Source organism: Ips typographus, linkage group LG12, assembly GCF_016097725.1.
Source record: "Ips typographus isolate SLU linkage group LG12, UJ_Ityp_2.0, whole genome shotgun sequence".
Classification (NCBI taxonomy): Eukaryota; Metazoa; Arthropoda; class Insecta; order Coleoptera; family Curculionidae; genus Ips; species Ips typographus.
The window spans coordinates 5,318,399-5,390,487 of record NC_138433.1 but is presented as its reverse complement, the minus strand read 5'-3'; the positions used below and the strand labels follow the sequence as shown (position 1 = coordinate 5,390,487).

General features: G+C 37.2%; 1 protein-coding gene and 2 long non-coding RNA genes across 3 annotated transcripts; 1 reads left to right on the top strand and 2 right to left on the bottom strand.

The window, feature by feature from the left end:
* Positions 1-7,001: 7,001 nt before the first annotated feature.
* On the bottom strand, positions 7,002-10,422 carry LOC145736616 (uncharacterized). Its single transcript, XR_014180050.1, has 4 exons — positions 8,804-10,422; positions 8,520-8,745; positions 7,980-8,454; positions 7,002-7,757 (listed from the first exon to the last, which is right to left on the bottom strand). It is a non-coding gene; the product is annotated as an uncharacterized LOC145736616 (long non-coding RNA).
* A 24,879-nt stretch (positions 10,423-35,301) lies between these two features.
* Positions 35,302-36,202, top strand: LOC145736766 (uncharacterized). Its single transcript, XR_014180104.1, has 2 exons — positions 35,302-35,978; positions 36,046-36,202. It is a non-coding gene; the product is annotated as an uncharacterized LOC145736766 (long non-coding RNA).
* Positions 36,203-48,378: 12,176 nt separating this feature from the next.
* On the bottom strand, positions 48,379-67,512 carry LOC145736280 (uncharacterized). The gene is made up of 9 exons (XM_081990610.1): positions 67,246-67,512; positions 61,860-62,129; positions 61,661-61,796; positions 56,583-56,717; positions 56,332-56,525; positions 53,098-53,315; positions 52,797-53,041; positions 48,901-49,024; positions 48,379-48,844 (listed from the first exon to the last, which is right to left on the bottom strand). The coding sequence occupies exons 1-9, from the start codon at positions 67,477-67,479 to the stop codon at positions 48,433-48,435; spliced, it is 1,968 nt and encodes a 655-aa protein (XP_081846736.1). The 5' UTR covers positions 67,480-67,512; the 3' UTR covers positions 48,379-48,432.
* Between the last annotated feature and the right edge of the window lie 4,577 nt (positions 67,513-72,089).

Here is a 72,089-nt window from a genome sequence, read left to right as displayed (position 1 = left end):
CGGCCAATGCCCTTATCATCAATGCTTTTTCTCTTAGCTCCTTGGCATTCGTGCTCATTTCTTTATCTAAGAGAGCTGCATCCAATGGCAGAGTCGGGCTTCGTGCAAATATTAATTCAAAGGGCGTGAATTGCGTCGTCTCCTGTTTCGCTGTGTTGTACGCGAAGGTGACGAAGGGCAGGTATGAACACCAGTCCGTTTGTTCTGTGTTACAATACAGCGACAGCATGTCGGCTAATGTTTTGTTCAACCTTTCTGTTAGCCCATTGCACGAAGGGTGATATGCTGTGGTGAAGGTGCTTTGGACGCCCATTATTTGTTGAAGCTCTTGCACTATCTCAGACTGGAAAACTTTTCCCCTGTCGCTTAGAATAGTACGGGGTACGCCGTGTATCAAGAGCACCTTTTCTAGCAGAAATCTTGCTACTGGCCCTGCCTTGCCGTTAGGTAGGGCCGCTGTTATCGCGTACCTTGTTGCATAGTCGGTTACCACCACAATGGTTGTCTTTCCCAGACTGCTTTTTCGGAAAGGACCCAACAGGTCTATCCCCAGCTGATCGAACACTTGTCCCACTTGAATAGGCTGGAGTAGCCCTAGGGGTTTTCTGTTTGAGGGTCCTTTTCTTGCTTGACAATCCCTGCATCCCCGTATGTACTTGTGCACGTCCTTCACCATGTTGTCCCAGTAGTATTTTGGGCTTAGTCTGCTCAGAGTTTTGGTCATACCCATGTGTCCACTGGTGGGTGCGTTGTGGGCTTCCCATAGCACTTCCTCCCTTAGTGCCCGTGGTATTACGAGCGCATATTCTAAGCCGTCTTTATCTGCGGTGGCTTTGTATAATATGTTGTCCCTTATTCTGAAATTCTTTGCCTTTCGTCGTGTTATTGCGTCGCTGGTACTATTTTCGGGGTCCATGATTGCTTCTCTCAATTCCCTTAAATCCTTGTCTCTGTTTTGCAGTTCGTCTATCTTTACTGTCGAGATGGTGAAGGTGGGCACGTCATCTAACTCCTCGATTTCCATATTATCTATATGTAGAGCGGGGTTGCGAGATAGACAGTCTGCGTCCTGATGCTTGCTGCCTTTCTTCTATACCACCGAGTAGTCGAACTCAGCTAGTTTTAGTGCCCACCGTGCTAACCGCCTAGAGTGGTCTTTTATGTTGTGTATCCAACAGAGTGCATGGTGGTCGGTGACTATTACCACCGGTCTTCCGTAAATGAGATGTCTTAAGTACGTCATCCCCCATACAGCGGCCAGCAGTTCCAATTCACTTATAGAGTAGTTTCTCTCAGCTTTTGATAGTGACCTGCTTATGTATGCTATGGGGTGGTTTTGCTTGTCATCTCCTTCTTGCAATAGTATTGCCCCAATGCCCTCTGTGCATGCGTCTGTGTGGAGGGTGCACCCGATGTTAGGGTTGTAGTGTTTCAACACTGGGGCTGTCGTCAGCCGTTCCTTCAGTTCTTGAAATGCCTTTTCCTGTTCTGTCCCCCAATGAAATTTGTTTTTCTTTGTGGCCTCATGTAAGGGCCGTGCCAATACTGAATAATTTTTTATAAATTTCCTGTAGAAGTTGCATAGGCCCAGGAAACTTTGGAGCTCTTTAGTTTTCCTTGGTGTCGGGAATTCTTTAATCCCTGTTAGCTTCCCTTCTTCGGGGTATATGCCTTCCCCGCTTACTGTATAACCTAGTATTCTTACTTGCTCTTGCAGGTACTCGCATTTGCTAGGTTTTAGCGTTAGGTTAGCTTCTCTCATCCGTGTGAATACTTTTTCCAACTTCTCGATGTGATCTTCTAGGTTTTCGGAGAATATTATTATATCGTCTAGATATATCAGAATTTCCCTCCACTTAAGATCTCCAAAAACTTTGTCCGCTAGCTGCTGGAAGGTGGCTGGGGCATTGCAGAGTCCGAAGCTTAACACGTTGAACTCATAGGAGCCATGCCCTTGTGCCGTGAAGGCCGTATATTGCTTAGAGGTTTCCTCGATCGGAATCTGCCAATACCCTGAGAACATGTCCAGTGTCGTGAAATATCTGGCTCTCCCCAGATAGGTCAATATATCATCTATCTGCGGTAGGGGGTAGCAGGATTTTTTCGTCACTGGGTTGATGGTTCTCTTGTAATCTACACAGAATCTGGTGGACCCGTCCTTTTTCTTAACTAGGACTACAGGGCTTGCCCAGGGAGAATGGCAGGGTCTTATTACCCCACAGTCTAGCATTTCCTGTATCTGGGTATCTATTATCTCCCTTTCGTTCTGTGAGACCTTGTACGGGCGGCATTTTACCGGCTTGTCCTCAGTTACCTCTATCTTGTGTTCGATAAGGTCTGTTTTTCCCATGAATTTGGGTGATTTGCAGAACACATCCTCGTAACTCGACAACAGTTTTTTTAATTTTTCTTTAAAACGTCCTTCTGGTATGTGCTCTAGCTTATGATCTTCTAGGTTCACCCTTTCATCGTTTGATTGGCGGACCGAGAATACTTGACTTGATGCTGCTTCTTTTTCAATTTTTGCTATTGTGGTGCCTTTATACACTATTCTTGGCGTTGGGCCGACGTTTTTGAGTTCTATCATGGGGCTCTCTCTGTTTTGCCCGTAGTTGCCCAGTAGGTGGTTCCTGATCAACCAGTTTTCATTAGGCACCACGTGTGTTCCCTCTGTTGGAGTATTCTGCGGTCGTGTTTTTATTGTTCTTGTCTCGCCAGGCATGATGACCACGTCTTCTGTAGCCCTTAATTTAGTTTGTTCTGGCGGGATTTCCTCAAAGTAGTTCGGTAGGATTTCCCATCCTGTTTTCGCTTTACTGGCGCGTGTTTTCCTCTTTCCTTTTCCTTTTGATATCCAGATTTCTATGTTGGTGCCTCTAAACGCGTCTGTTAGTATTTTCTTGTTGGTTGGCCAGCTTGTGGGATCGCCTCGTTGGCTTAACCTTGGTAAGGCGATGCTCCTAATTTCATGTTGATTCGCCCATTGTCTCAGTGCCGTGCAGCATCTTCTGAAAGGTTCGATGGCGACTGAATGGGCGTTTTCCTCTTTGGCCGTCATCTGAACTATCTGTCGGCCGTTTTTTGAGAAGAAATCCAGTTCTCCCATGTGGGAGTTATTCATTTTTTCTACCCCTGCGTGGCTTCTGATGACCTTAGCAATACCCCCGTCGTTGCAGGGTGTCGTGGATACTGTAAATGCCCAAGCCGTGTTTTTCGGGAAGGAGAAAATCGATCTGGGCACCTCGTGTATGCTAGGCTCCGGTGCCCGTGAATTTGCTTGTTTTTCCCTGTTTTTTCCCGCTTTTGCTTGCTGGGTTGCTCTGCTTGGGTCACTTTTCTTGTTTTGCGGGTGTAAATGTGGGTTTTGTTTGCTTGCGCTTTTTGCTTGATGGCTAAACCTTATGGTTAACCCTTCTTCAAGGGTTAACGTCTTATTTGCCATGTCTATTATCGCTTTTGTATCCACCAAAAATTCCATTCCCAAGATGAGGGGTTGGGGAGGGTTTCTTAGTATAGTCGCTCGTATGTCCCATTTCCCTATGTAGTTCCCTACTATCTCTAGTGATGTTTTCGTTTCCCCCAGGCTGGGGATCTTCTGGCCCCCTGCCGTGAGCAGGAGGGTGGAGTGTCTTGTGCTTCTTTGCTTGTCTTCTATTAGGTGGTCGCTTACTATGTTCAGCTCCGCCCCTGTGTCTATTATCGCTGGTATAAAAAATCCATTTAAAATTACGTTGATTGTTAATACCTTGTTGCACGCGGGCCCCCAAGTGGAGAGGGTGACGGGACTCAGTTTTGCCACCTATTGTCGTTTGGGTGCTGCGGCCTGCTTCTGCAGGTTGCGGCGAAGTGCCCGATTTTACCACACCGGTAGCACGTGGGCCTGTTATCTCGTGCCCTTGTGGCCGAGTAACGTCTCTGAGGCGGGGGGGTGCGCCTTGTGTCATATTCCCTTCTGGGTGGTGGCGGGGTTCTTTCCCTTGTGAAAGGGCGGCGGTTTTCGTATCGTACTGGCCTTGTCAAGCTGGAATTATCGTATGCTTGACGCTGTGGGCGAAATGTGGGCGTGTCTCTGTAGCCCGGGCGGCGGGTTTCGTACCGTGCCGGTTCCCCAAAATTTGTGTTATCATATACCCGCCGTTGTGGCTGAAATGTGGGCGTCGAGGGTCGTGGGGGTGGTTCTGTGGGGGCGTTATCCATCGTGATGCACAATAACTTGATTTCTTCTAGCGATCTAGGTGGCTGGTTGGGGAAGTGTGTGAGCCAGTAGTACCTAGCTTTGGCTTCGGTTGTTAAACCCTCTTGAAAGATCTCCTGGAATTCCCCAAAATCGATATTCCGCTTGTATTCCTCGTAGCGGACCCTTAGGTCGTAAAAATAGTTTCTTGTGGGTTCTAGCGGGTCCTGTGTTCTCTCTCGGACTCTTGCCAGCAGACGTAGGCTGCTGTTGCTGTCGTCGAACTCATTTTTAAATGCCTGACATATGAGGGGCCAGTTACTGTCCGGGTGGCCTACTTTATATTCTGTGTACCATAAACTTGCAGCCCCCTGCAGAAAAGATTGAAAGTACAGAATCTTCAGGGCATCATTCCAATTGTTGGCCACTGCCATTCGGTCATATGTTGCTATGAAAGATTGTGCTGAATCTTTGCAGGGGTTGAAAGTTGGGGGGCTGATAAACTGTGGCAAAGCGGGCGTTTTTTCCCCCGTTTCTACCGTGGAGATCGTAATGTTTGCCATTGCGCCGGTAAGTGTCTTCGATTCCCTGTTTATCCCCTGGGAATGTGCTTGATTAATTATTGTTACGTTCTCTATGTCTGCGTCACTTTTTCCTGCTTCTGTGGCGTCTTTTTGCCGTACCAGGGTCAGGGTGATATAACTCGGCGATCCCTCTGTATTTTGGTTCTGAATGTTCCCAACACTCGAACTTCTGTGCCTTGGTGCAAATGGGCTGTCGGGTTTTGCGGATCTCAAATTATACCCTTTATTCATTCCCTTTTTCCTGCGCCGTTAACTGCGTCTGCGAGGGTGTGTCCACCAATTTGGAGATTAGCAGACGGGGATGAAACGAGGCGCCTCCACCATGTCACGTTAAGGGGTTGCTCAGACGAAGAAAACCACAGGTATACAGGTAAGCCGTTTTTATTTAAGATGAATCAACAAAAGGTCTTACCCCCAGATTGCCAAGAAGGCGAGGATCATGACGTGAGGAGCGTCTGAAGGGTTTCGCGGAGGGCGCACGCTTACCGGGGGTGAATAGAACCCTAGACTAGTGTCCCAGTGCATTCACCACGCCGAATAAGACGCGTAGGTACTGTCAAAGGGAGATAAGTCGGTACGGCAACTAATGCTGCTCGCCCGTGCTATTTCCTTTGACAGGCTGATTACCGGGTGCTTGCACTTGGTTACCAACTGTTCCACTAAAAGCTACACAGATGGTAATCCCAGACTATCCCAGAGATCAGTGATCCGTACGTGCTTTTGGTACCGTATTTATACTCACATCATGACCCCAATTCTCCAATCTTGCTGACACACACATGGTACTGGGGGAGACCGGGGCAACTTAAGGTAACGGCACCTAGTGTAATGTCTATGTTACAATATTACTAATGATAATTGCTACAAAGATTAATACACTCAATTAATAAGATTTTTTTTATTTTTATTTCTCTAACAAAAACAAAATTAGCTATGAAACCACACAACTCAAATTTACAAACTAAGGAGAGATCTTTTCAAAGTTTTATATTTCTGTTTTATTTCGTTGTTAATAAAGATCGGAATTTCAAAGGGATTGTTTCCTTTAACCTTCGTAACACTGAGTGACTGAGACCCCCTTCAACTACTAACTGGGGTAATTTTGTACCCCATGTTATTTTTGTTTCTATCTTCGGAAAAAAAAGTGCAGACATGTTTTTTTACACAACTAATTTATTAAGATACATTTTTATTAACAAGAAAAACGTATGTATTTTAAACTACTGCAAAAAAACGTCAGTTTAAATTCAAAAGTCATGAGTTTAAAATATAACCTGTGGATTACTTTTCACACTGTGTACAAATGACTTTTTTCTTACTATGTTCCACACATACAAACTTTGCACACACCTCGCATTTATTTCGGGTCTTTCTGTCATTTTTTCTTGTGAAAATGTAACACCGACCAGACCATCTCTGCGCGATTGGATTTATTTGGCGGTCACATTCAGGAACCACAGTCAGCATGTGATCACGGATTGGTTGTTGTAATCTATCCTTATTTGTATGTCTTCTAATTGTGTGATTCTTTACAAGTTCCTTTCCCAGACATAGCAGAAATGTACGCCTGGCATCCAAATAAGAATCTTTCCAATCGGGATATTTTATTTTCCATAAAATGAAAGAGTTTAGCGCTGCGGTATCAATAATATGTCCAAAAATCACCATAGGATTAAAGATTTTGTACGTTTTATTGGCTGTTTATACCAAACAGTGCCATCTTTACTAACAAAAGTAGGCATCGAACTAGAGTCTTCACTAGAATCCTCATTGTCGGTTTGATCAGCAACTTGTCCTTCAATCTCGTCGGGCTCGGAGTCAATTTTGTCCACATAGTCCTCTTCGTCGCTGAGTGACTCCTCAAATAGAGGTAAATCTTCCCCTAGATCGAGGTTTCCGTCGTGATACATTTGTATCTCCTGTTCCGTCAGTTTTGTTGTGCGGTTTGACAAGAATAAACAGGAAAAATCTCGCCGAAAGCAGTTTGCCGCTGACAAGTATAGACTGGCTCAACGCACTGACTGGGGTATTTTTGCACCCCAGGCTACAAAAACCGCTGTAAAAAAATAGTAGATTTTTTTTTCAAATATTCCTACCTGGCTTTATATAGCAAAATACCTCTCTTTAGCATACCTAAAGAAACTTTAATTTCCTGTATGACAAAAAGATAATATTACAGTATTTAGAAAAAAAAATTTAATTGGGGTACAGAATTACCCCAGTCAGTATTACGAAGGTTAAGAGGAATAGGGCCATAAAATATATACCGTCTCTTTACTTTTCTAATATCATTTTTTTTTGGCCAGGTAAACTTATCTAAATTTTTTTGCAAATATTTAATTTCATAGAATAATTCTTAATAAGAATATAATTTCGCCGCTTCGGCCAATATAAAAATCTTCATGAAAGTAAACGGCATAATATGATTCAAGTTTTAGTTCCATAACTAGAGAGTCTACGTCAATTTGAGATGTATCCACTATTTTGGCATTGGTTTTTTTTATTTTAGAACTCATTCCCTGAACTCTATAAATGCGGTCTGATGACAGTCTAGCAGATTTTTCATAAAAGAACCAGCATACGGCGGATTTTTTTATTAATTTAGTTGTTCCGTTATTTAGTTTTATTTTAAAATATGACCGGTTATTCGCTAATGTTTTTGACTGGTGTTCTTTTAAGTCAATACTGGAAAAAGTGGAAAGGTACGACAAATCATCTGAAAAATCTGGACTATCTTCGTCTTCACTTAGAGAGCTTGTTAAATCAGGTACAGAGTCTGGGATATTAGAAAGATGATTGTCACATTCGTCATCACTGAGTTGCTCAGGTTCTTCCAAAATGTCTCCATCAGTTTCCGAAATCACGCTATTTACATTTTTTATATGGACAACATCAATAATGGGGTTAATAATTCCTAACTTAATAGCCGCATTTTTTGCATCTTCCTTCGCTTTTGGTTTGTAAAAAGGTTCCTTTTCCCAATCTCCGGCTTTCTTCCCCTAAAAAAAAAATAGCTTAGTTTCTTTTTTATTATATATTTTTTTATTATGTCAATATGCAGAGACGTCATTTCCATGGTTTAAGTCTCAGTCAATGTTTAATTTTAGACTTTACTCCTTAACCCGCTCAGACTCAAACCATCTAAAATGTCTGCGTCGCACAAGGCTAAGGCCTTATTTATAAGCATTGCACTATTATAGCAATAAAAAATAGTAACTTACTTAAGTCTGTAGTGATATCATTTATAGCTTCTATTTTATTTATTCGGCGCAGTAAATCCAACAATGTATAATTTACACGAGTTGAGTATGTTGTTGTCATGGATCGTGTTTGACGAAACATTTTTTCGCAAGGCTGAGAACTGAAAAGCCAGGGCAGAAAAGAGTTGGGATCTGATCGACATTTTTCAATTAGTAGTAACAATTCGTGCGCATTCAACTCAATGCAAGTATAACAGTTTAAAGTTACAAAGTGTACTTGCACACTTCGCTTTGTCTCAAATATCCATTGACGCCAAATTCGTAAAAAAAAATACAGAATGCCACATTTTGTAAACCCTTTCCCATACGGAAATTTCTTTGTTTAAGAAGGAGTCTAATATATCCTTTAAAATACTGAGATACTGCACTTTTACAAGGCTTAGCACTTTTTCCGAACAAATTTTTTCAACTGAGTTAAAATTCATTTTGTCGGTTCCTAAAAAATATGGCTCAACTAATAAAATTATGACTCAACATTAAAAATATTCAAAAAGGACTGACCATCCAGATGTGATTTAGAGAGAAGATGTTTGTCTTTTGTAAATCGCGCAATTAGTTCTTCCAAATGGCGAGTTGTAACAAGTTTAGATCCCATATTCATTCCCGTTTCTTCAGGTTTATGTAATTCGTTTTCTGAATTTCTAATTTTCAGAAGTTTTGTGCGCAATTTTGTTCCAATGTGAACTGTGTCCTGTATCAATGATACTCTTTCTAAAGAATATTTAACCTAAAAATTAGAAAAATGTACTCACTGTGTCAAGTTAAAAAAATGTAAAAAAAGCTACCTTAAAAAAATCACCATATGGATTTTCAGAGATGCAAGGCAAATTTGTTAGACATTTCATTGCTTTGAGACATCTCGGATCTCCGTCAGAAGAAAATCCCGTTACTTCGATTCCCATCTTCAATGCTTGATTCTGAAGGTGGGTCCATCTTTTTAACACGTCTGATCCATCAAAAACATTATCACTCCCGAATACTGACAAAACAAAGCCTGGAGAATTATTATCTAATGGTTGCGCCATGTACAGGGTGATTGATTGAATTTTGACCACCCCCTTAACTTTCTTAATTTTGATTTTAGCAAAAAACGTTAAATACAAAACCAGTAGATATTTAGGTCTACTTTATTTTTAGATAAACAGTTATTATACAGGGTGTCCCAAATTTGAGTAATAAACCAAACTTATGTTTTTTTAAATACGATGACCAACTTTTTATCCGATATTTGAATTCTACGTCAAATTCTAGGCCTAATTGATGTAAAATGTCTGTATCGATATTCAACTGTTTCCGCAGCAGCGTCGTTGATTGGTTGAATTTTGACCACCCCCTTAACTTCCATAATTTTGATTTTAGCAAAAAACGTTAAATACAAAACTAGAAGATATTTAGGTCTACTTTATTCTTAGATAAACAGTTATTATACAGGGTGTCCCAAATTTTAGTAACAAACCAAACATATGTTTTTTTAAACACAATGACCAACTTTTTATCCGTTATTTGCATTCTACGTCAAATTTTAGGAATTGATGTAAAATGTCTGTATCGATATTCAACTGTTTCCGCAGCATCTGTTACTTTAACAATGTTTCCTCGACTATGTGATTAAAGTTTAATTTAGTTACTCAAATTTGGGGCAGCCTGTATAATAACTGTTTATATAAGAGTAAAAGTAGACCCAAATATCTATAACTGTTGCTACAACTAGTTTTTTTACTAAAATCAAAAATACGGAAGGGGGTGGTTAAAATTCAATCAATCAAGGACTCTGCTGCGGAAACATTTGAATATCGATACAGACATTTTACATCAATTAGGCCTAGAATTTGACGTAGAATTAAAATATAGATTAAAAAGTTGGTCATTGTATTTAAAAAAAACATGTTTGGTTTGCTACTTAAATTTGGGACACCCTGTATAATAACTCTTTATCTAAGAGTAAAGTAGACCTAAATATCTACTAGTTTTGTATTTAACGTTTTTTGCTAAAATCAAAATTAAAGAAGTTAAGGGGGGTGGTCAAAATTCAACCAATCAACGACGCTGCTGCGGAAACAGTTGAATATCGATACAGACATTTTACATCAATTAGGCCTAGAATTTGACGTAGAATTGAAATATCGGATAAAAAGTTGGTCATCGTATTTAAAAAAACATAAGTTTGGTTTATTACTCAAATTTGGGACACCCTGTATAATAACTGTTTATCTAAAAATAAAGTAGACCTAAATATCTACTGGTTTTGTATTTAACGTTTTTTGCTAAAATCAAAATTAAGAAAGTTAAGGGGGTGGTCAAAATTCAATCAATCACCCTGTACAGATAGGCGTTGCAGCTAATTTGGTGATTTTCAAAAGCCATTTGTATATCCGAAATAGAATTTACTTTAAAAATATCGGTTGTTGGAAAACCGGTTTTTAGTAATGGTCCAACAAATCCCACCACTTTGTTATGAAAAGCATCATATTCCACTCGGCGTATTAAAGCTGTTTGATCTTCAGAAATAAAAATCTTCTTTCGGTATTTTCTGGTTGTGAGAAAAGAGCTCAACTCAGTTAGTCGCACTTTTCCTTCCGCCACATGACCCATATTACACAAAAGTCGGTTAATTGTTGTAATTGATGATAAAGAATATTGTAAGTTTTTATACAAGCTTTCGTACAGCAACCTACCGCCAATTATGAAAATATATAAAGCAAAGCGTTTCTCAGGTATAACCTAGAATTTTTCTTTCTAATATTATTTTTCGGTGCCGTTTCCATAAGTTTTTTTAACAAGTTATTTACATCTCCTGACTTGACTCCAACTTCTGGTGCTTGATAAACATTTGACACATTTCCGACGGACTGAATATTTTCTTGAAACAAGCTTTGTAATTCTGTTTTTGTGTTTAAAAGATTTGTAACAGTAGCAAAAAAATCGGTTATTTTTTTCTGATTTGATGAATAACTGATTAAGCTTCTAGATCTTCTAGCTGATCGCGAATACTTCGCATCTTTCCATTTCAAGTTCCATGTTTTCTTAGATGTATTCACATATAAGTTAAGCTGGTTTGATGCTGGCGGTTTAGTTTTTGAGTGCGCCTTCAAGTGATGGGGTTTGATATTAGTATCAGCAAGATTATCAACCCCTTTAGTAATCTTGCTGTCGTAAAAAAATGTATCGTTTGAGGCATTACTTTGTACTTCACTTAAGTTGTTTCCAGGTTCATTTTGTTTAGTTAGGTGAGTAAATGTATTGACATCGGCAGAATCTTGGGGTTGGCATTGAACAACGGGTTGAACCAAGGCTTGAGCTTGGTCAATAACTTCATCTATTATAATTACTGACTTCTGAAAATCTTGTACTTCCGGGTTGTTTTCGGCACATTCGGGTTGTTTTGTATTACTATCCTGCTGATCTTTCAAAGAACTACAAAAGATCATACATTCTGAGGTGTCTAGGTTCATGTCGTCTAAAAACTGAATATCACAAGGAATATCATTGTTAACGGCACTTCTCGACGAATTGACAGTCGAAGAGTCAATAACCATAAAAATAGATCGGTTGCAAACGTTTAGCAAAACACACAACTCCCTAATGGCGTCACCTATGAAAGAATGAGCTGCTCCGGTATCTATTAATGCCCTAAACGGTTTTTCTAAAATTGTAACGGGTAGGTGCGGACGGCAATCTTCTTTTGAACGGACAGGCAAGCAACAGCCTTGCTTGGTTTCTGCAGGCCGAACGGAAATGGCCTTTCTGACCGCAGTTCCAGCATTGAGGGCCGTTATCCGTAGCCTGTTGGCTTGGTCCGGCCCGTTCTTTGGTCCCAGCTGTTGGTTTAGCTGGCGCCACTGCTGTTGGCCTAATTGCACGGTTTGCTTGATTATCTGGAAATTGACGGGTGTTAGTAAAATTTAGGAGGCCTGAGTACGGTCGTGACGACGGTACGGAGGCGGGAATTATCGGCGGCGGCGGTGATTGCAGCTCCTTAAACAACAGTTCGGTTTCCCGGACCGATCGGGCAAAGCTGGTGCGATCCGAAAAATCACCCCGGCGGATTTGTTGTCGGTACTCCGGCAACAAATTACGATAGAGCCACTGTTAATTTCTACAGCTTCCTTTATCCCTATATGAACTGGTCAAAGAGATTGAAGATACTTTTATTAGATTTTATACAACTTTATTTTTACTGACATAAAACAATGGAAAGACATAAGCACACTCGAATAATAATTACCGTCTATCTTCCTCAACCTGAGTATCTTAAATTGTCATTAGATGACATAATGTTTATGTAGTATGTTCAGTAAAATTGATTATTTTAACATTCCCTTCCAATTTTACAATACATACACATCAATATAATAGTAAAATGAATATCAATACAAGAACTTACTTCTATAACAATTTCTTGAATAACTTATAAGTTCAAAATATCTACAACATTTAGTTTTTCAATAAAATATTTAAATTTTGGTAGCGGTAGAGCTTTTGTGAATACATCAGCTACTTGCTCTGCTCTACAAACATACTTTAAAATTATTTGTCCTTTTTTAACACAATCTCTTAAAAAATGATGACGAACATCAATGTGTTTGGACCGTTTGGTCTCTAAAGTACTTGCCATCTTGATACAAGATTGATTATCCTCAAAAATCTCAACAGGATAAACATTCTTGTTCAAAATATCACACAGAAGAGCGAAAATAAAAATACATTCAGTCACACATGCCGATAAAGATACATACTCAGCCTCTGTACTCGATAAGGCAACAACTGATTGTTTTTTACATTTCCATAAAACTATATTATCATAGACAGTAATTAAAAATCCTGAAATACTTTTTCGATCAAAAACATTATTAGCAAAATCAGCATCGACATAACTAGATATAATGATATTGTTATTTGACTTGTTTGATTTAACATATTTCAGTCCAAAATTTTGAGTTTTCTTTAAGTATCTCAAAACATTTTTCAAGTGTTCTTCATTAAAACAATTCTGAAATTGACTGAAATATGTTACAGCATAACATATATCTGGACGTGTACCTAACATAATGTTACAGTCTGGGCCTACTATGCTCGATACTTCTTAACAAGCGCTCGCTTCGGGATGAAACCGATGCGCCGCAATATCTGGCCGGGCGCGTATTAAAGTAGGCCACAGTTAGGAAACGCTACCTGGAAGATTCTTGAATGATCAAGGCAACCCGCGAAGCGTTTCGCGGTCATTCTAGAACGTGGTTTGCGAATATAAAAGACGCGGTCTCGACCGCAGTAGTAGTGAATTTGGGAACGCGGTTAAGTTTAAATAGTGGAATTGTAGTAGTGTTTTTAGTAGCTGTGTTAATTATTGTACGGAGTGTTTTGAAGTGTAATAAATTTATTAATTGTTGAGTTAAACTGACTTTGTGTGAACCCACGGGAAAATCGTAACAATTGGTGTCAGAAGTGCGATCAGACTTTAGTGCGACGTGAATTGGAACTAAACTTCGGGTTAGAGACTTGTGTTCAGAACCGGACTAGAGATTTTCGGAACAGTGGTGTGTTAAATTTATTTTATGCCAATAACAAGACGTCAAAGTGCAAACATGGAGGCCCAATTTGCAGCTATTATGGCAATGCTTAAACAAGACAAGGAAGAACGACAACAAGACAAGGAAGAACAAGAAAGGATTCGACAACAAGAGAAGGAAGAACAAGAAAGGATTCGACAACAAGACAAGGAAGAACAAGAAAGGATTCGACAAGAACAAGAAAGGATTCGACAACAAGAGAAGGAAGAACAAGAAAGGATTCGACAACAAGACAAGGAAGAACAAGAAAGGATTCGACAAGAACAAGAAAGGATTCGACAACAAGAGAAGGAAGAACAAGAAAGGATTCGACAACAAGACAAGGAAGAACAAGAAAGGATTCGACAACAAGAGAAGGAAGAACAAGAAAGGATTCGACAACAACAAGAAAGAATGCTACAACAAGATATAGAAATGCGTCAAGAAGATAGAGAGCGGCAAGAAAAACGTAACGTAGAAATATTGAACGGTCTAGCGGAGACCAAAACAGAAATCCAAGAGTATGTATCCCATAGTCTCAAAAAGATGGAGTATGACGTTCAGGTAAAATTAGACGATGTTCGGGAGGACATTAATAAAATTCAGAACGATGTTCGGGAGGACATTAATAAAATCCAGAATGATGTCGAGATAAAGTTACGTGACTTAGAGCAGAGGATTGACAGCAGAGGAGCCAGCTCTACAGTGATCACCGGAAACGGGCTCAACAAGATCAAGCCTCCCACATACGACGGTCAAACTTCATGGGCAACGTACCAACTCCAATTTGAGGCCGCTGCAAATGCAAATAGATGGAGTAGCGAGGAAAAGGCTGTAGCACTGGTGGTGGCATTACGAGGACCTGCATTGGAGCTGTTACAGACTCTGCCTATCGCCCAACAAAGCAACTATGACGCATTAGTAGCTGCATTAGAACGACGTTATGGGGATCAGCATAGGAAAGGAGTGTACCAAACACAATTAAAGGCAAGACTGCAGAAAACTGGTGAAAATTTACAAGAGTTTGAGGCCGAAATTCGTCGCCTTGTGCATCTGGCTTACCCAGCCGTCCCGGATGAAATCCAAGAAGAACTTGTGGCACAGTGTTTTGTAGATGGGATTCGAGATCTGGAAGTAAAGAAAATGCTGAAGATGTTCAAAGGAAGCAACAGCAACGAATTACTAGTTCGAGCGCTGGAAGTTGAAGCTGCGTGCAATGACTTAAAGCCAAGGATCAGGGCCGTGACTATTCAAGAGGAGAGAGAACCGCCAGCCGATCATGCTGCTACACCAATGAATAAAATTGAATCAATGTTCGGCCAAATAGTGCAACAAATGGCCAGTCCACACAGTTAGAACGGTCACGCCCGATCACTAGAGTGGAGTGTTATCGATGCGGACGTACGGGACACATCAAACGAGATTGTCGAGTAAGGATACCGTCCCGCTCTCCAACGAGGGACGTACAACCATCCAGGAGGGACCAGGAAAACTCCCACTAGTCAACATTACGGGGCGAATGTTGACTAGCGAAGACAAAGCCCCCAGAATTATCTCCATCAGAAGCCTGGGTAGATCAATGGGAAGCCTGAACGTAGATGGAAAAGTGGATGCGATGAACGTTACTTTTACTTTGGATACCGGTGCGGCAGTATCTTTGATCCGGTCAAACCTTGTGGATAAAAGTCAAATTAAGCCTTTACGAAGAAGTATTCTCCTGCGCACTGTGACTGGAGAATCGGCTAAAGTTTTAGGAGAAATAACAGTCAAGATTTGCCTTGGAAGGATTACGTTTTACCACACTGTGTTAGTAGCGGATATTGAAGATGAATTTATTCTGGGAATGGACCTGATTCGTCAACATGGATTTTCTTTTGATCCCGAACAAAATATCCTAAGGTTTGGAAGTGAAGAGTTCATCCTGTCAACCAGTCACCGCTGTGAGTCACCCATTAATGTTTTGGCATCTCAGACAGTAAAAATAAGCGGCAATTCCGAGCAAATAATTATTGGACAATTGGAGCAGAATTCTGGGAGCTGTGTTGGACTTGTACGAAACCCGGACCGACCAGGAAGATGCCTCATTGGGAAATCACTTGTAAATGGAGGAAGTGAAGTCCCAATAAGAGTTGCAAACATTTTTTCAGACGACGTAAAAATCAACAAAGGCGAAATTATTGCGGTATTCGAGCCTGTAGTCAAAATAACCAATTGCGATGGGTTACCAGAACAGGAGGAGCAGTTGGGGGAAAACAAGCTCTTAAATGAACTTGAAAAGACCTGGAAACATCTGTCAACACCACAACTGAAGAAGGCTCGGAAACTGATTTTGGACCATGGTAGCATATTTGGAACACCGAACAATATGGGAAAAACTACCATTGTAAAACACCGAATTAACACCGGCAATGCACAACCGATTCGACAACCACCTAGGAGACTACCAATAGCCAAACAACAGGAAGTGCAGGAATTAGTGTACAGGATGCTTGACGACGGAGTTATAGAAGAATCCTGCAGCCCTTGGTCATCACCTGTTGTTCTGGTCACTAAGAAAGATGGATCAAGCAGATTTTGTGTAGATTACCGAAAACTGAATGACGTGACCAAAAAGGACAGCTATCCACTTCCCCGTATCGACGACACACTGACGACTTTGGCAGGATCCTGTTGGTTTTCTACTTTAGATTTGAAGAGTGGGTACTGGCAAGTTGGCATTGAGGAGCAAGATAAGGAGAAGACTGCTTTTTCTGCTGGAAATGGGCTGTACCAATTCAATGTGATGCCCTTCGGACTTTGTAATGCTCCTGCTACGTTTGAAAGACTAATGGAAATTGTGCTTCGTGGCCTTAACTGGAAAACTTGCTTGGTTTATCTGGACGATATCATGGTGATGGGAAAAACTTTTGAAGAACATCTGGACAACTTGCAAGAAGTATTTGCTAGAATAGGTGGTGCCCATCTTCGATTGAACGCCAAAAAGTGTTGGTTCTTCCAAAAGCAAGTCGAATTCCTTGGGCATGTGGTGTCGGTCGACGGAATCCAGACGGACGACAAGAAGATCCAAGCAATTAGAGAATGGCCAGTACCAAAGGATAAACACGAACTCAGAAGCTTTCTAGGACTTGCCACCTACTACAGACGGTTTGTGGAAGGACATCCTCAGTTATCCACAACCAAAAGGAAAGTTCATTTTAGACACAGATGCCAGTAATTCTGGTATTGGAGCTGTATTGTCTCAAATCCAAAACGGAGAAGAACATGTTATAGAATACTTCAGTAGGAAACTTACCAAAGCAGAACGGAACTACTGTGTAACGAGAAAAGAGCTACTGGCAATAGTAAAATCAGTCGATCACTTTCACAAGTACTTGTACGGACAGGAATTTTTGATAAGGACTGACCATGCGGCACTCAAGTGGCTCCTCGGAATGAAACAACCGGAAGGACAAGTAGCAAGATGGCTTGAAAAACTCCAGCAGTATAATTTCAACATCAAGCATCGACCCGGAAAGCTGCATAATAACGCAGATGCTCTATCAAGAAGACCTTGCGCCGAAGAATGCAAACATTGCCAGAAAGCGGAACAACGTGAAGGCGGTGTGTCCATCAGAATGGTTCAGCTGAAGACCAATGATGAATGGAGTCCCGATGAGATTAGGAAGGATCAACTAGAAGACAGCGACTTAGGCCCATTGTTGTTGAGAAAGGAACAAAGCGAGCCAAGACCAACATGGCAAGAAATCTCTAGCAAAGGCCTGACGTTCAAAGCACTTTGGGCTCAGTGGGACTCGCTTGTGATTGAAGGCGGCTTGCTAAAAAGAGCTTGGGAGAGTGCCGATGGAAAAGAGATAAGGAAGCAGCTGGTAGTTCCCAGAGGAAGGGTCGACCACGTACTGGAGGAAATGCACAATGGAAAGACTGGTGCTCATTTGGGAGTAAATAAGACTTTGGACAAAATCCGGCAACGCTTTTACTGGGTGAACTACTGCCAAGACGTGAAATCATGGTGTCGACAATGTTCCATTTGTGCAGCTAGCCACGGACCGCAGACGAGATCCCGGGGACCTATGAAGCAGTACAACGTCGGATTGCCTTTCGAACGTTTAGCCATAGACGTCGCTGGGCCTTTTCCGGAGACCAACAGAGGCAACAAGTACATTCTTGTTGCCATGGATTACTTTAGCAAATGGCCTGAGGTGTTTGCGATTCCAAATCAAGAAGCCAGCACAGTCGCTGATATTCTCGTCGAAAATGTCTTCAGTAGATTTGGTGTGCCGTTGGAGTTACACTCTGATCAGGGACGAAACTTTGAGTCCAAGCTCTTTCAGAGGCTCTGTGACCTGCTAGGCATTAGGAAGACCCGAACAACGCCGCTTCATCCTCAGTCGGATGGCATGGTCGAGAGATTTAATAAGACCATAGAGCAACATCTCTCAAAGGTTGTTGATCAGCATCAGAAAGATTGGGACCAGCATATTCCGCTCTTCTTGATGGCTTATAGAGCAGCAGTCCACAACTCAACGGGACAGTCACCATCTAAAGTTCTGTTTGGTCGAGAACTGCGACTTCCATGTGATGTGGTGTTCGGATCTCCAACAGGCCAAAGCACGAACATTGAGAACTACGTTGACGAGTTGCAAGACAGATTACTGAACATCCATGATCTGGTCAGGGGAAGTTTGAATCTAACTAGCGACAAGATGAAAGCTCGTTATGATCTGAGGGCCAATTCGGGAGGGTTCCAGAAGGATGATAAAGTTTGGTTGTTTAACCCTCAGAGGAAGAAAGGCAAATCACCGAAATTAACACCTGTTTGGGAGGGACCTTACAATGTGGTAAAAAGGTTAAACGACGTCGTGTACAGAGTCCAACGCAGCCCAAAGCCAAGATGAAAATTGTCCATCTGGACAGACTCAAGAAATACCACGGATTAGATGAAGCGGATCGGGACGATCAGCTTTAAGAGGGGGGCAGTGTTACAGTCTGGGCCTACTATGCTCGATACTTCTTAACAAGCGCTCGCTTCGGGAGGAAACCGATGCGCCGCAATATCTGGCCGGGCGCGTATTAAAGTAGGCCACAGTTAGGAAACGCTACCTGGAAGATTCTTGAATGATCAAGGCAACCCGCGAAGCGTTTCGCGGTCATTCTAGAACGTGGTTTGCGAATATAAAAGACGCGGTCTCGACCGCAGTAGTAGTGAATTTGGGAACGCGGTTAAGTTTAAATAGTGGAATTGTAGTAGTGTTTTTAGTAGCTGTGTTAATTATTGTACGGAGTGTTTTGAAGTGTAATAAATTTATTAATTGTTGAGTTAAACTGACTTTGTGTGAACCCACGGGAAAATCGTAACAATAATATACATAAGGCATCCAACTAGCTCGCGGTAGGGAATATTCTCATGGCATACATCTACATTCATTTCTAACTTTAAATTTGGTTGTACTGGAATATTACTTGTTTTACTGTGTCTAATTCCAAACATGTTAATAACTTTTTGAATTAATTCTCTTTATCAATGCACAAGTAATGTTCAGTTTTAGTAATATTCAAACCCAGAAATTTTAATGGAGTAGAAGTCAAATCTCTCATTTCAAATCGATTGGTTAGTTTTAATTTTATTTCTTTTAGGTGCTCCAAAGATTTTGAAATGAGAATTATGTCATCTACATGAATTACTAAATATACATGACTACTATGATATAAACATGGATCTGCATTTGATCGACTAAAATTTATGTTTAACAAATAATCATGCAACTTATCATACCAACACTTGGGCGATTGTTTCAAACCATACAAAGATTTTACTAACTTGCACACTTTACCTGAAGAGTCTTTCACGTCCATAATTAGTTCCACTCCTTTTGGTATTTCCATATACACAGGCTGCGGCAAATCTCCATTCAAAAATGCACACTTAACGTCAAGCTGATGAATGAACATATCATGTTCTACACTCAGGGAAAGTAGAACACGAATAGTTTGCATTCGAGCCACAGGTGAATAAATTTCTTGCTGCACATCACACTGTTTGAATGACTCTGGCCACTAAACGTGCTTTTTTCACCCGGTTTTTGTCAATTTCTTTTTCACGAAAAATCCATTTTGAGTCTATAACTTCTTCCCCATCTGGTTTTGTGGTAATTTCTCAAGTTTGGTTCTTTTGTAGAGAGTTCAATTCATCTTTAATTGCCTAAATCCAGCTATTTCCCATTGACACTGCAGTTTCATAACAGTCTGGTATATTTGATGTAAAGTCACCAATAGATAAAGCAGCAAAGTGATCAGATGTATAGTTACATATATGTATAGTCTTGTAGGTACTTTGGTGGTTTCCTTTCTCTGCGGTCTTTCAGATCAAGTTCTGGCTCTATTGATTCTACTTCCTTTTCTTGGTATTCTTCTGATGGTAACTCGTCATGTTCTATATTTTCATCAGTGTCATATGTAAACTGTTCCTGCTGATCGTGTTGTGAGTTGTTGAAAAGAAATTCGTCAAAAATAATGTTTCGACCAACAGTTACAATTTGTTTTTCTGGATCCCAAAGTCGGTATCCATTGTCAATGTAACCAACCATATAAAATTTCTTACTTCGGGCGTCCAACTTACTTGATTGTTTACTTTTTGGGACGTGAACTTAGGCATATGACCCAAAAACTTTGATTTTCTCCATGTTTGGCTTTTGATTATACCACTTTTCTGCAGGAGTAATATTTGTTGGTAATGCTGTTGTTGGTAGTCTATTAATAATATAAACTGCTGCCAGTACTGCTTCTCCCCATAAATATTTTTCCAGTTTAGAACTAAGAAGCATACAACGTGCAGTTTCCATTATAGTTCTGTTCATTCTTTCAGACACACCATTTTGTTGAGGTGTATGTGGTATTGTTGATTGAACTGTTATACCTTTTGCTCTGCAAAAGTATTTAAAATCCGTTGACACCATTGCTACATATTGCTGAAATTTTTCCAGAACTTCACTTTTATTTTTCATAAGATAGCATACTGTAAAATGTGAAAAATGGTCAATAAATGTTACAAAATACTTCATGCCGTTGTAGGTTACAAGAGTTAAAGGTCCACAAACATCTGACGAAATAACCTCTAACAATCTCCTTGCTTTTAAGTTTTCACTTAAAGATTTATAAGGCTTCTGTGTCTGTTTACCTTTTAAACATGTTTCACATAGAGTTTTACTAGGGTATTTAGTAGAGTGTCCCATTCTTTTATGCCATAAATCATTAAGTTCAGATTCAGTTATATGCGCTTCCCCATTATCAATATTCATGCACTATGTTACCTTCTATTTTTGTTTGGCCTTTCTTCTTAGTCACAACTTGTCCATGTTCAAAAACAACTTTTAGTCCTTTCTGCTCCAGATTTTTCACAGACAGAAGATTATAATTCAGACCTTCACACTCAAGAACATTTTCCATGGTTATTATTCTACCATCACTTGTTTTCAGTTTTAAAATTCCTTGTCTCTTTGCTGTTACAGTTTCTCCCTTCTTGGCCACATTAATTTTAATGTCAATATTTTTCACTTGGGTTAAATACTGTCCTTGATTTGATCCAATTAAATGATGAGTTGCTCCACTGTCCACAATAAATTGTATCTCATTACTAGTTCCACTTGTCATTGCTTCACTATTTTCATTAAAACTGCAAAAAACTACTTCTTCTTCCTCTGCAATATTACATTTTCCTTGTTTGAATTTCATTTTCCTGCATTCTGATTTTTTGTGTCCCCTTATACCACAATAATGACACTTGTATGGAAAATTTTCACTTGAGGTCGCACCGCTTCTATAATCGGGAAATGCATAACGATTTGTAGTTGATGGTCGTTTGTTTATTGGCTGACTTCCTGGATGTCTATATCCTTTTCCAAAATGTTTTCTTTCTTCATCTCCTCTACCATAAAAAGCATGTGGCTGTGATGTGTCTACGTTCTCTTCTTTTACCTTTTCTTGTCTTGATTCCTCCATAAATAATTTGTTTTTTACAAAGTCAAGAGAGATGTTACTTTCACCTTGACAAAAAATAATATCAATTGCAGTGGTAACTACTTGATAGTTCTCTGGCATTGCAGACAATAACTGTGTAACTATCTCTGTGTCATTTATGTTTCCACCACAGTTTTTTAACTCTGAGACTGTTTTCTCAAATTCAAACAGAAATTCACTTAGTTTTCCTTTTCCAAAGTATTTCATGTTTCTTAATTTCTTCTGCAAATGTACCTGGTTTGCTATTCCTTGCTTTTGAAAAGTACCTTTCAACTCATTCATGATTTCTTTAGCTGTAGTTTTGGTTTTCACCATTTCAAGAACATTATCAGCCAATAACTGAACGATTAAATTCCGAGCTTTTATATCGTTTTTATTAAAAACTGCAAGTTCATTTGTGGCTGTTGATTCCGGAGGATCTTTCTCCAACATTTCCAAAACACCTTGTTGCTCAAGACACAATCTTACTCGAAACTCCCAATTTGAGAAGCCGTTTCCATCAAATGGCTTTACAATTAAATTACTAGGGATTGTCGCCATAATTTGTCTTATCCTTCAGGTTTTCAAAATACATTTCACAACAGGATAATTACTGCTTACTTTTCCGGTTTTCCGGGACTGGGCCCATAACCTGTTAATTTCTACAGCTTCCTTTATCCTTTTGTGAACTGGTCAAAGAGATTGAAGATACTTTTATTAGATTTTATACAACTTTATTTTTCTGACATAAAACAATGGAAAGACATAAGCACACTAGAATAATAATTACCGTCTATCTTCCTTAACCTGAGTATCTTAAATTGTCATTAGATGACATAATGTTTATGTAGTATGTTCAGTAAAATTGATTATTTTAACAACTTCTGGGTTTGCTTGATAAACATTCATCAGTCGTGGTGGCGGTGGGTGGTTTGGAAACCCTTCAACCGGTACTGCAGGAACCGCAAACGGTTGCAGGTGTGGGGACGGTGTTGCAACACCCTCACGCCTGTGACGCACCAGTCACACCAAGGCAAAACTTACTGAGTTGACCCTGCAACTCCTCCTTTTCAACCCGTAAATCCAACTCGCCCTCACGTCAGTCGACAACTCCATGTTGTCGCTGTCTTGACTTTCGGTCATTCTACCAACTGCCCAGTCTCCGCTACAGCTTTCCTCGTCCATATCTCTTCAACTAGAGAAAACCAACGAAAGAAAACAGACTAATAAAAAAAAGGTCCCTGCTCGGGCGCCAAATTTGAAGCGCTTTTCTTGCTGATTTCCTCGGTTACGTTGCCTCGGGCGCCACCTTCGTTATTTATTGTGGCTGAAGGTCCACTTTACGATGCCTGGGTAGCCTTTAGACAGCTGGAGAAAGTTCCAAGGGGTTCGGGAAATAAACAAAATTAAAACAACTGTTTTCACTAAATGTACAGTATTGCGGCTCTCTGAACTTACAGAAAATACTTACGGTAGCGGTTACCTAATGAAACGAAAGCTTTGTTTGGTGGTTCGGGGAAAACGTGTAACGGTAAAGAAAACTAGCTACGGACCCTTCACTGCTGTTTAGCCTGACTACTGTAGGTTATGACCGTATAAGACACGGTGTAAGTACGGCGGTACGGTACGGTTATGTAGTACTGGCTACTCGACGCCGGAGTTTGCTCCAAAAACCCAAAAAGGCCCAATTACGTGACCAGCGGTGTTCCGCTCGACCTAATCTCTATATGTCGCCCCGATTCCCCGGGGTTCGACAAACAGAGCCTCCGTTGCACACTGTTTCCCCAGAATCATGCAACAGAGCTTTCAACTCTCGTAACGTTGCCAGTCACACAGCCGCTAATCCCTAAAGTACCCAAAACCCGTTCACTACTCCGTTTCCCCGGAGCCAAGTAAACGAGCCACACCGTTCCTGCTTGCTACACCGTTTCCCCGGTGTCAAACAAACAGGAACAGGACCAGAAAGATTACCTAACTGTTTCCAAAAGAAAGTTACTGCAGCCGGCGCCGTTTTACCAGAAATACCCCCAAACGGAAAACCACGGAAAAATATTGAAAATGCCCCAATTTACAGGTTTAAAATAACTACAGTTAACAGTACGGTTTTAAAACAGCAAACAGAACAAATACCGGACGGTCGGTATGTGCCTATTTTTTACTTACAGATACGCGGAGATAAGGGATACCAACGGCACGGAACGGCTAGGCAATTGGTTTCGACCTTTTAGCGATCGAAGAATCCCCGTTTTCCGGTGCGCGACCATCTTTTATACACAAAACCAACGGTGGGGGCTGTTAGTGGCGGTACCCACTCCCAGCGCCCACCGAACCATTTCGAACGGCTCCGGACGGCCCCGACAACATCGACGCCACGACGGCCGCGGTCAAGCACCTAGCAGAGAAGGTCACGCGTATTTAAGAAATATAATCAACAAAAATTTAGTGACTTCGTTACAACTTAAAAACAATTTACTACAGAAAAAAACTAATTAGATATTTGGATTATATGTTAAATTTTCTATGAAAAGTCATGTGTAGCTTTTATAAATAACACAAAAAACAAACAAATCCATACAGAATCAAAAATTAAGTTGTTTAAAGTAGACAACTGATTTTTCGACTACTTTGAATACATGAATTTACTACCATAAAAATCGCAATAAAAAATAAAACGTTTTATTTCAAAACGTCATTAAATCCTATTATCTATCGAGCTTCAATGTTGTATGTATTTTTCATGGGAAATATGTTCATGATGTAAATTATCTCAAGTTTAAAATTTTGAATATTGCGATCTAACTTTTATGAGAATATCCAGTTTGGTTTCTTAAAGGTAATAAAAGATGCAGACAGAGGAAATGTGTTTCTTTGACACTCTTTCCGACGGCTTCGAAGTCGTAGTTATTGTATTGTGGCCTTTGTCGCAAGAAGTAATAAATGCTAAAATATTGTAACACTGTTTGGATCATATTGTCACGACTAACTCAGCGTGAAATAAAACACACAGTTAACATTACCATCAAATTTATTAAATAAATTCCTTAACCTAAACAACTCATAACTTACTAATAAAAATATTCGGTTTTCTAACCCATTAAAAACGTAACTAACTTCCAATAAAATTAATATTAACTATGCGTAAAATCAATACACAAGATTAAAATTCAATATTCATACTTATACATCTAATGAAGACAGAATCTTGGAGAGAGGCTTGTTGTGACGACTGCGACCATTCCGCCCTGGCTTTTCAGTTCAAAGAAAACAAATATTTCTTTTAATATTTCCTTACTTTCCACCCCATTCCATTTCCTGATTTGTGTCACTTTTATTTGGGGTTCGTAGCACCAGTGCAATAAGCTTAATTTTCTTCTGTTGAAGTGATCATATCTGCAAGTTTATTTAGATGTTGGGTTGAAAGGGAGCATATTCTACTTGATAAGTCAGGTGGCAGAAGAAAGCTTAGCATATAACAAATAAAAGTTCAAATTTTATCTTTTTTACATAAAAAAAATAATTGAGTTTAAACTGTGAATACTTATAAATCAAGGAAACATCTTTTGTGGGTTAAATAGACATTTTAATAAAATATAATAAGAAATGAATAATGATTAAATAAATCATGATTAAATAATCAACACAAAAAAAAGCATTAATAACATTTCAAGAACCTTAATGAGTTTGAACCGTTCATTTTTGTCTCGAAATTAAATCTCTGTTTGATTTACCTCGAAAAAAATAATAAAATTTAAAAATTAAATAAAGCATAAAAACGTCATCAGTGTTAAGCATGACACGAAATTAGCCAAACCCCTTTTGAACACAATATAATAGAATCGAGAAACCTGTTTTTGAAGAGTTTAAACGTTTTTCGAAAATTGTCTCACTTTACTTGTAATGTTTCTGCAGCTTACAAAATTCACTAAATGCACATCAATCACTTGCGGGAACTGATACTAACCCTAAAACTGCTTTTATAAAAAATAATAGCAAAATGGCCAACCACCAACCACTTTACTTTATGGAATGCAAATCTAACCAACACACTTAATTGGATTTTACTTTTCTGGCTTTTAATATCAGCAAATGGAGTGAATCAGTCCGTTTTGACTTCCAGATTGCAAAACTATTAATGACTTAAGTTAAACAAAACCTTGAAAGCTATTTTTTCAGGTGTCCAAAAAGCGAAAGCGTTTTGAACCCCCCTCTAGAATCTTCCTTTTTGTAACATTCCAAACACTGGTTCCGACAATCAGAAACTCCCAGACTGGTCTCCACTAGCCGACAACTTGTGACGTCCTTTTTGACCCTAGGTACTTTAGAAATATTTCGCATATTTTATAACCCAGTATCCGGTCACACTCCGATGCATAGTTCAACCACAACATCATAAGTGCAAATGTCACAATCTGCATTCCAACGTTTCAATGTTTCCGCTCAAGTAAAATAAATTCCACATTTTTAATGTTTTCGTTCAAGTGAAATAAATTTGATTTATTTCATTCGTGACAATATTGCTCCATTGCAGACTGATAACCATCAATCCTATTTGACAGACTTGCACAGTTTTATTGCTTAAAACGGAGTCAATAGACCAAGAGCGTCGCCAGCCTATGACCTATGGGAGAGCATATGGAATAGAAGATGGGTTTTTATTTAAAATTGCAAGAAACTTTTTCAGTAAACTCGTTTCTTGATTATATTAATTAAAACATAATCTCTGAGGGTTTTTCGTAAATTTCTCGACTACTTTATCAAGAAAATCCTGTACATTTTTATCGATTCTCCTTCTTTTTTTTAAATTCAAGGGGGGGGGCAGCTGCTCTTACCTACTCCCCTTGGCGATGCCCTTGCAATAGACCAGATTGCTTTGTTTCGTGTTTCGTAGTTTTATATTATTTATCACAGACTTCAAGAACAGATTGGACAGCACATTCCATCATACCAGTTTGGCTTTAAACCAAAACACACTGCACTTATAGTACACGACAAAACTACGTCAAAAGCAGTCTCAAAACTACAATCACTTACTGACGATACTATGACATGGTTTTACAGATGTAGACTGACCCCCAACGCAACTAAAAACCAACTTTTACTACCAAATCATAAGATCAAAGACGACTCCCCAAACATAACCGCGGACGGCCACATAACTGAACCCAAACATGACGTAAAACACTTAAAAAATGCAAGAACTAAAACTATTAAACGGACAAAACACTTTAGATCACTGACATACAAAAACAAAGGTATTAGCACGAAAACCGCCACACAAATATACAAATCTATCTGTAGACCAGTTCTAGACTACGGACACTTACTTAGAGCAAACGCTACTGACAAAACTAAAAGATATACTCAGACTACGGAACAGATTGCTCTAAGACTAATAACCAAAATAAGACACCCAGAAAACCCACTACACAACCCATCCAACCAACTTCTCTACGAACTAAAATAGTATACTAGGTGTCCAAGAGCACCCTGGACATAGGAGATTAACATGGGAAAACGGTTTTGATTTTTTGGCGCCTGTACAGTTGATTTGATTGAAAAATCGTATTAATGAAAGTTGTACTACCTCTCACGGACTAGTTTTCTGTATTTTTTTTTGGATCTCTAACTTGAGCCCTTTCGTCGTAAAACACGAACAAAAATGAGAAAATTTTAACTTTTGGCCTGCACTGTATAGGCGGTTGTCGAGCAACGGGTAAACAGGTCATTGTTGCTGGTACGGTTGCTCGACAACCGCTTATACAGTGCAGGTAAAAAGTTAAAATTTTCGCATTTTTGTTCGTGTTACGACAAAACGGCTCAAAAGTGACACAAATCAGGAAATGGAATGGGGTGGAAGGTAAGGAAATATTAAAAGAAATATTTGTTTTCTTTGATCTGAAAAGACAGGGCGGAATGGTCGCAGTCGTCACACCAAGCCTCTCTTCAAGATTCTGTCTTCATTAGATGTATAAGTATGAATATTGAATTTTAATCTTGTGTATTGATTTTACGCATAGTTAATATTAATTTTATTGGAAGTTAGTTACGTTTTTAATGGGTTAGAAAACCGAATATTTTTATTAGTTTGATTGATTGATTTGTTTTTTTAAGTTATGAGTTGTTTAGGTTAGGGAATTTATTTAATAAATTTAATGGTAATGTTAACTGTGTGTTTTATTTCACGCTGTGTTAGTCGTGACAATATGATCCAAACAGTGTTACAATATTTTAGCATTTATTACTTCTTGCGACAAAGGCCACAATACAATAACTACGACTTCAAATCCGTCGGAAAGAGTGTCAAAGAAGCACATTTCCTCTGTCTGCATCTTTTATTACCTTTAAGAAACCAAACTGGATATTCTCATAACAGTTAGATCGCAATATTCAAAATTTTACTTCCCAAACGTTGAGCGGAGAACGATTGGGTGACGATTCGGGTTGTTTGCGGGCCGCGACTGTTTTACCCTTGTCTTCACGGTCATCTACCCCTCGTTCCAGTCGTTCCATTGTCCACGTTCTCGAAGAAGCGCGAAAACCGTTTACGTTTCCGCGTGCTCGCCGCGAGGGATCGGACGTAAACGGGCGACACTCAGATTCATTGCGCGGAACGTCTCAGTCACGGGCTGGATTGCATTCCGCGCTCTCTTGTGAGCGGAGGGATGAACGACGCCGCCGAACACCGCTTGAACGCCTTCAACTGTCAATGTAACGTCAAAACTGTGAAATTAGAGTAAGTTGTAACGTTTGGCAGCTAGAGGGCTACAAAGTTGATTATTTTTTCTTCGAATATTTTCATGAACATCTCGAAAACGGTTTGAGTTAGCAGTTAAATTAACCCTATACATTTTTTGAACAATTTTTGAATTTTGAAATTCATCTTTACTGCCTGAAACGTGACGGAAAGTGTCATTTGTTAAAATGTCATTTATTATGACTGCCATGTTTTAGAAACTGCCAAAAACTATGTGGTTCATAGTCATCATATTTTGAAACTACTGTTTTCAAAATGATGACATTTTTCTTGAAAACATAAAATTAAGTAGTTACGTTGATTTTCTCTCAAAGTGCTCGTATTAAATTTCTATGTAATTCAAAATTTTTAAAACGGTATTCCATTCTGCTTCTAATTGCGCGATGCTTCGATTCTTGCGCCAATGCCCCAATTAAAACTTTTTCGTATCTCTTATACTTTCTGAGATTTATCCTGTATATACCATAGATACCATATATTCCATATTTATTTCTCAATTTAAAGGGGTCAACCGTTCTGTTCATATTACAAAGTAAAATAATGGCTACCTTTACTATACCAGGTGTCCAAGAGCACCCTGGACATAGGAGATTAACATGGGAAAACGGTTTTGATTTTTTTGCGCCTGTACGGTTCATTTGATGGAAAAACGTTTTAGATAAAAGTTGTAGTGCACATTTTCGGCTATCAACTTGTAATTTTTTCAATATCGTAGATTTGACCATTAAGACGAAAAACGGATTTAAAATTCGGAAATTTTAAATCTCCCGCCAAGCGGTCGTTAAGGAAAGTTTATATCCGGTCGTGGTACCAACCTTTCAAAATCATAACAAATCGTTGTCAGTCATTCTGTAATCAAAACATTCAAAACAAGTTTATTTAGTAATAATTTTGAGTTACTACCCACATAATGCGAAGAAAATACAATCAAATCGTGATAAAAACACTTTATCAGTAGCCACAGCCCAAAAATCTGCTAAGTTGCATTCATAACCTCATTCAATGTCTCTACTAAACTTATTTACTTTGTAGCAAAATTCTTAAAGAAAACACTGGTTTTGCTTGCAAATATTTAATGAGGATGACCGAATCACCTATCTCAAGCCTCTTCATAACACTACCAAACGATTTAAAGTGATGAAAACAGTGGACAATGAATATCTTTGAAGATAAGTTTCCTACTGTACAGGGACAACAACAAAGGGGCCAAATACTTCCTTCAAAAGTGATGTGATTTAGTTTCAATGTGCTTAACTTCATGGACTATCATCAGCGGGGGTCTTCACCAGTGTTGCAACTAAAACTTAAAATGATTCAGTGTTGATATCTGACTTAAATCTCAAAATTTGATGTGCATGTGAAATGTGAATAATCTTAAACTGGCTATAAAACCTCTGAGAAACCCCTTCTAAGAAGAGAATATGGACTTACACAGTCAAATTATCAGTCAGGTGACAAAACTTTTTGTATATCGGTAGGTATTGTCAAAAAACCAACTTTTCAATTGAGCTATCTACATGAGCTGTTCTATTCTAGGTTTAGGTATTAACATTATAATTGTGTTTTTTTTCCACACACTCAATTGTTCCAAATAAAACTTTGTACACTGAATGTTTGTATTAATTATTTATTCACAGTTCAAGGTACAGTATTCATTTTCTTCAAGTGAAAAGCTTAGGTACAATAGGTGGCAAAGAAAACTGGTCTTACCACATAAACAGTGATTGTTCCACAGATTGAGTGTGAGTGGGTGAACCTGTCACCATACAAGCTATGCTAAAAACAACTTTGTCTTACTAACCTAATAGTGGAGTTCCAAATTAGCAAAGGTAGGTGAAATGTAGTGATTGAAAGTCTCTAAAGAGAAACAATTTGCTTCTAATTCAATACACCATTTCACAGGACATACCTTTACTAATCAAATGTGAACTCGAGTTACACATTACTTGCAATTAAACTATTTTTGGTTAGTAGACATTTTACAAGTATCCTTGTAGGTGAATGATGTTCAAGTTAACTAATGGAGCTAATTAAATATCAGTACTTACCTTACCCTGTAGAGATGGGAAAAAACATTGACAATCAGTTATAAAAAATGCCTTTTTATTAACATCATACAATGTAAAACCACTTAAACACTATGGTGTGTTGATAACACTACAAAACAGAAGGATACAATAAAACTATCAGTCACAGAGGTCACTAAATTGCACCACTTTTGAGGGAAGTATTTACCCTCTTTTGTGGTCCCTGTATAGTAAAGCAACTTATCTTCAAACATCTGCAGGCCGTCCTAGTCCATTGTTTTTATGACTTTAAATCGTTTGGTAGTGTTATGAAGAGGCTTGAGATAGGTGATTCGGTCATCCTCATTAAATATTTGCAAGCAAAACCAGTGTTTTCTTAAAGAATTTTGCTACAAAGTAAATAAGTTGAGTAGAGACATTGAATGAGGTTATGAACGCAACTTACCAGATTTTGGGACTGTGGCTCCTGATAAAGTCTTTTTATCATGATTCATTTGTATTTTCTTCGCAGTATGTGGCTAGTAACTCAAAATTATTACTAAATAAACTTGTTTTGAATGTTTTGATTATAGAATGACTGACAACGATTTGTTATGATTTTGAAAGGTTGGTAGCACGACCGGGTATAAACTTTCCTTAACGACCGCTTGGCGGGAGATTTAAAATTTCCGAATATTAGATCCGTTTTTCGTCTTAATGGTCAAATCTACGGTATTGAAAAAATTACAAGTTGATAGCCGAAAATGTGCTCTACAACTTTTATCTAAAGCGTTTTTCCATTAAATGAACCGTACAGGCGCAAAAAAATCAAAACCATTTTCCCATGTTAATCTCCTATGTCCAGGGTGCTCTTGGACACCTGGTATGTTGCAAAATTTTCAAAACTTTCCTGTTTGCAGTTATTCTTATATGGTATCCATGCATTTCATCTTTGAACACTAAGTATATTTTTTTATCATAATTCTGAGTTATCTTCTACGCTCATGCTCAGTCAAAATCTGTGACCCTTTTACGCTTTTGTAGAAACATTCGTAGAACAGTACCTAACTATTTAAACTATATTCTATATTTTTCAAAAGTGACCATGTTTTCAACTTTTTATGGTTCAGACAGGATTTATTAGGGTTCCATTAAATCTATTGTGAAAATAACCGTCGCTACATTTTAAAGATGACAAACCAGCAAACCTGAAGATTTTGGACCAATAGAAATTTGAGGAAATTTATGATGCTACCTGAGAAATAGGGCCTGTACGATATTATAGTCATTTCTGTTTTGGTTTTCGGCAAGTTCGGAAGTTTTTACTCTGGTCACTTTTTGAGTGCGAATAAGAAACCATAAGTGAAAAATAATGGAGTGCGGAACTGTTGACGAGTTACTAAGAATACTCGAAGAAGATAATGTTTTCAATGAGTTAGAGGAGGATGTTCTTCCTAATCTGGATCATCTCGATGGACTTGATCGACTGTTGGCTAATAGGGACTACTTAGATCAGCAAGAAGTGAATTGTCTGGACCTCGACTTACCTTCTCCTGATGAAGCTGCTGCAGAACAAAATGAAATTCAGTCGATCACAATTCCTATTCCGCATCAAAATGTCGTTCAAGGAGGACAAGAAGCCAGTGAGATTCTGGTTTCGGATTTAATGATATCCGACTCCGAGGAGGAAAGGGACGATGATATAAATATTGAACTGCCCTCGGAGGATTTGGTGCAAAAAATTGCTAAGGAATTTACCGAGAAAGTTCCGACCACCGACCGACTTCTGGAGTGTCTCTTGAGATATTCGGTGAGGAAGAACATCTGCGAGACCATCAAAAACTATGAAGATCGAGGTATGCTTCGAAACATGAATTGTTTCAAAACAAAAATACGATATGTGTTAAGATACCAACCATATTAGAATAATTATTATTTTAATATGTTTGGTATCTTAACTCATATTATAGGTATAAAAATTATTTTTAATGTAAATTAAAATCTTGTTCTATTTGTCAAATACGTCAACTCATCTTCAAATATGTCAACTATAGTTAACACATAAATCAGGTTTCGATTTAATTCTAAATGTTTCTGAAAATGTAACTAATCTTAAAAATCTGATTATAGAGATAAGCAGTAGGTTAAAAACCAACCTACCACTAATCTAAAGGTTTCCCTTCCATGGAGCTGTGTGACCTTGACGTAGGTGGAAGGGCTTAGTAGATCATTGTTTTCAATCTTGATCTGATTAGATAGATAACAATGATTGAAGCTAACGACAGCTCATATCATATTTGTTTAGTGATGGGTAAATTACCGCTAAAGTAACTTTGACCGGTAAATTATCAGTAAATTATTGATAAATTACAAATACTGCATTTCTGGCCATTCAAACTTTAACACTGTTTTTTTCCTTGACTGTACCAAAATTTATAGTGTTTTTTCGGCACACATAAGACATTTAATGATGTATCCAAAAATCCAATTATTTTACTTAATCCAAGTGATGTTATCAAAGTTAATGAAATAACGCTCTGTTGTACAAGGTGAGTCAACGATAGAGTTTTCTATTTCTCGAAACAAATGAGATAATGAACTTCACTCTTTCTTTGACTCCCCCTGTACAACAGTGCGTTATTTCATCAACTTTGATAACAGTTTGATCATCTGTAACTTTTTCGTTTTAGAAAAAAGATATCTAAACGTAACAAAAAACCAAATTTTATTTGACTATAGCAAGTTTTTTTTTATTTAAATATCGAATATTTAAATAAAAAAAAACGAAAAACCAACTATTTTGCAAGATTTTAACCTTACTTACGTTTTTTTAATGGAACCCCCTGTATACAGGGTGTCCGTTTTACGAGCTTAACCATGGGGATTTCGGTTATTTGAAGGGATACAAAGTCAGTTAAATTAGGGCAAAGATGCGCATTTTCGAGCTTTGTAATATGTCGTTTTAAAAATTAGAAAATTCCGACTACTTTCGGAACTACCTGGAAAAAAGCGAAATTTTAAAAAAACGTTTTTATTTTTTTCTGGTATTATTTGAAGAGACAAATGAAAATGGCTGACACATCCTCACAGTCACTTTTTCTCCTCTACAAGATCGCGGAGTCAAATTTGGAATCCGACGTTTCGATTTTCCGAAACCATCATCAGCTTTTTTTCTGGTTAAAATGATGTATCACTTGTTAAGATTCGGACTTGCAGTTTGGAGGAAATATGAAAAAAATACTTTCTTTGCGAAGAGTGCCGTAAATAACGGTACCTACATGACGTTGTTTTGATAAACAAATTATTGACTCTCCGACTGGATGTCACTTTTAACGTCAGCTACATTTACTAATTCGGTGCAATATTATTATATATATTGTCACACCCGTGTTAATAGTTACGGTGCACACCCAGTAACCACCATAGTCAGCAAGGTTAGCGTAATGAGGTCGCTGACGAGTATAAAGGATGCACCGTAGCTCGGCTAAACCACCGAACTCTGGGGTCATCCTCAGAGGGAGGTCACGAGCGACAGTCCGAACTTTCTAGTGCCCGGACGGCTCGTTACCCTGTTGCAGTACCTTAAGTAAATCCTTTGGGCGTGTCGGACATAGGGGCACCCTGCTCGTATCGAGCGGGTTTTGCTTGGCGGCACATCAGAAGGCCTTACGCACATACCCCCACACCCACGCACCTACACACCCCCTCTTGGAAAGTGTTCCATGCGCGTCCCGCCTGCGGCGGTGCTAGCAGCCCTCTTAATCTGGGGGTAAGATCTAGTTCATTGTACACCAAGTAGTAAATAAAGACGACATACTTAAGCTACGATCTTGTTTCTCTTCCTACGCTACCCCCTAAACGTGACAATATATATAATATTTGAAAATGGTGAGGTTTTGTTTTTTGTTTATCAATCCCAATCCTCTGACCGGTTTCGCCGTATTACGGCTCATCAGAGAGGCTATAGGGCTTGATAACCAAAGAACAAAACCTTCGTTCCAGTATAGTCAACTGGATGCCAGAAATGATAGTTGTGTGCAACATCTGGTGACATCTGTACTCAACTCTATGAGTTAGAAAGTACAGATGGCGTTCCAAAATCTAGGAACAGCACCATTAATGCCGCATCATTCGGTAAACACCGATCTGATTGGTTGAAAATGGTGAGGTTTTGTTTTGAGGTTTTTTTTTTTTTTTTTTTTTTTTTGTTTAGATGTTGCACACAACTATCATTTCTGGCATCCAGTTGACTATACTGGAACGAAGGTTTTGTTCTTTGGTTATCAAGCCTCTCTGATGAGCCGTAATACGGCGAAACCGGTCAGAGGATTGGGATTGATAAACAAAAAACAAAACCTCACCATTTTCAACCAATCAGATCGGTGTTAACCGAATGATGCGGCATTAATGGTGCTGTTCCTAGATTTTGGAACGCCATCTGTACTTTCTAACTCATAGAGTTGAGTACAGATGTCACCAGATGTTGCACACAACTATCATATATAATATTTGTTTCACAGTACCGAGGTACAGTAAAAAGGGCTATCGGCCGCGTGGCCTTTCTGCCCATGGTACATGCGAGAGAAAAAGAAGTAAATTCTGGTCAACACACTTAATTAACATAACAATAATGTCTATATACACTAATATTTACATACATACAGATGTTTTTTACACTTAATTGAAATGCTCCAACAGAGTGTAGTAGGGAGACGTGAAGCGGGATTGTCGAGTTGGTCTTTGAAGGGAAATAGGGTTTATTATGGTCCAGTTCTGGGGGTTGTTGTTCCATTTTGTCTCTAGTTATGTTAGTCGTTCAGTAATTTTTGTCATTTTAGTTCGTTCGTACAAAAATTCATTGGATGGGTTGTGAAGCGGGTTTTGGGGGTGTCTAATTTTTGTTATGAGTCTAAGAGCAATTTGTTCTGTGACCTGTATGTGTTTTTTTGTCTTGTCAGTTGCATTCAATATTATTATTAAAATTCCATTTTCAAGTAAAAAAATACGAGATATGCCAGAGATTTATTACGCATATCATTCAAATGTACAAATTACTTCAGAAACATACCAACAGCGCTATCCAGAAAGACAACAACCTGCGCAAAATTACTTTCTGGTACTTCATCAAAATCTAGCCGTTTTTTAGCTATACAAAATAGGATCAACGTTTTCAATTTATAACACAGAGTAAAACTGAATACTGAATTTAAAAAATGAATAAAGTAAGCACCATTATGCCTGCTTTATACCTCCCATTTAAGAATTAAATTAAATTTAAATTTCCACTAAAATTAATATTTAAACTAAGAAATCTTGTTTAGGTTTATACTACAAATTAATAATTAGAAAAATAAATGACTGTTTTGACTTACTGGACGTTCGACGTTGATGTTTGACGTTGACGTTTCTATTGTCATCTTCATTACGCGTGTTTTGTGCATAAAGAAAATTTTTATTAAAATAATTTAAAAAATTTGTTCTTAAACCACTTTTTCGGTAAAAAATCCAATTATGGAAATAGACGATTCAAGTCTAATAGACTACGTATCGCAATATCCATACTTATATGACAAAACTAACAAAAGCTATAAAAACAAAATAGTGCGGGAAAATGCGTGGAAAACTATTGCCTCCTTGTTATCCGAAAAAGGAGATTTATCCCGTAAGTAAGATCAAAATTTCAAATTTTCACACATTTTCAAATAAATATGCAATACATATCTTTGCAGCCACATTGGCTGAACAACGGTGGAACGTTCTGCGGAACCGTTTTTGCACCGAACTGAGAACAATAAGATGTGTGCCCTCAGGGTCCGGCTCTACTCCATCTCCCTGGCCCTACTTTCAGTCCATGAAGTTTTTACAACCATTTATAAGGAGTAGAAAGTAAGGCATACAATTAGGTACTAATTCTTAAAATTGTAGAACAAAAGGGACATATGAAACTTAAAGTCCCCCTTTAAGTTCCCCTGATGACTGTCCTTGGAACACAAAGTCTATTCTTACAGAAAACTCAAGTGTTGAATATTCATCAGATAGCGAGTGTTCGGGCTTTACTGGCCCTAATGTTAATTGAGTGGACTGTATTAAATGAAAACGGATTGTTACTGATAAATGAAAATGCCCAGCTCCACCTTGAACGGTATATTAATGAAATAAACGTATTAATAACGATGGGGGGCTGGGGTGTCTACTAAAAAATGCCAATAAAACCGTGGCAAACGATATCAACGGCTTGGGGCTTCATAGACAACAACTGCGGCGGTGCGGCGGACCGCCGTAACAGGTGATGGCGCTGGCGCATCGGGCGTTGGCTGCTTGTTGCCAACGTGTGGTCAGAAAACACGGCGCTGTTGCCACTAATAAAAATTCAGCTAGGTGATTCTAAACGTAAACATGCCCCCCACCTTGAAATATTAATTGAAATTTCAACAAAGTCAAACTTATACTAAAAATAATGTCACGTTTAAATTGAAAAGCCCTTTTGGCCCAACAAGTTAAACGAGACGTGCGTTTATTACTTTAATAAACGCCTTTACCGAGATCTTGTTTCAGAGGTAGAATCAAACCACTTGGTAGAAAAATATAATTTAATAACTAAATAATAGTTAAAACTAATTGACAAAATGGTTGGTTTATCAACTTGGTGAATCGGAATAAAACCTTCAACATAATTCCCAAAGTAACACTTTAAACAATACCTTTTACATGCACAAAATATTACAATAACAAATCTGTACTTACATTTGTAAAACAATTATGAGGGCAGCTTCGTGGAGGGTTTGGCACTTGCGATTTATTATAGTTTAAGAGATGGTTTACTATTTAATTAATTTGTAAACCCGGTGCGGGTTGCAGAATTCAGGACGACTACATTCTGTGGCGTGAGCGGAGTCTTCTGGCTAGGTACTGCCTTCTCCGACGTGGTGCACAGCAAAACTGGATTGATTGGAATGAACTGATTGAACTGAACTGAACTGAACCCCTCTCTAGGGTGCAACCTCTTTTTTATAGCCTTCCAGACACTGATTCCACCAATCAAAACTCCCAGACCTGGCCTCGTCTAGCCGACAACTCGTGACGACCTTCGACCATCGGTACTTGGAAAACATTCCACATTATTTCGCAATTCAGCAAATGCATCTTAATTGCAGTTGCACTCCGACCGCATTCCACAATTTTAATGTTTCCGCTCTAGTAATATAAACATTTTTTAATGTTTCCGTTCAAGTAATAAATTTGATTTATTATCCTTCGTGACAATAACATTATATGAACAACTTAAAACTAAACAGTCAAGTTGCAAATAACTTAAGGAAGAGGACAACATTTTACAACGGGGCGCTTAATTATACCCTTATGTGTCCTTAACGATATAACGCGTACAATTCCGTCACTTCCCGGGTGAAGCTCAATTACTCGGCCGACGAGCCACTTACATGGAGGTAAATGGTCTTCGCGCACTAACACTAAAATGTCTAAGGTAACATTTTTCTCTGGAAGCTTCCACTTGATACGCTGTTGGAGTTGATTTATATACTCATTCGACCATCTGGTCCAGAAATGCTGTTTCATTGCTTCTATTTGCTCGAAATGAGTCAACCGATTTGTTGGAATGTCCTTAACGCTCGGGAATGGTAGAGACTGGAGCGAACGACCGATGAGGAAATGCGCGGGTGTTAGCACCTCAAGATCATTAGGGTCCGAAGAGAGCGGTGTTAGCGGCCGCGAGTTTAATATACCTTCTATCTGTGTTATGACAGTAGAAAAGCTTTCAAAAGTGAGCAAAGTATTTGATAAGACGCGACGTAAATGATGTTTAGCGGATTTTACTCCAGCCTCCCATATGCCACCATGATGCGGAGCGTATGCTGCGATAAAATGCCAATTGATATCATGGGACATAAATTGCTCTGTTAAGCTAGATTTATTGTCGCGAAGAAATTTTCCGAGTTCCTTCAGCTGATTGCTTGCACCAACGAAATTAGTACCATTATCGCTGTAAATATTCAAAGGCCTTCCTCGTCTAGAGATAAACCGCAGTAAAACTTCAAGAAATGAGCTTGTAGACAGTTCTGTCACAACCTCAAGGTGAACTCCCTTTGTGGATAAGCAAATGAATAATGATAGATAACATTTTATGGTTTTAGATCCACGACCCTTGCGGTCTTTGATGTAGAATGGCCCAGCGTAATCTACGCCGACTTCGGAAAATGGCAAACTAGGTGTGACTCGCGACTTAGGTAGATTGCTCATCAATGGAGTAGGATTCTTTGCAGTGTAGCGAAAACATACTAAGCATTCTCGGACAGTCCGTTTGGCTAATCTTTGACCGGCAACAGGCCAAAAATTATTACGAATGTGGGCCAAAAGCATTTGAGGTCCGCAATGTAGAAGCATTTTATGTTCATGTTTGAACAATAGTATTGTGAAAGGATGCCTTGCTGAAAGAATCGCCGGGTGCTTTTTATCGAATGAGTAAGATGAATTTTTTAACCTGCCTCCAACTCGAATAAGTTCATCATCAAGAAAGGGAACCAAGCTAAGAAGACTACTCTTTCTGGAAACCACACCCCTGGCTATTAAATCGTGCATTTCAGATGGAAAATATTGCCTTTGGGCAAGTTTTACTAAGACCAGTTTAGCTTGGCGAAGTTCTTGAATTGTCAAATGACCGGTGGATCTTTGAGATTTAAGATGGAGTGTTTTTCCAAGTCGTATAAATCTTAAACAGTAGGCTGTAGTACGCACTAATCGTATAAAAGACGAAAAACGATTAAAAGGAAAGGTGTCGTTATAGTCTACTTCGACAAAAACTTGACTTGTTTTACATTTTGTCTCCGGAAGCTGTTCAACTGGAAAGGGACTTTGTGAGGTAATGTCAATAGGCCACGTTTCTTCAGAGGTTTCGAGCCATTCAGGACCACAAAACCACAGTTTTGAAAGAACTAATTCATTTGGAGACAAGCCTCGGGAAAGGATATCTGCAGGATTGTTCTTGCTAGGTAAGTATCTCCAAGAACAAGTTGAAGTAAGAGACTGAATAGTAGCTACTCGATTAGCTACGAATACTTGCAAATTACTTGGAGATGATTTTAACCAAGCTAGGGCAACTGTTGAGTCTGACCAAAGAAAGGTATCGATAGAATTCATATCCATGGCTGTGTTAACCTTGTGAAATAAGTTTGCCAGCAGAACAGCAGCGCAAAGTTCTAAGCGGGGAATGGTTAAGGATTTTAGTGGTGCAACGCGTGTTTTAGATATTAATAATTTTGACCTAGCAGATCCATCGGATCTTAAAACTCGCACATAGAGACAGGCGCCATAAGCGGCATTTGAAGCATCACAGAACCCGTGTAATTGCATAGAAGCAGTGCGTTTGCTAGATACCCACCTAGGAATGGACAAATCCTTTAATCGTGGTAATTGAGAGGCAAAACCTGTCCACTGTTTTGCTTGGTCAGGAGGGACAGTCTGGTCCCAGGTTAACTTCAATGACCATAGAATTTGAAGAATTATCTTAGCTTTTATAATGACAGGACTAATTAATCCTAAAGGATCATAGATCTTTGATATTTCTGATAGTATTACTCTTTTAGTAACGGGTTTAACTAAATTTAGAGAAGATACTGAAAAGTGAAAAGTATCTGATTGACAGGACCATAGCATGCCAAGTGTTTTACTGACTTCAGACGAGCAAAAAAAAATAAGAATCTTGAGAAGATTCTGAAGGGTCAAGTTGTTTTAGCGCTTCAGTACTATTGGATTTCCATTTGCGAAGATCAAAACATCCTTTTTTTAAAATTGATAATATTTCACTGCTTAACTGAACAAGCTCAGGTAAAGAATCAGCTCCTGTAAGCAAATCGTCCATATAGAAATCTTTACTTATTATGTTGGAAGTTCGAGGATGAGAATGTTGATGTTCGATTGACAACTGCTGCAGACAGCGTGTAGCCAAAAAAGAGGCACTAGCAGTGCCATAAGTTACCGTATTTAAGCAAAAGGTTTGCAAGTCATCAGTCGGGTTTTCTCGCCATAAAATAAGCTGTAAGGGTCTAAATTTGTCCATGACTAGTATTTGGCGGTACATTTTACATATATCAGCTGAAACAACGTACTGATATTGACGAAATCGAAGCATAATAGATAAAAGATCATCTTGAACTTGAGGACCTACCAGTTGAATGTCATTGTATGACACGCCTGATGAAGACCTGGCGGAACTATTGAAAACCACTCTAAGTTTTGTTGTTAGGCTTTGTTCCCTCAGAACCCCATGATGAGGTGAATAATATTTAACTTCTTGGTCACTAGAAGGCGTGTAGTGAGACATGTGTCCTAACTCCAAATATTCTCGCAAAAACTCAGAATATGATTGTTTTAGAAGTGAATCTCGTGCAAGTTTTCTTTCAAGGGAGTGAAATTGTTTAGTGGCTAGCGACAATGAATCCCCTAACACCTCGGGTGATTGCTTTAGTGGAATGGACACTATAAAACGACCATCTTTAGAACGAGAAACATTGTCACAAAAGTTTTTTTCAGCTTCGAGCTCCTCTTTTAATCGAACTGGTTCAGAAGAAAGCTCTTCAATTTCCCAGAATTTCTGAAGCTGAGCTTGAACATCTAAGTTTCTCGAAAGGAGACACAATGACACTTTATTAGGATTGGGTAATGATAATGGACCAGAAATAAACCAACCTAACTTGCTTTTTTGAAGATATGGCATGCCGGAACCCAAAGAAATTCTTTCTAGGCATAGCAAGTCCCAAAAAACTTCAGCACCTATTAGAAGATCAATTTTGTTTGGTTCGTAGAAAGTAGAGTCGGCCAAAAGGCAGTGTGAGGGTATATTTAAGATACTTGGATCGAAAGTTGAGTTTGGTAGTTCATTTGTTATTTGAGAGATAACCAGACAATTCAGATTTTTAGCATAGTTAAAATGACGTGACCTTAATGCAATGTTACAGGATGCAGTAATGTTGGAGCCTGTCTGGCCAATGCCTGAAATCGATGAACTAATTTTTTGTTGCTTAATGCCCAAAATGCTTGCAAACTCTTTAGAAATTAAATTAGACATAGAGGCATTATCTAAAAGAGCCCGACATAAATGTAATTTGCCGTTTGTGTCAAAAACTTCAACCACTGCAGTAGCAAGAATAACTTGGCTCTGAATTGTTTGATTATGCAAAGAAACTTGTGGAGTATTCGAACTTACGTTCATGTTAATGTTTGTACTTTGGTCGTTGTGCAAAAGTGAATTGTGCTTTTTTTGACAATGCTTGCAGTTTCGTGATCTACACCTTTGCACACTATGACCCTTTTGTAAACAATTAAAACAAAGATTTAAATTTTCAACTTTAATTTTACGCTCAGAAATAGGTAAGGACAAAAATTTGGCACAATCATAAATTAAATGCGCTTCGGAGCAATAAAAGCAAGATGGATTTTTACTGGTTGAACCTGTATAAAATGATTTGCGCACCTTACCTTTATGCATTGCTACCTTGTCTAAAAAGTCGGCCCTTGAGGACAGAAATTGTTTTAATTCGTCAAGAGTAGGTAAATCATTTGCAAACTCTTGTTGTTCCCAGTCTTTAATAGTGTCAACATCAAGCTTAGAAGTAACCAAAAAAAATATTAAAGGATCCCAAAAAGCTGTTTCGATGCCCAAAGATTGTAAAGAACGTATATTTTTTGAAACTGTATCTACAAGATTTCTATAGGCGTGTGAAGAGTCCTGTTTGACTTCATAAATGTTAAATAACGCTTTGATATGGCTGTGAACCATTAAACGTTTGTTTTCAAATCTTTGACATACAATTTCCCAAGCTATTTTGTAGTTGTCAGCAGTAACACTGATAGCTTGAATACAATGAGAAGCAGAACCTTCAAGTGAGGCCTTTAAATAGTGGAATTTTTCAATGTCATCAAGAGTTGAGTTATCATGTACCAAAGATAAGAAAAGGTCTCTGAATTCAAGCCATTTTTCAGAAATACCAGCAAATTTGGGTAACTCAATGACTGGTAATTTTGCATTTGGTTTTCTAACTTGAACACTTGGAAATGATACCTCTCCGGTAGGTGGAAGCACTGGAACCTCATTTATTGGCGTTTTAAAAGAAACAAGAAACTGTTTTACATTTGATATAGTTGTAAAATACAAATTTTCAAAAGTGACTAAATCATTTTCATCTACTTGACCTTGATCTAAGCTCTCTAGCTCAAGGGAGACTTCTGAATATTCATTCAACAAGTTAAACTCTAGATCAGATAAACGTAATTCTAATTGCAGTAAAGTAGCTGAGTTTGGAGTCTCCTCCCTAACAGATTTAAAATAATTTGAAAAACGAGTCAGCTTGCTTTCAATATTTGCACGTTTACGAATTAAACAACGAATTTTATCATCAATATCAACAAACACACTCTCTGCATCATTAGTGGTTGAAACTTTCTTAAGTTTATCTTTTTTGGGAGCCATATTGTGATAAAAATAATAAGAATTAATTCAATGTACAAAAAAAAAACGTGGAAAAGGTAAATGGTATTATAATATACCTAAGCAAACAGACTGTAAACGGTGCGATGTGCCAACACAGAAAGAAGGTAGGTATTGTGAAAAACTTCGAAAAATCACCGAAAGTTTTTATTGAAATCAGCTACCGAAGCTTGAGCTCCCGTTATTTATAAGGATGGCACACGACACTTAACTCCGTTTCAGTTGCACAAAAAAACATGCAGGTGTTACCTTGGACTCCAGAATGCAGGAAGGCTTGTATTTGTTCCTTAGCACTGTTCCCTTCTGTATGAAAATACCTGGCTATTATGCTTTTAAACTTGATTTCCTTTGCTTCAATGTTTCAAAGCCTTTTCTCGCTATAGACTTTGCTATAATTATAAGCAATAATGACGTCCAGAACTTAATGGTGCAGTTCCAAATATTCCCTTTTAGATGTGCATTTGACGCACGCCTAAAAACACAATGTTAATGGTTCGAAATACGTCGAACTTGCCGGTGACTGCTGATTTAAAACTTGTTTAAATCAGGCTCGAATGACCAAATATGTTCGGGCTTTACTGGCCCTAATGTTAATTGAGTGGACTGTATTAAATGAAAACGGATTGTTACTGATGAATGAAAATGCCCAGCTCCACCTTGAACGGTATATTAATGAAATAAACGTATTAATAACGATGGGGGGCTCGGGTGTCTACTAAAAAATGCCAATAAACCGTGGCAAACGATATCAACGGCTTGGGGCTTCATAGACAACTGCGGCGGTGCGGCGGACCGCCGTAACAGGTGATGGCGCTGGCGCATCGGGCGTTGGCTGCTTGTTGCCAACGTGTGGTTAGAAAACACGGCGCTGTTGCCACTAATAAAAATTCAGCTAGGCGATTCTAAACGTAAACATAGTGCATTAATCGAACACTGAAGACTGGCAAACCGGAAATGGTTGCCAAAAATGCCAGCAGCACCTTGAGAAATCGCTTAAAACAGGTATGAATTTAAGAAAACTTTAAAACATTTTACTAAAAATACCTTTAGAAACTGAAAATGCAACAAAATGAAATGTGTTTGCCCACACTATGGATAGAAAATAAAAATTATTACAGTTTAAATTAAACTAACCGCAAACGGTTACCTGTTGCTCGATAAGTCTCTATCTCATAAACGCAACTAAACTGGGTACCAATCTGTATCAGCTCGTAACGCCAAAAATCGAACGTGACATGATATACATTTTAAATTTTTCAAATACTATAACATATGACAAAGTGTGAATAATGGTCAATAAAAGATACAAAGTAACGCTTACCTTTTAAATACTTTGAACTAATAGGACCACATACGTCTGTCGAAACCTCATTCATTATAAACTTTGCTTTTCTATCTTCAGGTAGTTTTTGATAAGGAAGTTGAATCTGTTTTCCTTGAAGACAAACTTCACACAGATTTGTAGATGGAAAATTACAACTATGTCCCAATCTCCTGTGCCATAAATCAGGATCATTTTCTGTGATGTTTGCTGAATAGGAAAACTACGCACACAAATCACTAACATACAGACCAAACAGATTTCCTTATAAAATGATTTTATTATTGTTGATTACTTATACTTCACCATTTTTAAATAAAACTGTTAATCCATTTTGTTCAATTTTCTTCACTGAAAGCAAATTATGTGATAGATTTTCACACACCAAAACTTTTTCTAGGGTTACTTTTTGTCCACATTTGGGTTTAAAGCTAAGATTTTCTTCCCAATGTGCTTCAACCACTACTCCAAGTTTTCCATCTCTTATTTTATGATGCACTTGCTTTCTGTCAGTTATAAACTTTCCCAGATCACTAGTAAGTAAGTAATTTGTAGCCTCACTATCCACTACAAACTTACAGTCAAGAACATTACTACAATTCACTAAATCTGAATGAGTTGTCCATGTTTGTGGTCATAAAAGTAAAGTGTTCTTCAGTAACATGACATTGTTCTCTCCTCTTTTGATGGTACCCACGATAGTTTCCAGCATTCTTTTGATTTGCCCTGGTTTTCATCCATCAGTTTGATTGGTGTCTACTTAGGAATGTTTGAGGCTATTATTCCTTGTCAAAACTCTGTTGTACATGTCGTGCCTCTTCCTGTAGAAGTTTACTTTTTACTAGGTTAAGTAAAACTTCATCACCCTTCTGTAAAAATAGCACATCAATGGCTGTTACTACTCCATGAAAAGATTCAGACATGGCTGATAACAGCTGCACAATGACTTCTGATTCTTCTAATGCTCCACCAGCATTCTTAATTTCCAAAATAATATTTTCAAAGTCAATGAAAAACTGACTCAATGGTTTCTTTTCTTGAAATTTCATATTACGCATTTTGTTTTGCAACACAACTAAATTTGCAATGCCTTTCTTTGTATATGTTTCTTTCAGTTAATCTATTATTGCTTATGCATAATCTTTATAATAATTAAGATGTGGTCTTACAAACATTGTACAATATTGTTTCTTGCTTTTATGTCCTTCTTCTTAAAATCACCCATTCTAGTTGGGTCTCTTGGAGGGCCCATTTCCAACACATCCAAAACTTCATTTTGTTCCAGAAGTAACTTCCCTTTGAACTCCCAATTTGAATAGCCGGTTCCGTCGAATTGTTTTACTGATCCGCCAAGCGAGACAGTAGCGCATTAGCCACTGCCATTTTTGTAATCACGTTTCCTTCCTCCAAGTTTATTTACACTTTTTATGTTTTCCACTTATTCTTACTGCCCTGACCCCATAACCTGTTGACAGTGTTAGAGTTTAGATTCAAACACTCGGTACATGGTTGTATTTAGCTTGCCTTTTCTTATCTGCTAAGGAATGCAGTTTTTATTGTCAAAACTTTCGATCGATAATAAAGTGAGTTAGTAGGGACTGGATGCCAGCATTAAACGTGTCTTATTTATGCGTATTATTAAACCTGCTAAATCAAAAAATTCTAATATTTGTAACAGACTAGTAGGCGTACATTTCGGCCTAACCGCACCTGTAGTAGCCCTGTGACGCTATTTATTCGGGAGTTCGAATTAAAGTATGTTCTAGAACAAAAGTTAAGGAGAATTGCCTCGGGCGCCACCTGGTTTTAAGAAAGTATTCAGAGTTTTCGAAATGTGAACCAGGAAACACAATTCGTATGCCTTGGTAGCTTTTATACAGCTGGAGACAAGGTTCCCGACAATCTGTGGTAACAGTGGTTCAGTTGGTGACAACGCTAATAAAAGCCAAAAGTACCAATCAACTAAAGTATATTCTAATTGCTTAACTTAAAATGCCAGCAAACTTAACTAAACCAAATAATTAGGCAAATAAGCGTATCTTAAATCCCCCCTCCCCTTAATTAAACAAGAACGAGAGTGAGAGTGTGCAACTTAGTTACGGTACGGGTCGGATGCGATGCAAAACAGGTCAACGGTATAATGCAGAAAGTTAAAAAGCCACGCAATGCAATGAATGTTACAGGTACAAGATGAATCAAAGTTAATTACAGGGACAATGCAGGTCTACGTTTACAACTAAGCAATTAACCGTCCCAGTGCAAATAAAGGTACGGTGTCACGGGTCGGTAAAAGAGTTGGAAAAGGGTATTACTGAACCACCCGGTCTATACGACCCTTGTAGTGGTTCTTGTCGGCAACAGGATCTAGAAACTTGCCTCCTACGCCCGGTCTAGCGAACCATGTAGCGTAGTCAACAAAAGACAGGGCCAGGAAGTGCGGCCGGACTACTAAATGTCACAAACGCCCGGTCTAGCGAACCATGTAGCGTTTGTGTTGAAAGTGGAACTATCGTGTAGCGCCCGGTCTAGCGAACCTCGACGCTAGAGAGTGAACTAGGGCCGGAAATTGGCCTATCAGGGAAAAGTATACAAACACCCGGTCTAGCGAACCATGTAGTGTTTGTATAGAAACCTACAATGCCGGATCTATGGCGTAGCACCCGGTCTAGCGAGCCACGATGCTACTGAAGTAAAAGGGCCGGAAAAATGGCCGGGCTGGGACTAACGGTGCAAACGCCCGGTCTAGAGAACCATGTAGCGTTTGCAATGAAAACTGGTGACGTGAACGTTAAAGCAGCGCCCGGTCTAGCGAACCACGACGCTACAACAAACGGCGGTACAGGGTTGGAGTAAACAAGGAACGAACACCCGGTCTAGCGAGCCTCGGTGTTCAAGTAACAGGTACACAGTGCACTAGGAGGGCTAGCCACTAAACAGGTATACTTACTGTGATGCGGCGGTGCTGCTGGGAGGTTGAGATGTTGTTCGGGGAGAGCTAGTGATCTCAACAGAGAACGAACTGGCGGCGCAGGCCAGTTTTATAGACAGTCCGATTCCCCACTTTCGGGTAGTGGGAAACACGGCCCTACTCGAGTGACGCGTACAGAACCGCAGTACTGCAGGAAAACGGTACGCTTCGGCCAACCTAGCCGGCTACGTCAACTCGCGAATTATAATTACAAGGAAAGTCGTAAACCACTAATTTCCTATTACGCGCTATCATACTGCAGCGTGGTTGTAAACCCTGTAATTCTACCAATTGTTTCCAACAAGAATGGTAAAAATCGGACTGGCCAATCATGAGAAAATATAATAACTTAAAAATACGGCTTATCGTATTTTGGCAAAGTACTAGCACTGGTTACTTTACTAAACGGCTTCTATTAATAGTTCCCTTATCTGCATATCGCCGCAAAACCAACGGTACTAACGGACGGCTTAGTAAACAAAGCAAAAAAATATTCGTAACTTCGTTACAGCCCGTACATACTCCCATCTTTGTTTGGTATCGCTATCGCGTAGTGCGACGGTGCGGGTGCAACTCCGAGGTCAAGTCAGTCAGCGAGAAACCATAGGAGATTACGTTTACATGTATTCGTTTGGTGTTCGTATTACTTGTTAACCTAAAAACCTACGAAAAAAAAATATTTTTCAGTAGAAATTTAGTTATAGTCTATCTTATTTCTGTTGTAATAAGTGGCGCTCGAACTTTTGGCAGTTTGCAAGTAATAATTAGGAATCAAGATCGAACAACAATTTGTGCAAAAGCTGAACATTTCGTGGCCGCAGCAGTGCATCGAAAATTCAGTTTGTGGTGAAAAAAAAAACTGTTCGTGCAATTAACGTTTGACATGATCTCTCGATATTTATTAGCACATCGCTTGTTATTCGTCAGATTTAAAAAGACTGTGTATATGCTCTTCAAATAAGAGTTTTTCGAGGTTCTCCCTACCAATTGCAGAGCATACTTATTGGCTTAGAAGTTCTAATACCGATAACAAAATAGCTGAAGGAACTGTAACATTGACGGAAGCCCAATTTGAACGCTTATTGTGTAGATTAGGCAGTACTAACATTACACAAACCCAATGTAGTTTTCCTTCTTGCTCCTCGCGTTATAATGGTGATAAAGACAGTGACGTACGGGCATTTATAGATGCTGTTTTTGTTTCATTTCTCCTTTTTTTATTTTGGTCGCACAAATCCACACTGCACCCTGTATAGTTATAATAAGTCATCTAATTAGAATCTATAAACATTTTACTTTATTTATCATAACATAACGTATGCAAGTAATTAGCCAAACAAAGAAGACAATTTGTTGCGTACAGGTTTAGATATACGATCCCCTAACGAGCTTGGAATGCGACTCTTTTTCTGAATAGCTTTTTTGACGGTGGAATTGTTAAAGCGATATAGAATTGTGGGCATTTTGCTAGACAAAAGGTTGAGATGATCGTAGGTCTTGATCATAGGTGCAACGAAACCTCCGTATCCATGTCCACCCTTGTAGAAGATGCCGGCCCCCTTTAAAGGCACCGCCGGTTTGCTGTACACTGACTGCATATCTATGAAGGGTATGGTGGTCTGGGCCGCGTCGGCACTCCAGGAGGTGTGCGTAAACTTCACGTAGTTGGTGGTCCATCCATGATACGAATATAACTGGCTAGTTCGAGTTGGCACGTCCAAATCAACCGGTTGCTCGATCCTGTAAACCAAATAATTTTGTGACATCATTTATTTTAAAAGGTATAACAAATAAACCATTGTTCGTGAAGTTTGTAAATCTCCTGGGTTTGACTGGTATACAAAGTGGCGTTGCGCCACTCAAAAGGGGTAACGTAGATTCTGAGGCGAACCTGCCAGCCGATGTAGTAGAAACTCAGTCCTAGAAGAGTAAAAAAACGTAAAGTAGTAGGTTTTACATGTTCCCATCTTACTTTTTAGAGGTCTAGGTTACAACGGTACATAATTTAAAAAATTTTCAGAAAAAAAAAATACTAAAAACTTGAAAATATCATTTTAAGATAGATCATCTTACTCAAAAAAAGGAAGATGTAAACGGTTTTGCTATATTTTCAACCGTTCGCCTGTTATACTCTTAAAAATATTGTCACGAATGAAATAAATCTAATTTATTTCACTTGAACGGAAACATTAAAAAATGTGGAATTTATATTACTTGAGCGGAAACATTAAAATTGTGGAATGCGGTCAGAGTGCAACTGCACTTATGATGAAATTGCTGAGTTGCGAAATATGTGGAATATTTCCAAGTACCGAGGGTCGAAAGGTCGTCACGAGTTGTCGGCTAGAGGAGACCAGGTCTGGGAGTTTTGATTGGAGGAACCAGTGTCTAGAATGCTATAAAAAGGAAGTTGTACCCTAGAGAGGGGTTCAGTTCATTCCAGTCAGACCAGTTTTGCTGTGCACCACGTCGGAGAAGGCAGTACCTAGCCAGAAGACTCCGCTCACACCACAGAATGTAGTCGTCCTGAATTCTGCAACCCGCACCGGGTTCATAAATTAATTAAATTGTAAACCATCTCTTAAACTATAATGAGTGCCAAACCCTCCAGAAAGCTGCCCTCGTAATTGTTTAACTAATGTAAGTATATATTTATTATTGTAATATTTTGTGCATGTAAAAGGTATTGTTTAAAGTGCTACTTTGGGAATTATGCTTGAAGGTTTTATTCCGATTCACTAAGTTGATAAACCAATCATCTTGTCAATTAGTTTTAACTGTTATTTAGTTATTAAATTATATTTTTCTACCAAGTGGTTTGATTCTACCTCTGAAACAAGATCTCGGTAAAAGCGTTTATTAAAGTAATAAACGCACGTCTCGTTTAACTTGTTGGGCCAAAAGGGCTTTACAATTTAAACGTGACAATATTGAAAATTCCAATATTTAATAGTCAATATGTCAAAAACGACAAAATTTATACAGAAACTGATTAGAATTAAAATTGTCTAGATGAAGCAACAGAATCAAGAAAAAGCAACAGTTACTAGAGTTGTCGAACGAAAATCCGTTGTTGTCACTGATTTCATGTGAATCGGCAACGCTGATATCACGAACATATTTTAGATGACTATGAAGGCTTTCACGGTCGGTTAAAACTGAAATACAAAAGTTATCCGGGCTTATAAGCCGTGGTCCAATGGAATTTCTTCCTTAATATTTTAGATGTATTGTCACGTTTAAATTGTAAAACCCTTTTGGCCCAACAAGTTACACGAGACGTGCGTTTATTACTTTAATAAACGCCTTTTCTGAGATCTTGTTTCAGAGGTAGAATCAAACCACTTGGTAGAAAAATATAATTTAATAATTAAATAACAGTTAAAACTAATTGACAAAATGATTGTTTTATCGACTTAGTGAATCGGAATAAAACCTTCAAACATAATTCCCAAAAATAGCATTTTAAACAATATCTTTTACATGCACAAAATATTATAATAATAAATCCATACTTACCTTTGTTAAACCATTATGAGGGCAGCTTTCTGGAGGGTTTGGCACTCGCGATTTGTCATAATTTAAGAAATGGTTTACTATTTAATTAATTTACGAACTCGGTGCGGGATGCAGAATTCGGGACGACTACATTTTGTGGTGCGAGCCGAGTCGTCTGGCTGGGCTCTACCGTCTCCGACGTCGTGCACAGCAAAAATGGACTGACTGGAATGAACCCCTCTCTAGAGTATACTTGCTTTTTATAGCATTCCAAACACTGGTTCCACCAATCAAAAAACTCTAAGACCTGGTCTCCTCTATCCGACAACTCGTAACGACCTTTCGACCCTCGGTACTTGGAAATATTTCGCATATTTTGCAACCCAGCATCCGGTCACACTCCGGTGCATAGTTTAGCTATTTCCTCATACGTGCAGTTGCATTTAACCGCATTCCACAATTTTAATGTTTCCGCTCAAGTAATATAAATTCCACATTTTTTAAAGTTTCCGTTGAAGTGAAATAAATTTCATTTATTTTCTTCGTGAAAGTATTTCTTTAGACCATATTATACAATAAAATGTTTGTTTGTTTCAAACATGTATATTATGAGCGGTGTCAATACCAAGTAAAATACAAAACAAACTAATTAATATACATGTAGAAATCTACTTTAGCTTTGCTCGACAACTGGCACTAATAAACGGCCATTACACCGAAAAACATGCCAAACATATCATTTATGGATTTCTAGATACAGTACCGCGCATTCTTAGTTGGCTACCCAGTACATACAATATAATTTTTATTTTCTTTGCTAATTGGATTTAATTTTGTCTCACCACAGAAAAAAGGTTTGTTGGGAAAATGGAAAAAAAAAACAAATTTTATGTGGTGAGACAGAAGACCCAATTAGCAAAGAAAAAATGAGTAACTCATCTCAACAAACATATAAAACATATCTCCATATAATTGTAGACCGTGAAATACCATTTTGTCAGGCAAAAGAATGTTTTTTGTCCGAGGTCGTCTTACGGCGGAGGACAACCACCTTGAGGACGACAAAAGAATTTCACAGTCGACGTGTACACAAAATTTGTTGTTCAAACGACATGTACTTCGAAGTTCTTAATTTTTTATCAATAAAAAGGTTTAGCAATTACCGAAGTAGTATATTACATACTCAGGTGGAAAGTGTTTGATTTCTGTCGAGAAATTAGGTAGTTAACTTTATCTCGAGACAGAAATTAAACTTTCTACCGTGGTTTGTATACTATTTTATTTTCAACCATTTATCAAAATCTCATCGAACTTCTAATAAATCATTCAGTTGAAATACTGATTGCTAATAGTCTCTCACAATAAGGTAGTATAGGTGTACGAGTAGTTATGACTTCAACCACAATAAACGACTGGTGATTTGTTTACAATCTGTTCAACGTCATTATTATGCTATTCTGTCTTTAATATTTTGAGCTAAAACGTTTCTTAAAGTGCTTTTAACATGGAGATTTCTGAAGACGCATATGCTACTCATCATTACCAGAGCTGCGAGCTGTTGCAGAGAGAGCGGCACAGTCTCTTAACTATAACAAGTAAGCCCAGATAAAACAAAACGCATATTGACATTCACCTGGGTGGAAAGTAAAAGCAGGTAATTTTCATCTTTCCACCTGGTTTACACATAAGAAATAACGTTATTACATACCTGGTTGAAAATAAAAGTTTTTTCTTATGTTTCTTGGTTATGCATTGTTAATGGGACTTCAAATATTAAACTGATTCCTATCAGAAACAATTTCACTTTTTTTCGTTTACGCGAAAAATGAAAGCGTGCAAACAGAATCCTGTACTCCTTTAGTTAAAATAAGCGGCACTTTTTTCACAATGGTTACATCGAGAAATCATAACCAGCAACCATAACAATAGACGTCACAGTGATTATTAATTTACTTTTTTTATATTTTACATTTTCTGCCTTTTTACTATTGACACCGACCATAATTGTGAATTTCACGGCCGCTAGGCAATACGTGAAGTGAGTACTTCACGTCTATTTGAACAAAAAATATTTTAATCAAAATAATGCGGCGTTATCATATGTAGCAATCTATGAAAAACTCCCGAAACAAGCAGTAGGTTATTAGTGCTTCCTTTACGACCATTAATGGTTAGAAACCATTGTAAAGCTCACCTGTCACTACGTGAAAATTTAGTCCGTAGGCCGTTGGTTCATTAAGAGTCATTCGATTGTTTGTGCTATCCATTACAAAATAATCTCTATTACGTGCCACTCCATAGTCAGTGATTTTAAAGTTGTCCACCGGCTTCCAACGCACACTGGCCTGGTCAATTTGCCCGTAGGGTATCAGTTTGCCTTCCTGGATTTGCAGGTGCAAAATACGATTGTATTTAACAAATCTGAGTCCCGTAACAACCCTAAAATTTTTACACTGATAAATAACAGCGCAAATTTGGCAATGCGATTCGTTTACATGTTCTGTTTCACATCTGATTTCACAGATCTCAAACTGATATATCGGTCCGAATTCGGTCCTGATTCATCACACAGACATAGGCAATAGTCACATCGAAAGAATATCCACCAGCTCCAAAACCTCAAATAAGTTTTGTTATTGCAATAGCCGTATCGTCCTAAGACTTTACCAGTGTTTTCCGATCGTATATAGTCATATCTTCTACTCGCTGAACCCTGAAAAGAAACAGTAATAATAGTTTGTTCACCGATTTTTCTGTGAGAGCCATAATTCACGTAGGCAAGTCCTCGAGGAGATTCTATTACAGGAATTTTAAGTTAATTTTTTAACAGTTTAGAGAATTCTTATTATTGAATTCCTATACAGGTGTGATAAACCGAAAATCGACTATAGAAAGCCGTCTATCGGACAGAGAAGCATAGATAATTGCATGCGCGGGATTGAAAACAAAAACGAAAAAAATATCAAGTGGGCCAAAATTTTCTACCAGTGTTGTGAATTCATCGACTGAATTATAACTAGTTACCTAACTTGGTATTAGAAAATTCCTATACAGGGTGTCCCACGACGAAAGACATCGATTGATATTGGAAAAAGTATAAATAGCAGAGTTTTGAAAATTTGGCAGGATACTGATGTGGGCATGCCCAATCTAACTAAAATATTTTCAAGATGGTTGCACTTCCGTTTATACCGGAAGTTGATCACAACTTTCTTATTTTAAATAGAACACCCTATAGTATTACATATTTGGATTCCTCACAAAATTTTGACCAACTTTTGTATAGAATGCCCTATGCCTATGTCTAGCCGTTTTCGAAATATTTGATGTTTTTCCAAAAAAGTGACAGTTGCAACGCTCAACATATTTTTGTACTCTGTCAAAACCGTATTTCATTTTGCTATAAAACTTTGGGTTATTGTAAATAAAGGATCGTTTTATCAAACTGAGGGTGCGTAGTGACTCATTTGTATACAGGGTCGTCAAAAAAAAAAATCATAATCTTGCCACTAAAAAAAAATGAAAAATTTCAAGTTTTTTAAATAGAAACCCACATTTTTTATGACGGAATCATTTTGAGCATTAAAAATTACTATACGTTTCAATTTACTTGCCTATACCTAAATCCAACCCATTTCGTTTTATTTGAACAGCTTTTGGTGATGGCTTTCGTTTTTCTGGATAACTAGCGGCAAATACCTCACATGTTCTACTCACAACTTTATCACGATCTCCGTAAATAATAAACAGATTTAAGTAATCTTGGTTTGAATAACGTAACCGCAACGGCGTATTTTCAGTTGCCAAAACACTCAAAACTAGTGTTATTAACATGCCCTGCAGGTCTCCAACATCACCGTGTGTCAAAAGCATGACCAACTAGAGTACCAGCTAATCCCAACCATGTAGCCTAATAAAAAAATGTTTATTCTCAAATAAAACGAAATGGGTTGGATTTAGGTATAGGCAAGTAAATTGAAACGTATAGTAATTTTTAATGCTCAAAACGATTCCGTCATAAAAAATGTGGGTTTCTATTTAAAAAACTTGAAAATTTTCATTTGCTTTAGTGGCAAGTTTATGATTTTTTTTTGACGACCCTGTATACAAATGAGTCATTACGCACCCTCAGTTTGATAAAACAATCCTTTATTTACAATAACCCAAAGTTTCATTGCAAAATGAAATACGGTTTTGACAGAGTACAAGAATATGTTGAGCGTTGCAACTGTCACTTTTTTAGAAAAACATCAAATATTTCGAAAAAGGCTAGAGATAGGCATAGGGTATGGTACACAAAAGTTGTTCGGAATTTTGTGAGGAATCCAAATATGTAATAATAATAATAATAATAATAATAATAATAATAATAATAATAATAAATATCTTTATTTCAAAATTATTAATATATAAGGTGTTCTATTTAAAATAAGAAAGTTGTGATCGACTTCCGGTATAAACGGCAGTGCAACCATCTTGAAAATATTTTAGTTAGATTGTTGTTGTTGATGTCTTTCGTCGTGGGACACCCTGTATATTTCCCCATTTACGTTTATAACATATTTATTCCGGTTTCTGTGTCATTAGTTTCAAAACTTGAATAATAATAATAACAATATATGTTATAATAATAAATGTTTTTCGTTTATTATTCGAACTCACGAACTGCTACTAAGTTGCAATATCTCTCTAACGTGGTAATCTTTAACTGTCAAATGCATTACAACCTAACCTAAATAAAATCTGTGTCCTACCAAATGTTTAAAAACAATAACACACAGCCATAGCAGTGACTACCACATAATAAGCAAGTACTCTACCTCTATATTATAACATTTTGGTAAAACAACAAAGAATGACCCTTTTTACGTCATATTAAAAGGTCACTGAAGGAAGCGGCAAAGCTAACATGTACTACTTACATTACATTCACATTGAGACTTGAAGTAACTGAATTGAATTGAAAACGAAAAGTAATGAAGGCAAACAACACCATAACTTATTCTGTCCAGCAACCAAAGTGAGATTTAACAATCCAATCCATAAAGGATTTTTTTTTAAATAATAAAGCAACCGTATCATCAACAATGACCTGTTTATCCGCTGCTCGACAACCGCTTATAGAGTGCAGGCTAAAAGTTTAAATTTTCTCATTTTTTCAAAAGGGCTCAAGTTAGAGATCTGAAAAAAATACAAAAAACTAGTCCGTGATATGTACTACAACTTTCATTAATACGATTTTTCAATCAAATCAACCGTACAGGCGTAAAAAAATCAAAACCGTTTTCCCATGTTAATCTCCTATGTCCAGGGTGTTCTTGGACACCTGGTATATAAACCGACCGAGCCGACGGACAGTCAGTTGTGAAATAACAGTGGCGCGATAAGCAAAGAACGAAGTAGTGAAGTGGTAAAAGTGACTTTAGTGGTTTAACAACTGATCTCTAGTGTTGTAAATTGTTGTGTAATTGGTAAATAAAGTTTGTTGAGTTGATTCAAAGTCTCACTTATCAAAAAAGAAACCAGTAAAGTGTAACAGTATGTAATATGAAAAAAGTGAACGCAAACTTTTAGGGAGATTTCTGACTTCCCCTCTGAAACTATCATTATTTCATTATTACTTCAATTTCTCCTTTTGTAATAGGACGTTACTTATTGTATGTAATTTATTATTACAATTGAGAGTGAATGTTTAAATCAGTTTAACGTAAAGGCTTCTAATTACTCACCGATAAGCATCCTTCCAAATACGTATCATAGAAAAAGCAATTATGAAGTTTGCCACCGGGACAAGAAGGACGACCATATAGTTCGTCTGAAGAATAAGCATTGCAGTCTTGATGGCAGAACCCTTTCGGGTGCAACTCATTTTCCTGTTCGATACGGCCTTGCACCAATCTGGTAAACTCGTCGTAGTTTGTACCTTTGATTTAGAAATACAGTATTAACGGTAATTTTGTTAAAAAATTATTCATTTAACCTTTGATAAAAGTACTAGGATTGCTCGTAATGATTTGATACGAGTGCCACTTGGTCTTAATCAATTGCTGGTAAACATTTAAGGTGTTCTGTTCAAACATTTTGCGGGCATTTCCTGACTGTTGCACAAAGTGTCCTAGAATTTTAGTTCTTATAATAATCAGGATAAAAAAAAAGTGAAAAATGAGCAAATCGAGCAAGATAATACCACACTAGTACTTTCCTAGGTTGTACAGGATGATTGTATATATTTTTCACCATAGCTCAATCCGTTAGTTTTGATCTGACAGCATAGTGTAAATTAGCAAAGTTGCAGTGTTTTTCCTGAATCGCCAAAATCTGATGTCAAAATTGACATATGTTAGTCACTGGTCACTTTTTTGATATATGTTTTGATTATTTTAAATGAAATACCTCATATTTGAATTGCTCAATAAGATCTCTTTTTTTTTTAAATTTTATATAATTTATTGAGATTATGTTGGTCACTTCTCAAAAAATATAGATTCTTCAAAAAAAAAACTGAAAACAAAGAACAATTAAACTTTTACTGGTAATAGATAGATTTGAACTTTAAACGTCAATGTCGCACACTAGATGCTTAACGATTATGTTATTTCAATTGTCAGAGCTAACAATATTGATTCCATGTATACTACTCGTAAAATAATTAAATTATTTTATTGATATTAGCATTATTATTTTATTCAAAGTTTAGAGGTTTAAACCTTAAGGAAAAAATTAAATTAACAATCACTATGCCACCGTCTACGCTTATGGATGCTGGGTATGATTTCTTATATGTTACCACTGTGTGCACCGTTCACAGTAGTACACCCACCCATAGTACATCAATCTTTGTCTCCCGATTTTATTTCCGCGTATATGAAAAACAAACGGAAAATATTTCTGTCAAGAGTGAGTTTATTTTTTAACGTGCCATGCCCGGCAATAAACGTCACCGTGATTGCTTGCTAAGTGGATATCGTTTGATCAAAAAATTTTGTGTTCACCTCGGCCGTGAAATAATTTTTTCGCCCTCAAGATTGTTGTCCTCGGCCGTAAGACGCCCTCGGACTTCAAACTTTCTTTCATTCGAAAAAAATAGCACTTCACGGCCGAGGTATACAAATAAAATATCGATTTATCTATCGTGGTGTGAACAGTGCAGTTCTCTATCTCTTCTGTAACACGAGATATCAGGAAAAGTCGGTAAAAAAAACTAAAAAGCTTTGTTACAGTTCTAAACATTACATTACTGATAATAAATAAGATAATTACTGATAATAAATAAGATAATAATTAAAATTTTAAAGAAGATTACTATATGTTCCAAATGCGGTGGTTATAATGGCAGTAATTAGTATACACAACTCCGTTTCATATCTAAGCATTGGTATCAAAACGCACCCTAGTGATGGATTTTTTAGCATTTTTCGTCTTCACATTTACTAGACATATTTATTTTCCCGAAGCCCTACTATGTATAGTTTTCGAGAAACAGCCGCGTGCACAGCTTATTCGAACACCCTGCACAAGCAGTACAGTTACATAAAGCAGCGGTGGTCGTTACAATGTTTATTTTGCCCCTAACTTTTTCTTCTACTGTTAAAACATTTTCTATAATCGTTTTATGCACTTTAGGAATTTTAATCTCTCAGTGATATAATAGTTATTTAACAAGTGTATTAATGAAAGCGATTAATAATCGAAATGGTTTAATTAGTAGTATAATTGAAATTATTAATCACTTAATAATATAAGAGTTGGTTACAAAATTTTTACCGTCGACTGTAGTCTATAATAAACGTTTATTATCTTAAAAAGTTTGAATAAAAACTAATTGTCAATTGTATACGCGACACTGCAAACCAAAATCATAGGCACCCTTGACATTGACAGTGACAGTTAGTTCTGTCGGTAATGGTGGATGTCAACTAAATAATGTGCGTCTATTTCTCTCTGCTTAATACAAATAAAGAAGGATGGAACTATACGGTGAGCGTATTAGGTTGCCTATGGTAAAATCGCGCATTAAAGTAAAACAATTGAAAAATCATGCATTAATGGGACTCATTTATAAACGATTTTGCATTCATTATCGTCCATTAAAAAAGGCTGTTAATACATGTCGACGGAAAAAAAATAGTCCCTGAGGGATGACATAGCCATAGCAAAACTTACAGAGCACGATAAATTTTGAGTGAATCCACCATGCCAACAACAATCAATGACAACTATCAGTAATACGAGGTGTCAATCAGTGAACTACTGTTATTTTAAAATAGTCAAATAAAATAGTATATAAACCTCGTGACCAAAGTGTTTTTAAACCTTTTAGCGAATTGTATACAAACAAACACAAACCTTTCGCCACGGGAGAAATAGATGAACTTTTTGCATTTGTTGCATAATAGTTATTTATATTCTATAAACAATGGTTTAAGTCACTTGTATAAATAACTATTACCGCACTAGTGTCGTAAAGCACCCTAAGAGTATAAGAAAACAATTATTGTCGCACTAGTGCGGGAAAAACTCTCACTATGAAACTCAGATTTAAAAATGACCAATTTCTGTGTTATTCGTGGATAAAGTATTGATACAAAGGCCTCATAACCAGATTAAGATTACCTGAAATTTAGGAAAAAACGAGGGGTCACAATATAGAATTTCCATAAATTTAGGGAAAAAGTGCACAACTTGGCAACACCTCATCCCAGGGGTGTCCCAAACTTACCCCCCTTACGAAGTCTCAACCCTCTAGGCCTTCAAATAAGAGTAACCCATTTAACCTCATGTAAAATGCAAATCTAAAAAACAACTACTTTTGGACATGTCCCGGTATCATTAAACTTGGATAGGCGCATCGGATGGAAGGTTCGCGATACAATAAACGTCTACTAGACGTATAGGAAGAACATTCTGTGCATACAGGAAAGTTCGAGAATCGATCACCCACACATATACCTATAAACCGACCGAGCCTCCGGACAGTAATAGCTGCCATCAAAAAGACGCCCGACAGACAAGCCAAGCAAACCGACGAGGACGAGTTTACCACGGTTAAAAGAAGACGAAAGGACTAAAAGGCGGATTAAAAGACCGCAAAACCTCTGGAGGAGATGGAGATTAGTGAGGAAACTAACAACAATCCATCAACTTCGGGAACTGTGACAGACCCTCCGAAGGAAACGGAGAAAGTCGAAAAAGTAGAGGAGATACCGCCAGTAGTTCTAAGAAACGCAGAAGACTGGACAACCATCTGCAATAAGCTTAAAGCCAAGAAGGTCTAATACTAAACGGCCAAGATGTCAATGAATGGAGTGGCAATTACACCGTCCACCAGCAAGGATTATAGGAGCTTGACTAAGCTCCTAAACGACATCAAGAAGGAATACCACACGTATGCACTTCCCGAAGACAAAACTACCAGCGCCGTCATCAAGGGCGTCCCGACCAACATCATCGTTGATGACGTCACTAGGGATCTCGAAAGTCAGGGATTGAAAGCTATCCGTTCATACGATGACCTGCAGACAGGGCAAGAGGCCATTACCACTAGTTTTCGTCAAAACTAGAAAAGAAGACAAAGGGATCCTATTCCAAGTCATTCGATGCTGCCACCTAGTAGTAAAGGTGGAGCATCAAAGACAACACCTCGGTGAAACCCAATGTCACCGTTGCCAAAGATTTGGACATACGCAAAGCTACTGCACCGCAGAAGCCAAATGCGTCAAGTGCGGAGAAAACTACTACACAGCGGAGTGTAAGAAAGCACGAGAAGAACCGGCCAAGTGCGTAAACTGCGGGGGTCCACACCCTGCAAATTACCGCGGCTGCAAGAAAACCCTGACCAAACAACAAGCACGAAAAGGACCCAAGCCAGCCAGCTATGCAGCGGCGGCAGCACCAACCAAGACAGAGGACATTGTGTCCCCCAACCCGGACTTGACTTCAACTTTGAACACGGTTTTGAAACAAATGCAAACAATGTGCTCATTAATGAACACAATGTTTGCACATCTGGCAAAACACGCCATTTAAAAAACTAATCATGTTTTTTCTTTTACAGGTAAAGCCAGCGAAGACCAAACCACTCAAAAGAAGATGAGACTTGACCAAACCAACTCCGACAGAAGTTTTCCCCCCGGATGGCGAGAAATTATTCTCAAAATCTGGGTAAAACCTCTCCGCAGCTAACTTAGTGCTGACTAAGCTCTGGTTTCAATCCGGCACCCCCAAGAAATTGGGGGGCACCTCCTTTCTACCCGACTAACTCCTTCCAAGGTTTGTAAATGAAATGGTAACGACCTGAAGGTCTACTATTTAATTTGCAAACCTTCCCCGACATTGACCAAGCCGATGAAGAAAGAAGCGTCCAGGAGGACAGAAGAGCGCAGAAGAGCTCCTAGTCTGCGGGGGTACTCTCAGCCAGGACAGCAGTTGCACTTTTAACCTGCGAATGTCGACTTAAGTCGATAAAATTCGCTTTTGTAGGGGTGCAACTGCTGATACTGGCCTAATGGTCTACACCGATGGGGAGGTAAAAAGCAGTAATCTTGCTTGACCCCCTTCTCTGAGGCCGCATTCCTGCCATGAATAATGGCGCGGATAGTGAGTTGTGAAATAACAGTGGCGCTATAAAGCAAAGTAGTAAAAAGTGGTAAAAGTGACTTTAGTGGTTTAAAAGTGAGTTCAGAGTTGTAAATTGTTGTGTAATTCTTAAATAAGGTCTGTTGAGTTTATTCAAAGTCTCAATTATCAAAAGAACCCAGTAAAGTGTAACAGTATTGTACCGTACTATTGTTTTTTTTAGTGGGTACTGAAAGGCTTTAAAAACAGTACATTATGCGTGTGGTGTCGTAAATTAATGGACTGGGGTGGTCACCACAACTCGGTCTACAACCTCGTCGTGTCAATACTTCCCACTCGTGACCATAAAAATGCTCATATCATACTAGTAACATAAATAACTATTAATTTCATTAAAAATAGGATAAGCTTTTCTTCGTCAAAAACAAAAAAAGGTGAACTGCTCAGCTCTTCTTGACGTTTCTTGAATCTGTTTTACAAAACCTTTATTTAAGTTCCTCGCCAAGTAAGCAAACTGTTCCAGAATGTAGGCCTTAAGTGCAGTCAGCGATATCAAGTTATACAGATGATAATACGCTTGTCTCGGTGACAGTGCGAACCATGTGTTCCAGCCTCTCCGCTACAACAACAATTGAGTTGAGTAAATATGTATAGTGTAGCATCCATTTGCTTTAAAACTTGCTTCAATTAGGTCATCGAACAGGCTGTTGTGTGGACCATAAGCGAGCTTGTAGATTGCTGACATATAATTGTTTATTCGAGTCTCATTATTGAGAACGTCATAAATTATATCTTCTTTGTAGATTTTGTAGTGTGAATCTAGCTTTTGTTGTTGGAGGTAGTGTCTAAACTTGGTGTATTTAAGGTTAATGATGGCTAGGTTATTGTAGAGGAATAGAAAATTGGGTTGTCGTTTTAGAGGATCCATCCCTAAAAGCAAGTCCGAAGGTAACTGAAAAGAAGTTTATTTATATGCATAACGTTCTTAATTGTGAAACATACAACTTACAAATACAGTCATTGTTTACAGTTATAATAAACCATTTAAACAAAAAAAGCGGTGGTCGACAGATTTTTTTGTTTTAACTGAAGCGTGTTTGAGTCATAGGTGACAAGATAATAAGACGTTAGCTTTAATACACGATGGTCCATCATGAATAGCCGTGATCCCTTCTGTAAAAACCGTATTAACTATAATTCTGAAAATTTGGTAGTATACCAATGTCGATGGCGGCAGTTTGCACTTCCGGTTTTTAAGAATGAAATACCCTGTATACAGGGTTAGCCACTCAAACCGCTCATTAAAGGTTTAATTTGAAATTTTAGTATTAATAAATAAACTTGTTTTTTTTTGGAATTAAAATAAATTCAATGCTTTCTGTACAGTTTAACCAGAAATGCATGCCTACTAGCTTATTTTAAATATTAATAAGTAATTAATAATTAATAAGTATTTTAATTAATATTTTATCATCAAATTTATCTTAAATTTCGTCCTATTATTAGTCAATTATTCAACGCTTAGCAACGATTTAAACAATTTTGTATTCACTAGAGGCTTAATAGTTATTTATACAGCAAGGAACTTAAACCATTTTTTTAGTCACGAAAAGAACAATTAGGTCCACGAGCGTAGCGAGTGGCCTAAGTTCTTCGAGTGAATAAAAAGTCACGTGTTTTATTCAATATTTTATTAAATTTTGACTTCTTATATTTAAAAAAACTAAAACTACAGTTCTATTAATTTTGCATCTCGCCCCGTAGATGTGACATTGATGTTTGTTTGTTTACATCTTTAAATATGCGAATTCATTCAGAGTGATTTAAACATTTTTTTAAACATCTAGTGAATAAAAAATGTTTAAACTGTTGCTAAGCGTTGAATAATAGACTAATAATAGGACAAAATTTAATAAAAAATTTTGAATCACTCTGACATTTGCTTATTTACAGATGTAAACAAACAAACATCAATGTCAATTACAACAAAAGTACAAATTAATAGAACTGTGATTTTCGTTATTTTTAATATAAAACTAATTCACTCGAAGAAGTTAATGTGTCTCTTAAATTGTTCTTGTTGCAAATAAAAAATGGTTGTCTTTTGCTGTATAAATAACTATTAATTCTAATAAACTTTTAATGAACGGGTTGGGTGCCTAACCCTGTAATGTATCTTCTTTGAATCCTACAACAAATTCTAGACATATTTCATTCATTGTCATTTACCCATCTGTATCCCTTTTTGAGATATTTATTATTATTATTAATTTACTATTATTTACATTTTTGTAAAATTTTACATTTGTAATACCTAAAACAATTGTAAATTTCACATTTCAGAAAACGTTTTTTTCTCGGGTATTGTGTTTTGTCTTGTTAAACGATGTTGGTTCTAAAAGTGGATGCATAAAAACGTTAAAAACACGTGGTGGCCAAAAATTGACCTTAAAAAATGAACTTTTTCTACAAACATTCAATAATGATGCATTTTTCGCTTCCAAATCTCAACGAAAAGTTACCCATTTTGGCAATTGAAGCAAACTTCATTCTCAGAGCATAAAAGTCATGGTTTGCGCGCTTAATACATAAATAACTATTAATAAGCTACTAAAGTCAAGTTCTTTAAATGGTAAACACGTGTATTTTTAAAATTTAGTCTGATTCCCGTGTGGAATTAGGATAAGTTTGTATTTTGGTGCATATTTGAAAAATGTATACTTTTTGAAATAAACACAAATAAATGAATTTCGATGATACATAAGCGTTCTTCGCTATTTCAGTTTTGCTTGAATAACATCAAAGTAGGCGGTGCATGTGTTTGACATGTTAAATCGTTTGTTTGTGATTATTTCAGAAAGTATCAGTTTTCCAAAGAAGTAACATAATACAAACTTGCACTAATTTTAGACAGAATAACAAGATCAATTTTTAAATTAGGAACTTGAATTCTCGCACTTTTTAAAATCCACCCCGTATCATTATTTGTGTCAATTGATTGATTTTGTATAAAGCAATGACGGAGATTTTGGGTTGATAATGTTTTGTTGCCTTTAACTTTTACGCCACTGGAAAAATAGGTGCTTTTGTTGTCGGTTTATTGCAAAGTTAAGGAAACTAATTTTTGACATAGAAAACTTTAAAGCTTGAGAGTACGTTTCTAAAGCACTCATATTTATTGTGATGTAGAAATTAGGGGCAAAAAAATCTCTTAAACCACAAAATCTCCGCCCCTGCGTTATGTAAAATCAATCGTTTTTGATCATAACCTGCAATTTACTTTAAAAACGGTCAGTTTTTTGAAAAATTATCAAAAGCAGTTTTTCATACAGTGTGTTCATAAAGTATGGAATAAATTCGATTAAAATTTAGGAAGTTAACTTAAAGAAAAATGCTCGGATACGCATGTTATCATTTTTAAAAAAATTAGATATTAGATTGTCCAAAAATTGAGATACGACCTTCCAATTGACATTTTCAAATACGAACCCCCATTTTTTATTGCATACTACAACAATTTCTTGCTACTTTTCATGTAGCATATCCTATGTCGATATACAGATGTTTTCGAAAATGTTGAAAAAAATATTGAAATAAAACTTCCACCGTACCCACCGGACTGGTGTTTAGTTTATTGTCTCAAGGTTTGTTTTTTTTTATTTTTATAGCAATGCCATTCTCATTCATTTTGAAGTTCCTAATTTGTCTGATTGCTTTGTCTGCGACTTTATTTCAAACAAATAATAATATTACAATGCGTTTATCAACAACACAAAGAATTGAAATTCTGATGATGATTGGGTATGGCGATAGAGTGCGAACTCAACATGAGGTGTGTGTTTTATTTAATAACAAATATCCAGAAAAGCCAATAAACCAGTCAGTAGTTAGTAAAATTGAGAGGAAGTTTTGAGATACGTTCTGTAGAAAATAAGTAAAAAAATGAACTTTCTGCGATAAACGAAGACGAAAAACTAACTGTTTTATTATCTGTGGAAGAAAATCCACATATTAGCATTTGTCAAGTTTCCCGCGACTATGATATCCCTCGTTAACTCATTATTATTACAGCAGGATGGTGCACCACCACATTATGCTATACAAGTCAGACAATATCTTAACGAAGTAGCATTTCCCAACAGATGGATTGAAAGGCGTGGATCAATTGAATGGACTCCAAGATCTCTTGATCTCAATCCTTAGGATTTTTTTTGTGAGGCCACCTCAAAAATCTTGTTTATTAAACTAAACCTGAATTAATTGACGACTTAAAAATTAGAATTAGAAGAGAGTGTGGCAACATTAGTCAAGAAACCATAAATTGGGCCCAGCGTGATTTAACCGATCGTTTGGGATAATGCCAGGCACAAGAATGGTTTCAGTTTGAACATTTAATTAACTAATTTATTGGTTTTTGTTATTAAACATTATTTTCATTAAAACATGTTATATTTTTCAACTGTTATTTTCTCGAAAACAGCTGAATTGCCAACTCGAAGGTCATATCTCAATTTTGGAACAGCCTGTATATTTAATTTTTTTCTCAAAAAATACACGTTTAAAAATAATAACATACTTGAACGAGCATTTTTCTGAATGATGGGTGCCTTAATTGTAACCGAATTTATTCCATACTTTATCGACACACTGTATATAACACTCCCATGCTTTAGAAAAGTAGCAAGTAGCATCTATTTGCTCAGTGGCTTAAAAGTGGCAAACAAAACATTGTCAACCCAAAATCTCCGCCACTGCTTTATGCAAAATTAATCGACTTACACCAAAATCAATCGACTTACACCACCTTCCGGAGATAATTATAAAAATCGATACTATTTTTTCAACTTTGACTCCCTGTATCTTGAAGAAAAGGCATTTAAGAAGATATGTTTAGATAAACTTTTTGTCATATTATTGGATATACCACCTCTCCTTATAGTTTGTGACAAACTTAGAAACCCCGTGTATAAAAAAAAGTGATATAAGTCTACAACTACAAAATTAAAGATTTTAGACAAAAATTGACTACGCCAAAGAAATCTATGTAAAAAACCCTTTAAGTGGCCGTTCTCAGTTTTCTGCTAACATAAATGACAGCTGAGATATCGACAAAGAATCGAATATGGCCAATTTCCAAAAATCCTTAAACCACCCTCTACACTGTGTCTAGAATATGGTGGGTCACTATGAGGATCTTGAAAACGTTTAGAGATAGAGATTTGGTTAAATTAAAGAAAGGTTGCTTAGCCTTAACAAAATGACATTTACTAAACGTTAATTGTTTTTTGGTTGTAGAGACATTTTAAAAAAAGGTAATTTTTTAATTATACGTTTTAATTTTTCGTAACGTTAATATTGTACTTAAACCAAAACTAATAACACTTTTCTATCCTCTTGTCTGCAGTTAGACAATACTACATGGTATTCACCTGGAATTTTTTCAATTTCAAAATAATCTGGACAGATTTGAACCCAATCGAAAAGTTTGACAGCTTCAAATTTCTTTAGGCTGTAATTTTAATGCGTTTTGAAGTGGCACATGTGACAACCGATACTTTTTCCTAAGAAAAGTTTGTCCGAACATTTATTTTAATTTTGCATAGGTTTTGAGACACCGTTATTTTTTACAGAAATGCAAAAATTCGTACATGTCCAGATTATTTTAAAAATTTAAAAAAAATTTCAAACAACTATGTCAAAATGGTGAATAGGCATGCTAAGTTTCGTATGAGTTTTTTTTTGGTTAGAAATTATCACCAAATAAATGTTTTTTCTTTTAGCCTCATTTAGAGTCAGCTAGCTTCACTTGGAAGCATTTTAAAACCACAGTTTATATGACACTTCAGCGTTTATTTTTTATATACTTTCCACACTTTAAGTATTCTACAATCAATTTAGACCACCTTGTATGTAAGTTAACGTATATTTCTTGTCAAATTTTAATGGTAAATCGAGCACAGTGGGTAGTTTGTGATTGGTTACAAAAAGCAGCTCGGACCAGACACAAACTACGAACAGATCTGCGATTTAGAGAAATACGAAAAGTGTTTTATATTAAAAGCACTAACCTTCTGTAATTGTTGGTCAATCTCGCCGAATTTCTTTATCAGATACATTTCTCCTTTCTCCTTTCTCTTCCTCAGCAAACCGTTTACCGTTAAGTTCCATAGAGAATTCTCTACTTCTAAAAAGTTGTATCTTATCTCGTCGACTTGCAACCATGTTGCATTTTTATACGCGCAACTCAAAGATAATAACTGTGATAACACTAGCGAAATAACAAGGAAATATAGGCAATACATTTTGCGCGACGCTGCCCGTTTGGACGAATTTAAAATTGCGCTTAATTTATATTACACCGGAGACTACCCCTCTACAATAATATTTGGAATAAACAAGATAAGCGTTAATTTAGTAAGTAATAAAATTGGCTAAACTTATCGTAAAAATAATAAAATAACATAATATAAATATAATATAATAAAGTTTTATGATTCAGTGTATAATATTTAACATGTGTTTTGCTGTCTCCCCTATATAGAAAGACAGTCGGCGCATTTTCGGTCTGATAAGCTCATGATGGGCACTTAAGTCCTCGAAACATGTTGAGCGCTTCTTTTAATTAGAGGCTTAATAATCTTATTGTGAAGAAAGCTGTGTGTTTCTTCATCTTTTTTCGTATGCATACATCTCTACTGTGAGAATATGGGCTAGTGTCTCACTTTAGAAACAGAAATGTTTTGAATGTAAGGCTCGATGTAAGGTTTGTCACTTGCCACAAGTCCGTAATGTGTTATTTTTCCTCTGTTCAATAAAATCTAACCTAAAAATAAAAAGTTATGTATCTGTGTGTCAGTGTGAGTAAAGATTTTCATTAAAAAATTCAATTTTATTCAAAGTGTGTGCATACCCAATAATGGCGTTTGACAAGTACTGTCAAGTAATGTTCATAAAACTTCTCACTAACTCAAAGCCAACTAACGTAAAATTAGTTTTTATTGAATTATTTGGTCATTTTTGAAACAAAGTGATCACACATAATGAAAAGTGCCATTTTGTTGTTGAAAAATCCAATATGGCCATAAAAAAAAAGAAAAGTTGATGATAACATAAAGAAATATCCGACGAAAACGTTTTCTTCGGTGCTCTTTACTTTTTCTTCTTTCCTGTAAAGTGTTAATTTGGAGGTTACTTTAAACCTGGGTACTTGGTCCTTTCTATTGCCTTCCCTTTATCCTTCTGCATCCCTGTCCACTTGTCCATATTTAGATTAGTATGATTACGATTTTATGCGCACTTTAAGGAAAAATTGTTAATAAGTCAGAAATGATTGAAGTTATAGGCAGAATATAATGTTCTTTTATTACAAACCATAATACATTGGTGGATCCATTAAAAAATGTTTTTTTTTCTGTCCGACTTAACGGTAAATATTATTGACCATCCTGTTGTTTTTTTCAACAAATTCAATAATGACATTAGTAACAGGGTGTTCTATTTGAAAATCAAAAGTTAATGTTCTTTCCAACTGATCTGGCAACACCGAAACGTCCAAGATATTTTAAAAACAGAGTTTGAACTAAACCTAGGCTACACTCCAAATTTCAACGAAAAATATCGAGCCGTTTTCTAGTTATTTTTAATATACCATCAGCGTGATTTACCCTGTATATTTTAACGAAATTTTGTTGGTGACCTGTTATGAAGCGGCATGAAATGAAAAAAGTGTTTTTTAATTTTACCAGTGTCGTCCATGCAGGCATGTTACAGGATATTTTTAGAGAAAAAACGGTACGGCACTGCTTTTTCAGGAGAAGAAAATCAGTCCTGAATTCCTCATTCAAATTAGAAAGAAGATGCTCTCTTGTTATTTCGCGCTGTTGTTTTCGAGTAAAAAGCATCATCATATACAGTGTGTTCAGGATAAGGAGGGCCACTATGGGGATCTTAGAAACGGTTAGAGATACACATTTGGTTAAACTGAAAAAAATTGCGTAATTATGCCCTTAATAAAGCGACACTTAGGAATCGTTTTTTTTTGGTTTTTGAGATATTAGAAAAAAGTTAATTTTTTTTTGTTTTATAATTTATTTTTTTGTGATGTTAATATTAAATTTAGAGCAAAACTAATAACACTTCTCCACAGCAACTTTGAAAGCTCTTTAAAGTGGCATTATCAGTTTTTCATTCCGACGTATCGTCTTTGCGGAACCATTATCAACCTCATTTTTGTAAGTGTAGTTATTGTTTTTTAATGTCAGATTCTCAAAGCCCACTTTATTCCGAATTTCATGATGTATGTCATTTTATGCTTTAAATGTGTTTTACTCTGTTTTTGACCTTAATAAAGAAATGTTCTATTAGGGATCTAAAAATTACTTTAAATTTTTTCTTAAATAAAAATTGCCTTTTGCAAACGTTTTTTTAATCCTAAAATAAAAAAAAGTTAAGTTGCTTACATTATTGAATTCGGAATAAAAAGGGCTTTCAGAAACTAACATAAAAACATCAGTACCGCATTTAAAAAAAATAAAGTTGATGATGGTTCCGCAAAGACGAAACGTCGGAATAAAATAATGAAAATGCAACTTAAAACAGCTTTAAAAGTTGCTGTGGAGAAGTTGTTACGTACGAAATAGAGTTTTCGTACGTAACTCGTTTGGTTTGTGTTTTTAATGTCCGTGGGCTTAGTTACACTAGTACCGATTCCGATCGTTTAATAGCTCCCTTTGAACTTTGTGCACATTTTGTGGTTAATGTGGGTGCGTGACCTGATGAGTTATCAGGTGCCGTAGTCACGTGATTCGTTTAGATTTTTGTCGGTTTGTGGTCGTGTGTTTCTTTGTGTCAGGTGCCATGTGGCCTATTTAATCACCCCACTTTGTGATATCGGTTCTTTTACCACTACAGCACCCGAACTGCCGACATCTGACCTAGGTTCTGAGCGTTGTGGCACGTGCGTGATTTAAAATTTTTAATCCGTGATCATCTGGCCGAATGGGCCTATCCCACATATCATAAATTTTTGTTTTAATGACTGGAATCGAAAGAATAGGATCAAAAACTAATTTTTCATATTCTTGAAGAAAAAATTATGGTCGTAAACGTTCCTACATTAGTTTGAATTTGTCCCATCAGCAGAGATCATCGAAGAGCAGACCTTACCATCTAAGGTCATAATAAAGTATTGTGGAGAAGACTGTTTGTCATTTCCTTCCTTTCGTACTCTTGCGACTCCACTGAAAGAATATGGACTACTACTTCTTTCATTGTTTTTTTTGTAATATACACTTGTACATAACATAAAGGTCAGTTTTTTTGATTTCCTGCAGAATATCCAAGTGTCTTCATTTATAGCTAATTATGAACTCATGCAATTAATCCACGACCTTGAGCAATCTAATGAAAATGTTTTAATCTCATTAACGTGAGGTTTTATCATAACAAAGTATCATTAGTTTTGTTTTAGGTCCAATATTAACGTCACAATAAAATGAAACGTAAAATCAAAAAATTCACTTTTTGCAAAATATCTCAAAAACCAAAAAATAAGTCGATGTTTTCTAAATGTCATTTTATTAAGGCCATGATTATGCATCATTCCTCCCATTAAACCATATTTGTAAATCTAACTTCTCTCAAGATTTCCATAGTGGCCCTCCTTATCCTGAACACACTGTATAGGTACTTAAAACTTAATAATAAAATATCAAATCCGTTTATTATTAAAAAAATTATTGAAAAAAAAAACGGTACGGCACTGCTTGTTTCTTACAATTTCAGAATATTTTTAATTATTAAAACAAATTTGAGCTGTAAAATTGCATTTTATTTATTCAAATTTGAACACCCTGTATATCCGTAACGAAACCACTTTGGACCGTAGTGTATATATCAAACTTGGGTTATTTTTTGTTGCACTATCGAACCCTGAAATATGACGCATTTATCGTGAAACAGCCTGTACTAAAAATTAAATAGACTTGCCATTAACTAGATATTATACATTACAGCAGCAATTAACATAAATTTAAATTTTTTATGACTTAATGTCGCAAAACAACTCGCAATTGTTTTAGTTCGTGATGTGAATAAAATGCAACTATAGATTTACATATTTGTTTAAAAAAACGATTGGTTTTGCCATAGAACCACGATTTTAACTACTGAGATTAAATCTATTCATCACAAATTAACACTATTACAGATTACACATTAATAAAATTATTACAGTAACAAAAGCAGCTATGTTACTAAATTAGGTTCCATCATGTAATATATATTATATTACTTATCAAACGTATAAAAAAATGTATTTCTTTTTTCACGAGGAACCTATACTTTTCTGTTGCGACACTTATTTAGACAACGTGTATGTGTGTGTGTGTGTATGCGTCAGAGCATCCACTGTGACGTCACTAGCGGCTTTGCTTGCAGGAAACGAATTCTGTCTATTGTTATGAAACTTCACGATAATGAAATTACAATATTTTAATTCTCTGCTCTGCTGGGTCGTGGATTTGTAGCATGTGTCAGGGGTCGGACGGCGTTTAGTGAAAATCAAACAATAATGCACAATGTCAGGAATATAATTGAAAAAATTCATAAAAACTTAACTCAGGTCCATGAAACCGTAATTCTCAGAAAAATTGTATTTCTAATTGTCAAATTGTCGTAACCCCCCTTTCTACCATAACTTAACCTCACTCTTCTTTATACATAGTTGGGCTACTAACATAACAATGAAACTATTAATAGTGGTAACAATATTCACTAGTGTCAATATTTGCGTTTAAACATATAGGCTTGTGCTACGATTGTACCGACCACCGTCCGTGTCTCCATCAGTCGCGTCTGAGTCGAAATCAAAGTGTATGTCAATTTATATCAAACCGGCATGGCATAAAAAATC

Bases quoted from the DNA above. Each gene is read 5' to 3' on its own strand.
- LOC145736280 (XM_081990610.1), bottom strand. From the start codon at position 67,479: ATGTATTGCCTATATTTCCTTGTTATTTCGCTAGTGTTATCACAGTTA. The intron at 53,042-53,097 runs GTAAACGAATCG...TAAAAATTTTAG, and splicing joins TCAGATGTGAAACAGAACAT to GGTTGTTACGGGACTCAGAT. The intron at 49,025-52,796 runs GTGAGCTTTACA...TTACTCTTCTAG, and splicing joins AAATTTTCACGTAGTGACAG to GACTGAGTTTCTACTACATC.